General features: G+C 43.2%; 1 protein-coding gene across 2 annotated transcripts; it reads right to left on the bottom strand.

Moving 5' to 3' along the window:
- Positions 1-18857: 18857 nt before the first annotated feature.
- Positions 18858-60238, bottom strand: c10h5orf24 (chromosome 10 C5orf24 homolog). Of its 2 annotated transcripts, XM_078550937.1 has the most exons (4): positions 59885-60238; positions 33407-33446; positions 21850-22275; positions 18858-19338 (listed from the first exon to the last, which is right to left on the bottom strand). In XM_078550937.1, the coding sequence occupies exons 2-4, from the start codon at positions 33417-33419 to the stop codon at positions 19286-19288; spliced, it is 492 nt and encodes a 163-aa protein (XP_078407063.1). In that variant the 5' UTR covers positions 33420-33446; positions 59885-60238; the 3' UTR covers positions 18858-19285. The 2 variants fall into 2 exon arrangements, with proteins under 2 accessions (XP_078407063.1, XP_078407062.1); XM_078550936.1 differs by lacking the exon at positions 18858-19338 and having other exon boundaries at positions 21562-22275.
- Positions 60239-60948: the final 710 nt, after the last annotated feature.

The raw sequence follows: 60948 nt of genomic DNA on the forward strand, positions 1-60948 counted from the left end.
GGACCACATATGAATGTGCTGTACTGACTGGTGCAACCAGAGAGTGATTACGTGGGGATCTGGCTTCTACTCAGAGTGTAATGGTAATACTGTTGCACTTTAATATTGCTGTTCAGACAACAGTATGTGTCAGGTTTTACTTGTATTGAATAAAATATAACTAATGTCAGTAAAAAGGATTATCACTTCGAATCATTTCAGAGTTTGGGGATAACAGGGATAAAGAGTTAATTGAATCCCCGAATCCTAATTTGCCAACACAAGGAAGGTGGTGGAAAGTGTATAGTGGAGCAATTTGGAATTCCATGGGAAGGTGAGGAAAATGAAGGGATGCAAATATGGGAGGTGGGATGCCAGTGCTAACTGGTACAGAGAACAGATAAAAAGTATAAGGAATAATACATTCCCTCCACTTACTGAAGTAAGATATCAGTGCTTTCCTCAACAAATAGTGCTTCATCCACTATTGCGACAGGACATATCAGGTTACCTCCAAGAAAACATAAGGGCTTGGATTTTAACTTTTAAAAATGGTAGGCAGGACCCATTTCCAACAGATCCCATTTTTGGCAGTAGAGGAAAGGGAGCGGGGCATTTCTCATATGTAGAAAACCCAAATCCAACAGGGCCATCTGAACTCAGTGCTGACTTTAAAGAGACCCCATTTTCACTGTAGCGAGGGCTTTAACACACAATGTGGGAGATACAAATTTTTAAAGCCGTTTTATTTCACTTGTATAAATACTTGTGCTTCAAGGAATAGCAGTAGTAATGTGTCTTTTCAACGGTTAAAATCAAGAAAATAAAGTTCTCTTGGGCCATTTTATAAACAGCATAGGATGAATTCACCACAAATTAACATATTCCCATCTTTCTTTATTCTACCACGTATTTTGAGAGGAGGTAGAAGAAACTTAAGAATAACTACTGCAACCATATATCCAAATCCCAGAACAAATCAACAACACTTTAACAAAAGGGCAAGAGGAGAAAATCTTATTTGGAGGGATTGATGTTATTACTCAGCAGAAGCAGCATAGTTTCTTGAATCAAAGATGACAAGATATTAGCTTAAAACAATGTCAAATGTGTTATGCTCCATGGTTAAACCTCAAGTCCCTGAAAGACATGATTGGGACAGTTTCAATAATCATTTAACAGAAGCATGGGGACATCTGGTGGCACAGAGCTGAAAGTCAGGAATTGTTCATTCCGCAGATGCTGTCAGACCTGCTGAGTTTTTCCAGGTATTTTTATTGTTGTTTTTGTTTTGGATTTCCAGCATCCGCAGTTTTTTGCTCTTTGCTTTTATCTTATTGTTCATTCAGATTAAGCTATGCCAAGTGTGAGAAACAATGGGCAGAATTTTCCGTGCCCGCTGACATTGGGTGTGCTCAGCGACGTGAGCGGACAGTATGGCAAGAAGGCCAGAAACCAGTTTCATGATGTCGTGAAACCAGTGTGCGATCATCTGCTCAGCCCATCCAAGGTGGGCCGCGCTCCCCGCCATCAGATGTCGGGAACCTCTTTGTAACGTGTCTGCATATCATTATAAGGCCAGCCCACCGGAATCATCAAGCTGCCGCTGGATCATCCGCCCACATTGGTGTGATGGAACGCCGGCATGTTTCACAACAGCATATATAAGGCGTGCACTTGGCGGGCTGCACTTTGAGGGGAACTCGGAGGTGAGTGCACAGAAACGTTGCACAGCGTTCGCGAGGGGTGCCTGTTGGACGTCAAGGTTGAGGCGACTGGGGGAGCGGGGAGGGAAAGTGCTGCCCTGTGGTTGAGGCGGTTTGGGAGGGCTGCAAGGGCTGCCCTGCGGTTGAAGGTAATGCACAAATGAGTGCAGGGTTGGGAGGAAGGAAGTGACCAAGCATTAGGGAAACCAGACTGATTCCTGGGGCTCCTGCACAAGCCGTCGAAGAGTCACGGTGAGCTGTCACTGGTTGGCACCTAGCTGGACCCAGGGTCGAAAGATATCATCTTTCATACCTACAGATGGCCAAGAACCAGTGTCACTGAAAACTGTACATGTCTAGGGAACTAGTCAGTCATATCTGCCAGCTATTGCAGGATTTGGCGCCATGGGGACATGGAGGACACCCACTGCCTGTGGCCATGAAAGTGACCGCGACGCTCAATTGTTATGCCAGTGGCTCCTTTTAGGGCTCCACAGGTATCCTCTGTGGGACATCACAAGTCTCCGTGCACAAATGCATCCATGAGGTCATGGATGCCATCTTTGTGAGGGCACACAACTTTGTGCATTTCGCCCAGGACCAAGAGAGCCAGGATGCAAGAGTGATTGGATTTATCCAGATCTCGGGTTTCCCACAGGTGCAGGGTGCGATCGACTGCACTCACATGGTGCTCAGATCTCTGTCACAACAAACGGTCAACTATGTCAACTGCAAGGGCTTCCATTCGCTAAATGTGCAGCTGGTGTGTGACCACCACAAACGCATTTGCAAGTCTGCGCATGGTTTCCAGATAGTGTCCATGACACCTACATTCTCAGTCGGTCACAGATCTTTGACATCTCCCAGGGTCCAGAGAGTCTGCAGGGATGGTTCCTAGAGGGCAAGGGCTACTTGCAGGGACTGTGGCTAATGACACCCGTGCGGCAGCCTCAGACTGCAGCAGAGCAAAGGTATAACAAGGCTCATGCAGCAGCTCGCAAATTGGTGGAGCAAACCATCAGGATGCTGAAGATGAGGTGCCGGTGCCTGGACCGGTCTGGTGGAGCCCTGCAATATAGTCCACAGAGGGTGTCACGCATTGTCGCTGCCTGCTGCATCCTTTTTCAACCTGGTGCTGCAACAGAGGGAGGAGCTGGCTGAGGAGGAGATACAGAAACTGGAGGACTCAGACATCGATGGTGATGAGGGTGAGGAAGTCCTCGAAGGCGATGAAGATGGCGATGTGGCCCTCGCATTAGCCAGACGAGGAAGGCGCACTCAGGAGGTCCTCATAGCTGCTAGATTTGTGGAGGGTGATGACAGTGAGGAGACACCATAGATCCTCACATTGTATTTTTGAACATTTGACTCCAATCTGGCTTATGGCAGTGCACATACCCTCTGTGATGATGCTCCTGTCATGGAGATGCAGTGGAGGCCCTAATAGTCATTCGATTGCAGGAGGATGATGACGACATGCAGTGAGGATGCTCCATTGATCTTCACATAGCCTCTGAGAATGTCTGACTCCTGTCTGGCTGAGGGCAGCTCTCTTGCACTATGTGATCAGAGTCATATCATGGAGATGCAACCATGAAACTTTAAAAGCATCTGATCCTTTGCCTTCAATATCTGAGCCCTTCAGGAGCACAGTGTCGCTGGACACAGATGCTGAAGAGATGGGGACCAGCCCCACCTTAAAGGTGCTGAGAGCACACAGAGAGAATGATGAACTCGGTAATGCCTGCCCACAACATTCTGGCAGTAATGACAAGCACCACTGAGGTGCAGGCACCACTTATGTGTCCAGGGACTGTGAGACCGGACCATCACTTTGGTCTGAAGGCTGCACAAAGCACATGGAAAAGGCTCTGGACTGAGACACCTGCCTTTATCCTATGCAGAAAGATTTCACATTTGAATAACATGAACACTGCTCACCAGAACAAGGAGCCATAGGCAGAGAGACATTGTTGGAAGTTTATTTACAATAGTGAATATTGTGTACAAATGGTTAACACCCATGCCCAGGCTGTGCAACTACATCTTCTTAACCTTCCTAACCCTGCTGCTACGTCTTGGTGCTCCCCAGACAACCAGAGCAGAGGTGGAGGCAGTCTGCTGACTGCTACGCCCTGTCTGTGATGACTTTGGCGGGCGTCCTCTGGAGGGCTGAGACTGGGAGGGCCCTGGCCTGCTTTCGGGGTCCTGCTGTGTGGCAGTGGCACCCTCCTCGGCCTGTGAAGCTGTAGCTGCTGGGGTCACAAGAAGAGGGGATTCGGATGGGCTGGACACTCCCAGAGTCACCTGGGTGGATGGCCCCGGAGTGTGCACCTGCTGATCCTCCTCCCTATGGGTGCCACAGGGCCCCTGGCTGACTCCATGAGTGGAAGGGGAAGCTGGAGTGAGAACGAGCTGCCCCACGCCCTTCTTGCATACACACTGTTGGAGGCCAGCTATGGCGTCAGCGATGGAGTTCAGCCTGTGCAGCAGTGCAGGAGTGATGTCCTGGGCCAAGGTCTCCATGGCGGCCGCCATCATGCCAGTGTTGGCCTCGGTGCGTTGGCATGCTGGTGCTATCACCTCAGCCTGAAGGCGGATGGACTCCTCCAACGTGCTTGCAATCTGAGGAATGCAGCGGACATCCATTTCTGATTTTCCCGAGCTTGCCTTTGCAGTTCCAGCAACTGTGACATGACCGAGTCCAGAGGCTCATCATCTGACAGACCCAGCAAAGGTCTGGCCTCCAGCAGTCCTCCAGGTGCTGGGGACCTGGGAAGTCCCTGCTGCCGCCTGCTGAGAATAAGAAAGTGCCATGTGCTCACCAGATTGTGATCCTGGGGCTACTCTAAAGCTAGGTCCCACTGAGGTGTGTATCTCTGGTGGAGTGTGTGGGTGAGCACTGTGACAGTTCTTCAGGGAGGCTGCCTCCAGATTCCTCTTCAAAGGTGTCTTCGGGGTTTGATTGGAAGCCCTGGGTCATGGACTCTCTCGGCTGTTTGGCAGATGTGCCTGTGAAAGCAAGGAGAAATAATTAGTGCATGGCAGTGCCTGTGAAACAGGACACATCACTCACGGCATGGTTGTCTGATGGATGTTGCACTGCTGGATCCTCACTGGGTAGAGCAGTGCCGACCTCACCATCAGCACAGGACCGGTCCCGGTCATCGCCGGCCAGCTGGATGGCTCTATTTTCAAAGTCTGTGAGAACCTTGATATCAGGCATTCCTCCACTGGTCTGTGAGCTCTCCCGCTTGTTGTGTGCCAGCTTGTCCTGCATGAATAGAAATTCAGAGAGTGTAAGCAGGGCACCTACCAGGCTAGATGATAAATATGCCTGGCATATGAGGGTGGCGAGTGGCCCCATGGATGGGATGAGGACAGTTACCGTGTGTGTGAGAGAGTGAATGGTGATGTCCCTTGAGCTGGTAGTGAGTGAAGGCCCTGTGGATGTGTGATGGGTTTGTGAGTGAACGGAGGAGATCATTTATCCTCTTGTGGCATCGGGTATCTGTCCTCTTTTGCACGGCGCTGGCACTGGCCACCACAGCCACCACCTCCCATGCTGGATTGGTGATGTCGCCGCCCCTCCTGCGGCCAGAGCGGGGGTACAGGGCATTGTGGCGGGCCTCCATGGCGTCCAAAAGGTGCTCGAGTTACATGTCACTAAACCTGGAGGCTCCAGGCTTTTTGCCTTTCAGGTCCATCCTGTCTTCCGCGCTGCAGTCCTGGGCTGGAAGCATTGAGAGGTGTGCGCACAGCTGCACTTTAAATATGGCACCTGGCGTGCTGAAGCGGCGAGGTGACGACGTGGAGGGCGAATCGAAGGCTGCCCACCATGGAAATGGCGTGTTTCCCGGGAATGTATAATTAATGTGGCGGGTTTGGGATGATATGGCATGAGAAGCTGCCATTGTGGCTGGCGGGTAAAACAGTGTTATCCCCGCCCGCTACAGCACTTAGTGCAAATCTGGGACGATTCCGTAACTTTTGAATGGAAAAATGCTATTCGCCATTAATCTATGTGTTGACCACTAAAAGATAGAATAGGTAGTATATAAAACCAATAAAAAATACACAAATATTTAGCAGCAAAAACACCTGAAATTAAAATTATTTTACATTGTTAAAATATTTTGCATACTAAAATGTATGTGGTTAGAATGTGAGAAACAAGCTACAGTAGAACCCATGGGCTGAATTTTTATGCCCTGATGGGGATTGGCAAGGAAGTGGGTGGGTACAATATTCACACCGTCAGCCTGCATGCTGGTTCCCAGCTCCATCCCTCTCCCGGGCCATTTTCCCGAAACAGGATGGGGTGCCAGCAGGGCTATCTGAGCACAGCTCTCAGTGTTTCCAGCCTAGGACTGCCGCACAGACGACAGGATGGCCCTGAAAGGCAAACAGCCTGCAGCCCCCAGGTTTAGTGACACGTAACTCCAGCGCCTTTTGGACGCCGTGGAAGCCCGCCATGATGTCCTGTAACCCCGTAGTTAACTGACCTTGTTAAAGAACCATTATGGCCTATTGTAAGAGGCCAACTGGAATTTTCCAGTCGTCTTCCAGGTCCGGTGGGCATCGGGGAATAGTGTTCTTGTCTGGTGGCAGCCTCCTGGCAGCAGACTGAAGGCCAGCACTCCAGGCAGGCTGTGAGGCCCTCCTCCTTTGCCTGGCCTCAGTTCTAGTCACCCGCTGCCCTTAATTGGGTGATAAGCCCATCAGCTGGTCATTAATTAGCCAATTTGGTGAAAATCATAAACAGAATTACCTGGAAAAACTCAGCAGGTCTGGCAGCATCGGTGGAGAAGAAAAGAGTCGACGTTTCGAGTCCACATGACCCTTCAACAGAACTGTTCTGTTGAAGGGTCATGTGGACTCGAAACGTCGACTCTTTTCTTCTCCACCGATGCTGCCAGACCTGCTGAGTTTTTCCAGGTAATTCTGTTTTTGTTTTGGATTTCCAGCATCCGCAGTAGCTTTTTGTTTTTATCTCAGTGAAAATCATATCTGGCTGACTTCTCCACACAATGCGGGTTTCTGATCCTCATTTGACTATGACGATGAGGTTCCAAAGTCCACAGAGAAAATCATATGTTATGGAGTTTGACTGGGTAACAATCATAAGCATAAAATTTGAATCAATATTGTTCATTGTTTGGATGCTCTGGGTGTCTTTTGGCATCCAAAATGATGACCATGGAACGTGCACATAACTTTTGGCCAAATCACACAGCACACCACATTAGTGAGGGTGTTAGTGCGTGTGCAGTGAGTGGTTGCAAGAACTGGGGCAGGCAGGTCACGATGTCACTCAGCATGCAATACTGATTTAATGCCCATTGTGTCATTTTGGAACTCAGTGCTTTTTCTTCACCTCACAGAACTGAACATGCATTCAGTAGCAAAAAGCACTGAGCCACAGACACTACTTAAAGGGTCATCAATTACTTACAGGTTAGTTGCATATTGATCTGGGTGTAGCTTCGACTCTACAAGTGCTTTGCATGTTCTAAAGTTGCTTAAAGCTGCCAAAGTCTACAGGGAATGGTGTGGTAAGTACTCAAGCTGTTTTTAGTGACTTCAAGATTTCTGCACAGGCCAGTTGCTCCAATATATGGATACACTAGTAGCCATTTCCTCTTGAAGAATGAACAGAGACTGTGCAGAGCAGGACAAGTTGCTGAAAGAGAGAGGAGGAAGGGGAGAAGAACTCTCAGCAGGAGGCCATATCCACGTAGAGTGTTCAAGGAGCAATTCTCCCATCTAAACCTCAGAGAGGAGCAATGTGTATGGTATCTGCGCTTCAGTAAGGATCTCCTCATTAAAAATACCACAAGCTGCAGCCACAAGTGGCTGTGCAGCTGACCGTGCAAATGAACTTTAATGCTTCCGGCTCCTGTCAGGCTGGAGTTGGAGCTATTTACATCATTTCACAGTTTGCTGTGCACTATTGCATAAGGGAGGGCATTGACACTGTCTATTTATTGAGAGCTGACTACATTTCATCCCTTCTTGCCATAAAGAAGCACCTGGAGCAAACATGTGGTTTTGTCATAATTGCAAGTTTCCCCATGGCAGAGGGTGGCATTGACTGCATGCACATCAATTTGCCAATTCTGCCCCTGTTCCTTTGCAACCAAAAGGAATTTCACTCCCTCACCGACCGGCCTTACCCTGACATGATTCTCTACCTATAGTCAGATATCAGGCATTGGCTTACAACAGTCATGATGCCTTCATCTGCAGCAGTACGTCCGCTTTGTCAGCTGCATTGGAGCCACCACAGCAAACTAAAGAGTGGCGACTGGGCGGCAGCGACTATCTGCTGCCCATGCTGGTGTGCAACTAATGCACATGTGCACAATATGCAATGAATGTCAGACTGCCACATGAAATGTGATACAGAAAAATAAGACCTGCTGAAAAAATGCTTTCTGCTGCCTGGGCCGCTGTGGAGGAGCCCTGCAGTACTCAGCAGAGTGGGTGTTGTCATGAATGCAATAGTTTATAAGACAGCTATGTCTTAACCTGCCTCTTTGGTTTAGGGTAAAACAGAATGTCCTGGAATGGAGGATGGTGACATCAACTTGAACTCTGCCCAGGGACAGGCCTATGTGATTTGTTGCCATGGGGACAGAGGCCATAGAAACTCAAGTGTCAGTTTTCAAACCTTGACAGAAAAGAGGGACGGTTGGTTTTGTTGGACACAGACTCTCAGGCTCAGACAAACAAGAGTGGCCTGGGGAAGAAAACAACTGCTGCTGTGCCATGCGGATGGAAAGACTGTTTATATGTTAACCACTAAATAGAATGCTGGTAAGAATGGATTCCCTGTTCAAAGAGTTGGGACTTGTAGAGATTTAAAGTCGCCAGAGGATGCCTTAGTGCTGGAAGTCAAGGGACTTTCAGAAGGGAACACTTGATCAGAAATTTCCCTTTCCACCCCGTGGTCAATTTGCTCACATTCTCTTAAAGGTGTATTGCACCTCAGAACTGAGGTGCAATACACCTTTAAGCGAATGTGAGCACATTGACCATGCACCCCCACCCGTGCTTTAAAGCCCCCGGCAGTGGCTCTCTAATCCATACTGCGGGCAGAGGCAGAGTAAGCGAGGCCTCTGCCCCACTGTTTTTACCACAGAGGGGTCATGTCCCGGCCCAGTCCCGAACATATTCAATCCATTGTTGAAAAAACTGTCTCATTGTTGGGATCAGGGGTCTGTTACCAGAAGGGTAACAACTAATCATGTAATCATGCTTGTGCATTCCCTTAGCGTCTGTATTGAATGTGCCTTTAACTATCCTAGCATTCCTTCATAGTGCTACCTCAGTGGCTGCAGCACAGCTGGTGAAAGGCTGCTGACTTTCAGTGAAAGACGTTGCAGTTGGAAGATGACCTTTAGGCATTAAAGACCGAGTTGTGGACTGCACCATCTTAATATGAGTGGCAGCTGTCTGGGCTAGCTGGCTGCCAGCCTTCATCACTGTCTTCTTGCTTTTTCTCCACTGCCTGGCCAGGTTGCACTCCTTTGATATCTTAAAGGAGAAAGGCAAAAAGATATGGTTCTGGTTCAGGGAGGGAGTATAGTTAGAGATATTTTGCTTCTACCATTTACACCTTGTAAATCTGAAGAGTATGTGTGATGAGGGAGAAGTGGGATATGAGAAGCAAGAGTTGGTAGGAGGATACCATAATCTACAATGGCTTCAGTCTTGCAGCTGGCTGCAGCCTCAGTAATTGACCATTCTATAATGACCAGCACTCCATAGGGTCAGCACATGCAGGCACCCTTGACCCCCTCCACTTTGCTCCTGCTGTGTGTCATTTTGTCTTGCAATAGAAAGAGAGAGAGAGAGAGACAAATGTGTAAATGAGGGTGCAATCTATTTGGGTAATGTGGCCATCATGGTGACATTCAAGGTGTGAGGTGGGTGTTAAATGTTTGAGGGTGTATTGTAGCATATGAATGTCAGGTACGTATCCAGATTGATATTAAAAGCAAAGCACTGAGGATGCCGGAAATCTGAAATAAAAAGAAAGTGCTGGAAATACTCAGCACGTCTTCCAGCAGCTGTGGAGAGAGAAAAGGAGTTAACATTTAGAATATGACTCTTCTTCAGAACTGGCACTGATGAATATTGTTGGTAAATGAATGATGGAGGTGTGGTAAATTGAGCAGTGTCTTAGACTAGGCGCCCAGATGGTAGGATGTGGCATTGGAAGATGCATTCATTGACCTTTATCACTCATGTGTGGTCATCGAATTTCTTGCAACACTGCACCCAGGTCTTTGGGGCTTGACTACTGGTATTAACCTTCACAGCCATCTGCTCCCATTGCCTTTTGAGCATAGGGCGGATGGGCCTCCTTGTCCCCTGCAGATATAGAACATCTCTCCTTCTGCCACCTCCTCCGTGAAGACCTCCAGCTCAACCACCTTGGAGCCCATGCTCTCCCATATTGGGTTGTTCTTCAATGTTTCATAGGTTAGATTCACTTCTTGCTAGCACTGGCTCCAGCCACAATACACCTCCCCTTTAAAAGGTGCTGGCTAGCTTTAACCAATGCTAGCCACATTTCCCAGTCAGACGTCCAGCCAATCAACAGGATAGTTTGTGCTGGCTGGACATTGAAATGAGTCAAAATAGCACGCAGCGCGAAGTTGGCACGCTGCCTGCACTGCCGTCAACAGATGCAAGTTAATCACGGATCACGATTGCTGTGCCTAGTTTTGAGGGCTATTAATTCAGGCTCACACCTGTCAAAAGCAAACAAGAATACCACTTTACAGGTAAATGAAACTATTTTAATAATTGGCCATCTTAATGTATTTCATGAAACAAAGGTGAGGGGACAGAGCAACCAGTACACTAGCTGCCACTTCATCAAGTGATGGGATGTGTGTCTTGTCTTCAGTAACCCCTCCAAGGAGAAAGAGAAAGACACACACACATATAGTGAAGCCCAATCTCAATGAGGTAGCACTCATGTACAGAGGCTTGGTATTGCAATGGTTACCTGTCCATCAGTGTAAGGTACCTGTACGTGTCTAAAGGCAATGGGGTTGAAATTTGCTATTGCTTTCTTGGGGTCACTGCCCATGATGAACTTCACCTTCTAAAACTTTAAATCAGATGATAAAAATGTAAAGAAAAGTCTTAATCTGTGAATGATTTAGTCCATCCACCTTGTAGTAAATCAATGTACACTGGAGTGTAATGTAATCTTAGTCGAAAACAATATGAAACGATTGTGTTGATCAGTCATTAGGACAGCGTCCCAACAACTGGGGGAGGGGGGGATATTTGAAGAAAAGTCTTTCATTTCAATTTTTAAAACTTTATTTATTACAAATATTTACAAAGTAGTGGATACAAGATAACTTTAAGCAGATAACAGCAATGTGGATATAGTTGCTCTGCTTCAGAAACAACTATTAATGCTTGGTTAGTGCTGAATGTCAAATATTTCCATCAGATGATAAACAAGCAGACAGACATTAATTATACTGCTCTTCATGTGATCACAATATTTTGCTTTATACAATTCACCATATATGTGTTGTACATATTCCTTTAGTATCACATTTACTGTTTTAAAAAGGCCTCTATTACCAAACCCTTTCAGTCTTATTTTATATAGGTGAATTACTATCATATACTCAATCATTTCACCTTCCTGTTACCTCTTCTAAAGGCAATGTCATGATGGACTTTGCAGCCTATAAGACCAGGAAATCAAACTATAAAGTTAAACTATATTATGGTTATTATGTAAATTACGTGAAATGACAATTTAGTTGGAGAATCTTTAAAATGCATTACAATTTTGGGCGGATGCAAACGACTCATATGTGCAAACTGTTTGTGCTACACTCCCATCATATGATATTGCTAGAGCCAATCACCAGTGGGACACCGAAAAGTGGCAAAATAAATTAAATGGCACCAACATAATTGAGGAACACAATAGGCATGAATGTATTGTATTGGCTGCATCATAAGCCCTGTTATCTTCCATAACTTCCTGGTGTACAGCTTTCAATGTTTATAGCTTATGTTAAGTGGCCACATTTTTTTAAAAATTGAAAATATAGCAAAAGAAGAGCAGTGAAAAGGGGACTCTATTACTCATTTACATCTGTAAATGGAATAGCTAAGGATTTAGTACAATCAGACTGCAGTAATTCCAAGCTTAGTGTGTCCATTAGGTCCCAGTCTGAGCAAAAACTATTCTATTCATCATAAAATGGCAAGCAGCAAAAAGAGAACAGTGTAGACCATGAAGACTGACAAAATAACATGGAGAAAAACTGAGAGACAAGAAAAGTAGGCTAATGAGGAACTTCTGATGTGCAGCACATCAAACATGAAGAACAATTGTTTGAAATGAGTGTACGTGGTTGCTAAGCAGCAGTAAGTATCCTGGAGGTCATGGAAAGGACATAGCATTATGAAAAAGCCTTTCCTTCTTGTTTTATTTCCCCTGTTGGTCAGGTTCTCATGGAATTTTGTGCCAATGGTTATAAATTCTGCTTCCGCTTTTATCCCCAGTAGCTTACGGTCTCCAATGGAAATTCCCCTAAATGATAAGGCTTCATGAGAGATGCTCTGTGCTCAACTGGAGGTATGTGTACATCTGCAGGAAGAGGTAAACAGACCTAACTTTGATCGGCAATTAGTTCAGGTGGAGATTCCTCTTTCTGAAGCTAAGCCATCTGACACAATGGCATCAACAAAGTGTGTGAATGCCCATTTGGTCATGATGCCCAATGCTTTCTTAGTGTGTCCACCTTTCAGTGGTGCTGCAGAAAAGAAGGTATGCAGGGTTCCAGATTGGCATCTTAGTTGCATTCAATCACTTCTTGAGGTTGATCTAGCTGGCAAAGATCATGGGAAACTATCTTGTCAGAGATGGTGTCGGCAGACAGCCAAACAAAGCTTGAAGGACATCTGCTACAACTACATAGCATAGAGCTAGCATATTTAGTGACATAATGGTCAGCTCTGAAGGTTACGGAGAGATTTAATTGAGGTGTTCAAGATTGTGAAGGGTTTTGATAAAGTGAATGTGGAGAAAGTGTTTTCACTGGCAGGAGGTTCAGGAACCAGAGAATACAAACTTAAACTAATTGGCAAAAGAATCAGAGGAAAAATCAGGAGAACTTTTTCAGGCACAATTTTTTGTGAACTAGAATGCACTGCCTGTAAATAAAAATGTTTTCGGTCTATGCAGAAAGAGCAGGAGAGTGGGAGTAATCGGATAGTGCTTTCAAATTGCCGGCACAGGCACAATGGGTTGAATGGTCTTCTTTTTATACTGTATGATTGTATGATTCTCTGGTCTGAAACCTGGCTCCACATTTTGCAAATATGTTGTAACATTAAGCTATGGGAATGGTGCTGTGCATTGATAGAGGACAAGCCCCATCACCCCTCCACCACCAACCTTCCACCCCCAAAGCACTTCACATGGCATCACTTCCACCTCGGCATTCGTAATTCCGGGATTGAGTACTTACCTGCCCCATCTTCCCTGCACAGGCAAGGCAGCCCTTTGGATGTCCTTTCCCTTAAGTTCTGCTCCTCTTTTGAGTCCTTTGCCTCTTCAGTCTTGACAAAGACTCCTAATGGGTTCAGATTTAACTTAAAGCTCTCCAGAGTACAATTATTTGTCCACAGCTCTTTAGTCCTAGCTCCACTCTCACCATTCGTGTGTGCTCTACACTCATCCAAATCTGCACCTACAAAGCTAACCCAGGAAAACCGGGTGTAAGCAGCAAACTTGCAAGTCAATCCAGCTAAGCTCTATCAAGAATCATTCTGGCATAAAGTACACCAAAGGAAGAAAATCTAAACACCGTCTGTAACTGTTCTTGGTCAACCTATTGTTAGCTTCTCTTGACCCAGAAGGAACTGTCCTCTTATGCCAGTTGTCCCTTTCCATCCCCCAGACAGCACATCTGACACAACGTCTCACTTTCTAAGATGAAACCCAAGGACCACTGATGTCACCCGAGACAGACAACTGAAGTTAGGTTCCCTTGTTAGGACAGGATGTCCCAATTACTTGTTCTTAAATAGTCACTATCTGAAATGTTAAATCTATATTGCACATTTAGTATGTTAGTAAACTCTGTGTTGCACCGGGACTTTCCCATCCCCAATGTAAGAGATTTTAAATAAAATAACTTGTATAGTGACAATTTCAAAACATCTTAACCATGCACCTGAGGTGATTGGTACAAAAATATTCTAAGACAGGAATTAAAATTGATCTTTGGTGGTAGTGCAAAATGCACGTTTTATACCCAATCCAAATTTGTTTTCTATTTACTTCTAATCTTCTAATGTCCGACTTTTGCAACTGTTGAAGACCAATTTCACCCCCATTAAATCAGCCCTGTGTGATCGTTGCAATTTTTGTATTTTATTTTAAGAGTTTAAAAAGCACAGGAATCCCAAATTATACTGGAGCAAGACCCAAGCATGGCTTATTTAAATAGGTCTATCATTTAATTCAAGGTGCAAAATGCAAGTTCATTGTTCTTTCAAAGAAACAAAATACGGGTATTAAACTCCATAATAAATTGTTGCTAATAACAGTAGATTATGGCTGACAGGTGTTTTTTTCTGCCTATTTTGCTGTTGTGTGCAAGCAATATTGAAACAGGGACGGAAACTATTCATTTGAATACAGAATTTAAAAAGAACAGAAAGATAGAAAAAAAATCCTGTAAATCCAACAAAACAACAGGCAACAGGTATTAAGAAAGAATTTGGAAAGAACAATATTCAAAATATATTGAATGTTTTACACATCTCTATATTCAGCAAACATGAAATAGAGCCAAATGTAATGCCCTCATATTGTACCATACAGAGTAAGTACCAGAAATTGCATAACAGCAATTCCCAATTTAGCCCACTTATTATTTGGAGCAGTATTAAACAGATGCTTAAAAGTAAAGTCAAAATCAAAGGAGAGGCCAACCCCAGCTGCTCTCACATGTCCATGTGAAGTTTTAAAGGTTATGGATAGAAATATGGGGGCAGCTTAGGCTGCTCACTAACCATCTCACTCAAGAAGCAAACAAAGAACAATGAACAAAGAAAAGTACAGCACAGGAACAGGCCCTTCGGCCCTCCAAGCCTGCGCCGATCATATTGCCCGTCAACTAAAACATTTTGCACTTCTGGGGTCCGTATCCCTCTATTCCCATCCTATTCATGTATTTGTCAAGCTGCCTCTTAAACACCACTATCATACCTGCTTCCACCACCTCCTCTGGCAGCGAATTCCAGCCACTCACTACCCTCTGCGTAAAAACCTTGCCCCATCTCCTCTATAGTTTTCTCCTCTCACCTTAAATCTATGTCCCCTAGTATTTGACTCTTCCACCCTGGGAAAAAGCTTCTGACTATCTACTCTGTCCATGCCACTCGTAATTTTGTAAACTTCTATCAAGTCGCCCCTCAATCTCCGTCGCTCTAGTGAGAACAATCCGAGTTTTTCCAACCTCTCCTCATAGCTAATAACCTCCAGACCAGGCAGCATCCTGGTAAACCTCCTCTGCGTCCTCTCCAATGTCTCCATATCCCTCTGGTAATGTGGCGACCAGAATTGCACGCAATATTCCATGTGTGGCCTAACCAAGGTTCTATACAGCTGCAGCATAACTTCCCAGCTTTTATACTCAATACCCCTGCCAATGAAGGCAAGCATGCCATATGCCTTCCTGACTACCTTATCCACCTGTTGCCACTTTCAGTGACCTGTGGACCTGTACACCCAGATCCCTCTGCCCGTCAATGCACTTAAGGGTTCTGCCATTTGCTGTATAATTCCTGCCTGTATTAGACCTTCCAAAATGCATTACCTCACATTTGTCCGGATTAAACTCCATCTGCCATTTCTCCGCCCAAGTCTCCAACCGATCTATATCCCGTTGTATCAGTAAATGGTGACAGAATAGAAAGAGGAATAAATAAATAACTATAGATTTATTAAATTAACTCAAAATCCAGTAGAGGTTGTTAAAATCATGATAGTCAACAACCTTGCAAACTTAGAAAATTACCACATAAGCTGCAGATGGACGAAAGGGGAGAAAGCAAAAAATTCTATATTTGCCTGGTATGATCTGGCTGAGAGCAGGGCTGGCTGCTTATTCAAGTGTCTACGAATAAAGCATTTTTGCCAGCTACTATGTTTCATGAAAGCAAGCACTAGTAGCTATCTCTCAAGTGTCCTTGCCTCCTCAAAAGGAAAGCTCCAGGCCTCAGCTTGGCGCCTTTCCATAGAAGAATAGTCAACATCAAGGCCCTACCTTGTAAAGAACCATACATGCAAACTCATTTTATTTGCTCATATCATTACCAGGCAACTATCAGCCAAGTTTTTTAAATGTGAATTTTTACTCAGCAACATGCATTCTGTTATTTCAACTGCAATATGTGAAAGATAAATAAAGGTGACAGTGATGAAAGCACTGAAAGAGATATGCCAGGGTACCACAATTTTTTTGGTGGGAAGCAGGGAATGGAGTGCAGAGGGAGAAGAAAGCAGCGGATTATCCAGAAAAAAAAACTAACTAATACAGTTAGTACTAATAATGTCTGTATTACAAGAGTGTAATTTGGAGCATTTAAAAAATACTGTAATTTGAAATTTTTTTTTTATGTATCACTTGTGAATTTAATGCATAGTCCTTTATTCAAAAATTGGAGTGAGAAGAAGAGATAACTCATCATTGTATAAAGTACAGACCAGTAACTCAGAGGTCAGGATCAGTAAGGTGTGATCAGAAGTATTTTTAGATCAATAAACATTTAAAATAATTTTTCGACCTTTAAATAAAAGCACACAGAAGTGATTTCCTGATCAAATATATTCTATGAAAATTGCTTTTAGAACTACCTAAAATCTGATTACTATAATTACAGTTCCAATAGAGATTCACATCAAGACTTTTTTTAAAGAAATGTAATTTCTAGTTTGTAGTCAAGGTATTTCTGATACCGTAATATTTAAATGATATTATCTTGATGAAGGCAAGGGAGTTAGGCATTTTTTTGGTGGAAAGGGATTGTGCAGATATAAGTACTAAATATAATTTTATGAAGTGGACGTAACATGTTGATGCATTTCAACATATTTTACTTTACTTGCTTAGTTGAAAAATATACCAAACACCTTTCACAAATATATCCATTGTACAAAGGAATTGAGCTGCAACAGTAAGTGACCCTTGAACCCAGCAACTCAAACAGGGTTCCACTTTAGAAAGGAAACAATGATAATACTGCATTCTTGCATTAACCGCAAGTGCTACATGCGGCAAACAGCAGCAGCTGCAGCACTGGAGTCACATTAACTACAGTAGCTGATCTACTCGCCTAATTAAAGGAAAATTATCCAGGAAAAGTCCAACAATGGGAAGCTATTCAGTACACTGCTTCAAAATGTGTCTTTGATATATCTCAATGCAAATGAGTGCTTTGTAAATAATATTGCACAATAAAATAAATATGTAAACAAGCATGAATTTTCTTTAGCATTAAATTCCAGCAACATGAATTTTACTCCCAGAGAGAAAAAGAATAATGTTACGGTTACACTTGTTTTCTGTCCGTTTCTTCCCACCTGATGTAAATCAAGGATAGGGAACACTGTACACTGAATCCATTAACTGAGGACTCTTCTCTTTCACTCAGAAATGTATGATCCAACACAGCCCCCTAAGTGTATGCGACAAACTATGTATTTTATTGTGGGGAATATCCAGCCTTTAAGTTAGTTTCTCTTCACATGGGCAGCAACAGTCTTCTTTGCTTTTATGTCTGACAACTCACAATGGGTAGCTTTCCCAAAATAAATTATCATAAGGTGGGGCATATTATTTGGAATACCAGATTCTAAAATTCGACTCAAATTAGTTCAAGGGCAGAAAAATATTTCAGCCAAATATGGAAATACTTCACTCCCTTCTTTACCTTAAACCAGGTTTTTATTAAAGTATATTTTCCTTGCATGTGCTGCATGAGAGGAGGGAGAAGGGAAGTAAGAATACAATGATTAAGTAGGGTGTCCTCTTGACTTTGTAGCATATGCTGGTGAACAGGTGGTTTTGACATGCTATCAAAATGTACTTTTTAAAAAAAAACAGGGCACAGTACCCTTTGGAAACATCCCATTGATCCATTCCAAAAATAATTCTGCTTTCACATTCCATATCAGATTCAAATCTACATATAGTGGGGGAAGGCAAGGAAGAATATTCCAGAACATTTTGATTCAAATTTAGACTATCTTTTAAGGTTTAATAATTTTAGAATAGAATTTAATTTCCCACTATTCTCCCTTTCTTTATTTTAAGTTGAGTGCGACCATGTATGGGTCTGCAGCAATTTCCTCACCCAAAGAAAATATTAATGGGAAAGGGCAAGAAATAAAAAAAGTGAGTCTTTTGGAACAAGATACAGGCATAATGAGCCGAATGGCTTCTTTCTTTGCTATAAACATTTGTGATTCTAAGTAGTCATCCCCCCTTTTATTTCCATTATTCTCTCATCTGAAAGCTGCCTAGATAGATTGACAGCTGGTTAAACAGCGATGAAGAACATCACAGCTGAATATTACAAACATGTCCCCATATAGCACCTCGCACTGCCACTTTCGTTGAAATTAGGCAACTTAACAAAAAACAGGGACTAAGTGGAGGACTTTCCTACTCAAAACCATCTGATTAATTTACTCACTAAAATTATCAGGGGAGCCCCATCAAAACAGTTTTTAAAATAAACACTTTCCAACCTAAAAAATAAAAATCATGCTCCAAACAGATCTATCATACAACAGTACTTGTCAAACCATGTCCCTTACATACAAGCATTCTGATGAGGCAGTTGTGTATACAGTACACCATATAGTATCACAAGTAACAGGAAAGTTGAAGCATGCAGTTTTGTCAACATGTATCCAAAGTGTTTGAAACAGAAGCACTGCTACAAATGAGGGTCCTTCAAAGTTAGTGATTTCCGGCACTTGCAGCAGCATCTGGTGGCAGACACCAATTAATGTCCATAAAATACAGTATCTCTGTTACCTAAAGATTATCTGTCTGCCAACATAAAATAATGAGCAAGGTTTTCTTTCACACAAGTATGTAGATCTAAGCTTCAATATGTATTTATAGAATTTAAGCAGTGACTATATCAGTTTCAGATACAGCTCTCTTATATGTCTATTTAAAAAAATGTCTGCAAGGGTTTCTGGAAAAATGGTTTTATTATGAAACAGAAAACTCAGCTTTCCAGTTTGGGAAACAGAGTTGCTGGAGATGTAAAACCAGGTCCGAGGTATATTCTTGACAGTAGAAGATGTCTCAAGTGCTGCATGGGATGCCACAATAATGTAAGTAAACTTTAAAGATGCATACATGAAATATTTTAGATGAAAACATCAGTGTTACCATTACAGTAGTACATGTTTAATAAATGTGAAAACCTGCCTTTCTAGGAACGATTCACGTAGTTGTCAATCAACCCTTTTGTATATCCAATTGTGATTATGTAGAAGCGTTAAAGTACAGTGCTTAACTCTCTGGCTGTTGAGTTTTCCTTCGGTCTTGCCTTTGCCTGTTAAATACTAATAGAGAGAGATAGAGAGATATTGTATAGCTTTGCAAAAAAGTTTCATATTACATTGCATTTATTTTTTAAGTGCATTTTATATACAGAATGCCATGCAAGTGAGATTTTTATTTTACAAAACACAATGACCATGGTGCAGTGCCACCTGTACTACTGAAAGGGTTAGAATCAGGATGTTAACAGCTGTGATTTGTCTCTGGTGTGGGCTTTCTTGTTTGCACTTGACTGAGTTTATAGATTCGGTTGCTTTGATATAGCAGTTAACACAGTTTTCAAATGGATCAACAGCATGTAATATATAGACTTTCTATTAATGAACAGAAGGCTAAATTAAAAATTTGCTTCAGTTAGAAGGGGGGTAGGGAAAAGATCTGTTATCTGTGGAGGAGGCAGCCTTTGGAGAAGATAGTTAAATCCTCTAGAGGACAGAAAAACTGCACCTGCTTTTGTTCAAACCCAATGAATGACTAAATAAGTATCACGATTTTGAAAACAGCAACTTAACTGTTTTGTGGAGGTTGTGCATTATATATCTTCCACCAGTAATCTGTCATTCTCAGAGGGCCAAAGAAACTGGACCAAACAACAGTGGTATAATGTCATTGTTGACCACAACAGATAAAGCCAACACAGCAAATTGACAAACACCCCCAAAAAGATGGTCTCCGCACTGGAATCTTAATGGAAACTATTTTCTGGCCTACAAACGTGTAAGATGATGTTTTAAGATGAATTCTAGTGCAAGTGCCTTGACCAGTGATTAACAGCAACTGTGTTACAATGTTCCGCTTTCTCAAGCCTCTCGTCAGTTTATATTAAAATCTTTAGCTAAAATTAAAGAATATTATTTCTAACTGAATATCTGTAAATGATTAAGTAGTAATTACAGCATTTCTAGTCTTAAATATTATTTTTGTTTTGCAGTAGTCTCTTTACATTTGGTCTTCCTTCTGCCGCAGCTGTGCAGAAGGTTACCTAGGCAGTTGAATCTGAATGTAGGTTACTTCATTACTATTAAGCCTACTCAAAAGCAGGTTTCCTTCCAATGATCAACATCCTGAGAAATGCATGCTGATCTATTTGAACAGTTACTTTTCCTCTTCCAACTGTAATACAACTTCCATCCATACGGAGTAACCTATGCGGCTACCTCTTCTATCGATTGCTCATTACCAGCTCACCTTTACTTTAACAAACTCTAAATATTCTAACAGCTTGTTAACAAAAAGTGAGAATCAGCTGATGTGCCATCCAATTTAAACACTTGTAGGATGCATAGCTACTTTAGGCTTCCTGAATAGCCACTCCTAGAGCATTAAAAATATATAGCAGAATTACCAAAATATTTGATTAAAGAGAAATGTGAGGAATTTCACAGTGGTTTGTAACCATGGGAAAAATTTATTTCTGATAAAGACTACAAGATTTCTGCATAAGTTAACTTGAAGTAAAAGTCAACTGTCACACAATTCTGTATCATATTGATAATCATCCTGGCAAGAACAGTAACTAAAACCTGTCTGATAATTATTTCTCACGAATTGCCACTCTGCACACCTCCCACAGTAACCTCACCTATGAATTACCCTGGTAAACAGTCTGTGCAGAGTTGACCGCTTCTTTCAGGCTGAATTTCAGCCTGGCAAGTATTCTTGCAACCCAACACCTATCCCTCTCACAAAACTGCCCACGGCAACAAAAATAAGCAGCTAAAAGAATTTGGGTAAAAAAAAATCTACACATACACTCAGAAGACCCTAGCAGCTCCAATGCAGCGTGAGAGCCAATATAATAGGTCTACACGCACAGATTACAATTTCTCTATTTTCTGTAATCAGTAGCATTTTCAATCGATGTTTAAATATTTAATGCTCAGTAAAATAACCAATAATAAAGTTAGTAGGGTTATCATGGCAGTCCCACATGCAACTGACCAAAAAAGATCAGTTAAACCCATACAGACTTTCAACTGCATTGAACTGTAGGACAATTGCCCTGCCCCCACCTTCATAAAAATGCAAGAAGATTGCATTTACTAAAGAAAGAGGAAATTATGTACGAAACTGGACCCTGATAAATAGATCGTTCAAAGAGAGATATTGTAGCTTTATCTCTATAAGCAATACCGTACCAAACCACCACAATAGAAAAGTACATTATGCCCAATAGTTACAATATTTTACACAATGGTCCATAGGCGAGTTTATTTTAGGGTTGGCATTCCACATCCTCTACACTGTTTAACAGGGTGGCTGTGAATCCTATATCATGGGTTTGCAGATCAATATGTTGTATAAAATGTTACTCTACTTTATCAAGAAACAGAACAGATTATCGAAAAACAAGGCAGATTTTACTGATCTTTACTGATTCAGTTCCATGTTTCTATTTGTGGTTTCAGTGGGTCCACTTAATGCTTTGTTGTGCACCACTGAATAGCTAAAAGCAGCACTGCTACATGGCGGGAAATCGAGACCAGAAATGCGGGAGAGAGTTTTCATGGTACCTGGGGGCCTTCCTGGGCTGACCCGGTATCCTGCTGCCTTGGTAGTGCCTAAGGGCCTGCCCGGGCTGGTCTTAAACCCAGCTGCCTTTGTAGTTCCCAAAGGTCGGCCTGTACTTGTTCTGTACCCAGCAGCTTTCGTCGTCCCTGATGGTCTTCCTCGTTTCCCTGCTCGGAAAATATTTTTCCTTCTTTTCAGGTCATTCTGGCCTTCTGCGTTTCTTCCAACACCCATTTGCGAATTTGGCTCCTCCAATGATTCTTGTTTTACGCAGCTTATTGGCTTGTAGCTGTTTCCATAAAGTTTGTCCGGTTGGGAAGAACACAAGTCAAACTGGTCATCGCTGCTCACATCATCGGCACTGAAGGTCACCTCCTTCTCAGGCTCACAGCAGCCAGTGTTACTGCAGCCAACTGGATGCATGATTTCTGAGAATTAAATTAGGGAAATATTTTAAAATAATTCATGATTACTTAAATAAAATATCTAACAAATGATTACACAAATGCAAATTGCTGTAATGCCAGAAAGCTAAAATATGCATCATTTTAAGAGAAAGAAATAACATTATTGGAATTCATTCAAAACTCTTTCCATGAGGACTTTCCTAATTTTTAAAAAAATATTAGTTCATGGGACGTGGGCATTGCTGGCTAAGCCAGCATTTATTGTCCATGAGAAGGTGGTGGTGAGCTGCCTTCTTGAACCGCCGCAGTCCATGTGTTGCAGAAACACCCACAGTCCTGTAAGATATATATCACATCTAAATTCTAAATCTGCCTTTAGTCAAACTAAACCTCAGCCCATCTGCCCTATTTTCACGCTTTAGTTTTAATAGTGTTCCCAAGTACCTTTTCTAACTCATTTGCTATGTTATACACCTCGTAAGGCAACCTAACAACTGCCAACAAGCTCCAAGAGCTCAACTCTCTTCAATCTTTCAATATGAACTGAAATTTGGATCTATATGGTGGCTGAAAGTGAACAGGGCATGAAATGGGCTTGGGTATCGCAATGCGTAATTAACCCCCGTCCACTGTTTCCCATCAAGGCAACATGCGAGCTTTGTGCTGCCTGCTGATTTGCATGATAGCTGCATGCAGCTAGAGGTAAATGCACTGCTGAACGTCAGCATGCCTCAGCCAGAGGCCCAAGTTTGTGCGACAGTAACACCCCTTGAAGCCAGCCTGCACCTTTTAAAAAGGAGCTTCAATTTAAACGCTGGAAGTGGTTGCAGAAGGGAGCATGAGCATTAAGAACACTGAACTATGGAGAAACAGGGTAAAGAGCATGCTCCAAGGTTCTGAGGCATAGCAGCAGATGCTATGTTGGAAGAGGTGGACAGGAGGTCCTCTATCCATAGGGGAGAAGGAAGCCCTCCACACAAACTCTGTGAAGGCAGTGGGGGCAGGCAATGTTGTGGTCAATGCCAGAAGACTGGCCCCAAGGAACTGGATGCAGCACTGGAAGGAGTTTAATGATCTCTCACAAGGGGCTGAATTTTCCCCCTGTTGGGGGGGAAGCTGATGGGCGGGCGTGTACGGGCGTGCTTCCGATTGGTGCCCCCGATCAGAGGCGTGGTGCCATTTTACGTGGGCGAGCCAATTAAGGCCCGCCCAGCGTGACATCCGCATGGAAGCGCTATGCGCTCCTTGTACGGGCGGGGGGGGATTCCCAAAATCGAGAGTGCACTCTTTCGCGCACGAAAGAACACACTCATCTCCCTGAGGCTAAGTGCAGCCTCAGGGAGATCAGCTCTAAATGTGAAAAACATAAAAATAGAAAAATAAAATTTCCCTTACATGTCCCCTCATGTGATAATGTCACATGAGTTGGGACATGTCCATAATTTGTACAAAACCTTTATTAAAATTTCTTAAAGCCTACATGAAACCTCATCCCACCCGTGGATGAGGTTTCATGTTTTTTCTACTTCCCGCTGGGGCTCCTGGCCTGCCCGCCAGCCTTAAGGTTGGACGGGCAGGTCCTTTAATTACTTAATTGCCTCTGTCAATTGGCCATTGACAGGTCGGTGGGTACGCAGCTGATTTCACTGCGCCCCCGCCTTCCTGAAAATTTAAATGGGGCGCGGTGACATCGGGAGCTCCCCCCAACATCACCGCACATCATTTTACGTGTCAGCGAGCGGGCCCCGCCCCCGCTCACCGACTCGTAAAATTCTGTCCAAGGTGTCAAGATCAATGCCAAATCAGTCAAATGCCAAGTCCCCCTCACTACACCTCACGCTACTGAATTTACCAAAGCCGGTCACTCACCTACCAACAATCTCTATCAAATGTGACTCATACAGCACATTTATAGTTTCACCTCATGCACATGTTGCTGCAAGCCTCACATTTGCATCTCACAGCTTGCACACAGCTATTCAACATGACAGCCACATCACCCAAATAAACGGCACCACATTCACTGGCACATTTCCTTCTCTCTTGCAGGACAAGGCGGTGTGTAACTGCAGCAAGTAGCAACAAACTGAAGGTGAAAAGGCACATTCACATGTCCTTACTCCAATGGAGAAAACGGTAGTTGCTATCATTGCAGCTGCCATGACTAAATCGGCTGCCAGAAGTAGGGTAAAACCATTGAAGATGACAGAATGCTCACACCTAATCCTCCCTCTCATATCCCACTTCTTCCCTGATCTCATGATCTCTTCTGATTTAGAAGCAGCAGATGGTTTAAGAAGGCACTTCTTGCCCCCTCCCCTCACCACAACCCTATCCTTGTGCCTTTCTCCTTTCAGATACCCAACAACAGCAACCTGGCCAGAGGTAGAAGATAAAAAGGTGGAAGAGAAAGAAGGTTATGATGATGAAGAACACCATCACTCAATCTCTCACACACAACCCACTCAGATAATGACATGGCGCACACTTTAGAGGATAGCTGAGAGGTAGGACCTGCACGTGGTGAGACAATGGGCATGAGTGGTCTGCAACTAGGGCAGGGGACAAGGGTAGTAAAGGTGCCAGCTCATTGGAGGGCAAGGTTGCGCAGGTGTTCTGCTGCAGAAGAGTCAGATGTTGACTTCAGTACTATGGGCTCAAGAAGAACGTTGATTGGTATCACCCTGAAAAGGTGCATTGGCAGGCCTGTCATAAGGTCTGTGGAGTATGGAGGAGTCTGATACCAGCCTGGCAGAATGCTTTGTGCAGAGCTTGGAGCCCAGTGTGGAAGTGGAGCCCAACTCCATGAGAATTCTTGTGGACCAATCCAAGATCCACAAGAAGCATCTAATGCTGGTGACTCAGCTTGTTTTGCAGTACAAACACAAGTCACCCACCATCTGGGTGCTACATTGGAAACACAGACTGAAGTCATACAAATTCAGCTCATTGCCACACAAGCTCAGCCTGCTCTCATGTAAACGCAGTTTGCTACCACACAAGCTTCAACTGAGTAGTTGGATGAGTTGATCACAGACAGCCTTGCCAGAAAGGAACAGTGCTGGTTGCCTCTTCCTGACCTCCTCCTCCTCAGCTGGTCACTGCAGAGCTGGTGGGCAAGGGCTGTGTGCTTATGATGGTGAACTGGTGCAGCATGCAACAGACTACAATGAATCTTGGCACCAGTTCTGTTGAATACTGCAGAGCTCCTCCAGAACAGTCCAGGCAGCAGAAGTATCGATTTTGCAACCCAATGGTCTGTTCAATCCCATTTTGTGTGGCAAGATAGCTTCAGTGCCCATTTGTGTGTTTGTGTTGCTTACTGGAGTCATGAGCCATGTAGCCAGCAGATATGTGGCACTGCCCAGTAGCTACCCTCTAGTTTGCCACGCTGGCTCAAATGCAGATGGTATAGTAGATTGGAACAGAATGGGCATGATGGCTGGTGCTAGGACACTAAGCATTGACCTGCATGATAAGCTGAGTATGGGCACACAGCGGCTGGACTTTGAGGGGCTGGAGTTCCTTCTCATTACATCTCAGAGTTGACGTGTGGCACCTGCAAAGCAAAGTGCGTGCTGTCAGTGGTGCCTTGCACCATGAAGAAGCCTGTAATCCACACAAATCCGTGTAATTGCTCTGTCTGCTTCTCTCTGGTAAGAGAGAATAAAATTTATTCAGCTCTCTTGGAATGCAAAGCTTCAGTGACCTATCAATGACCGGTGAACATGGAGATGTTGCAAGTATTGCCTGCTCCAACCTGGGAGCCAGACGCATAAAGATTTGTGACCACCGTTACCTTCACTGGCAATACCATCCTCACCCTGTTCTGAGGCTGCAGTAAGTGCAGATTTCAGTGAGGACATCTTTACTGAACCACAGGCATCTCACACACTGTCCCTCACAGAGGTTCAGTTAGGAGAATTGCTCCCTGTACACCTTGGGCGGAGATAGGCTGTTAACAGAAGGTTTTCTCCCCTCTTCCTCCTCCCTCTTCCAGAAGCTTGTCCTGCTCTGCACACCTGTGCTCATTCTCCCTATAATAGTGGGCCAAGGGAATGCAAACTACTGCACCCATGCCCCCAAGTCTGGGAGCAAGTAATTTCTGCAGAATCCTAGTGGTCAGAACAAAGTCCGTCAGCAGGTGCCACACCTCTCCCTGTAGACTTCTGCAAGTTTCAGCACATGGAAAGCACTAAAAAATTCTACAATTATGGCAAGAACTAGTGGAAATCAATCAACAACTAACCTGAAAGTAGTTGATGATTCCTTTAAATAGTGCTGCTGGTGGTGGTGCAGAGGTGGGGGGAGTCTTTCCTATAGCTGAACAGGTGTTCTTATATGCAACATTAAGAGAGGGCATTATCTGAAGCAGTGAACACCAAAATGGTACAACTAGTATCAAATCAGCATAAAATGCTGACTTCACAACCTGACTACTCTGCATTCTTCCAGCGGACACTCCCTGTGCATGCTAATGCCCTCGCCAAAGTGGAGTCCAGCGCAGCTAGTACTACAAGTATGCTCACTCAGTTTTGGAAGCAAAAAGCCACCTTTAGCACTGCAATAGTGAATTTGACAGCCAATGTCTTTAATATGGTAATTGCAGCACACAGGGGAAACAAATGTTTAGCAGTGGTATGGCAGTTAGGAGAAATAACGAAGAATGGTTAAAAAGACAGATTTTCAGGAGGCTTTCAAAACTGGAGAGAATTAAAAGGTCTGGGGCGCTTAACAAGGAAATTCCATGGAAAATGATCAAGATAGATGAAGCGTTTACAACTCAGTCATCCATCAGCATGGGCACCTAGCTATTTACTTTACTTTACACTTCTAATAAAGTAATCTGACTCTTAATTCCTATGGAACTATCTCCAGAATTTAGTCCCTTAACAATAAATGCCAATGATCCTGCGAGTCTGTTAAACCTCTGCTTTCCAGACAGCTCTTTGAGTTGGATCACCATTTACCTTTGAGTACTTCCTGAATTCTTTCTTAGCTTCTTAAAGACCTCTGCCTGCGCACCTCATCCATTATATCATGGAATTAAGAATGGCATGCTTTACAACTGCTTAGTTCCTGCAATTGGCAGAATCAAAATTTTTTAAATGCTACCAGTGCTTTTCTGGACAATGGCTTCTTGAGTTGGCTGGTCCATTTATTTCTGTCTCAATTGTGGTGACTGCTTAAAAATTCAAATAGCCATACAAAAATATTGATACCTTTCAATTCTTCACAACTTGGAATAAGATTTAATTTAAAATAATGGGCCAGATTTAATAAAGTGGTGATTATGATAGTGTCGTAATTATGTTACAACTTGTAATCCAGAGGCCTGGACTAATAATCCAGAGAATTTGATCTGAAATGCCATGGTAGTTTGAAAATTTGATGTCAGTTTAAAAAATTTGGAAATAAAAACTGGAATCAGACATATCGATGAGAAGAGACATGTTGTCGAATCTCATCAGGACAGATGCAAGAATGTCAAATTTCCAAGGGAGCAACAATTTATACTACATTAGAAAAGGGTGCAGATTGGTTGGCAAGTCAGCTCTGATTGGTTGACGTATTACCATGGAGAATATATCAGGTTACGATTGACCCCATGCTTTTGTTTAATTCAAAAAAAATGCAGTACCTGGACATGTTCCTTTTGCCTGCAGCGGGGCAGGTCTTGCATATGAATAAATGTAGCTTCTAGCTAGCGTAAGCGAGCCACATTGTGAATCCGACTGATAACCCTAAATTGGTTGTGAATGCAACGCAGCACACTTGGGATTGTTCAGCAAGTACTGTCCAATCATGGAATCACATCTAACATTAGATATTATGTCATTATGTTCTGAAATTTGCAAGCATGGGCTGGTTAAGTATGGTGAGCAGCTGGAGGCACGTGCTGTTTGATACAATCCACAAGTTGTTGGGATGTACAGCCTACATATCTGACATTGTACTGGCACAAGATTGGTCTTATTGACATCTCAAACAGGGCCCAAGCCATTTGCTCACCATGCAAGCTTGATGCTGAAAAAGGGTTCATCAAAACTAACTTGTGGGATAATGGCTATGCTGATCAGATCATTGCTCGCTGTGTATTGTGCATACTCACAAATGGCGTAAGGCCACTTTCAGACCCGCAAAGTCTATCTTAAATTACCCTGAGGATAAGGTATCTCAAAAAGTTGAGCAACAGATGAAGCTAGCAATTTTATTCTGCTAGTATTCAGTAGCAACATGAGTAACATTTTCCACTGACAGGATGCTGATGTCAAGCCAGAAAGATGCCCTACCTACCACACAAATGGGTAATGTGACATATGAATTTCAGTACCAGTGCGATGCCAGGTACATTGGCAGTACATCCCAATGACTGGCAGATTGTACCAAACAGCACGTCCCTTCAGAGTACTGACCGTACTCAATCAGCCTGTGCTAGCAAAATTCAGAACACAATGTCTAACATTAGATCTGTTTCAATGACTGGACAGCACTAGCTGAACAATCCCGTGTGTGCTAAGAATTACATTAACAACCAATTTAACATTATCAGTTGGGCTCGCAACGTGGCTCCCTTATGCTTGCTAGAAGCTGCATATATTCATTCGCAGGGACCTGTCCTCTGCAGGCAAAAGGAACATGTCCAGGCATTGCACCGGTTTTGAATTAAACAAAAGCATGGAGGACAATAGCTCCCTGGTGCATTTCCCATGGCACCGCCTCTACCAGTCAGAGCCAACTTGCCAACCAATCAGCAACTTTTTCTCATGGAGTATAAACTGCTGCTTCCTTTGAAATTTGGCATTCTTGCATCTGTCCTGATGAGTACAAGATGAAAAGCTTCAATACATGTCTCTTTTTTCAGCAATACTCAAGTTCTGTACTACCGAGTGACAATTAGATATATGTTCCTCCACTCTCTTACCAAGGTGACTGAGGTGGCTTCTAAACCATCCTGTTGTATCAAACTGTTACAAAGAATGCAGCCCACCACCTTCTAAGGAATACAAGGGTTGGGCAGACATTTATTGCCTACCCCTAATTGCCCACAAACCTAGTATGAATTTTAGAAGTTCCACCTCCCCACACATTTGACTCACTGCTGTAGCATGTTTTCTGTCTGTTCGAGATGATGGTGATGCTTCTGTCCCTCTGTTGGCCTTATGCTGACAATGTCTGCACTTGTGCAGATGCTGTGTCTCCCTGTCGGCCTCAAATTTGTGTCATTCCCTTTCTCTTCCAGCATTGTTCTCACTCTCTCTCAAGCTGAAACCTTTGCTTCTTTAGCTAAAATTTTCCCTGTTACTCTTTCTTCCACCATTAACCATCCCAGTTCAATATCTGCCTCTCCTGATTTGGTTGACATTTTTGGTTCTTACTGCTTCTGTTCCATTCACTTTTAAATTTTAAGCATTTGGATTTGGCTTCACCACTAGTATAACTCTGTACCTCAGATCGCTACCACCAATTATTATGAATTTGGGTTCTGTCACAGGCATCTATTGAGCTCTGGTGAACTTGAAAATGACACATTATCTTAGTGCTTTTGTAGTTGCAGTCACTGTGGATCTATAGGAATTCCAATGCTTTACTGACAATTCATTCTTAAAGTTTCATCTTTTCCAAAATTTTGAAGTGACCATGTCTGTGACATAACGTTTGGCAAATCTTTTTAATCCTCTTGCTTGTTTATAAACATAAATGCCCATAAAATGAATCAAATGGAACTATAATGATAATGTTCTGTTCAAAATAAGATATTCTAGCCATTCAGCCCCCATCAATGTTCCCTCTAATTTCCCTTCACTTTGCATGGCCCCAAACCCTTACAGCAGAGAGGAATGTTACTCCCCACAGCTAAACACTTTTCAGCAAGGCAGTCTCCCTTTAAAGGATTGGAGCAAGGGATCCCACTATCGATAGTTATTTCTTTAAATAAAAGTAATAATTAGTATTAATTTTCTTTTATCCCCTCTTCAGTTTATGTCTCCTCTCCTGAAACTGCTAACTCATGCAATATTTTTCCTTTTTTTCCCTCTGTATTTAAGGGGTTCTAGAATGAACATCTTTGTTTATATGAGTGTTAAGATATCATTAGGAGCAAAGAGCTGCCTGAAAATATTTAGAGCAGGGTGTAAAAGATATGAACTAACATTAATCAAGACACAAGTCATTAACTTTTTGCAAGTACACTGTACTCCTTTCAATTTTGCAAACTGAAATTCAGCTTTTTGAAGTAGAGCAGCTCCCACAAGACAGGACTTTAAAAGTGGATGACAAGTTAATAAAAATGTAACAGAAATGCGTGGGAATCTAAGTTTACTAAATAGCGACAAAAAGTGCTAAAGCTCTATAAATCATTTGTAAATCAAAATGTAACAAAAATGCGTGGGAATCTAAGTTTACTAAATAGCGACAAAAAGTGCTGAAGCTCTATAAATCATTTGTACCTGCAGTTAAAGTATTTTGTCCAATTTGGGTATCCTAGTTTAGCGAGCATGTCAAGACTGTGTCAAGAGACTCCTAAGGTGATAACAAGGATCAGAAGTTTTATTTATGAGAACAGACATGAAGAACTGGAGCTCTTGCAATGAGTTAATGAGTGATCCGATAGAGGTGTCCTAAATTCTGAAGCATTTTGCTAAGTTATATGGGAGAAACTATTTCCACTGGTGAGTTGGTAACTAATAGACATAAATGTGCTCTGAAGCATTTAATGACATCCTGAGGTTGTGAGGGACACTATGTAAATGCAAGTTCTCTCTATCGCCTTTTTTTTTAAAAAGAGATTGGTAGCCAAATAGTCTCCTTCAGTCCTGTAACATTTTATGAATTTAAGTTATCTAATGGAAGGTATTAATATTGTTCTATGGATATTAATGAATAGTGTCCTTTAAACGTACATTCCTTCAGGGGCATGAAGAAGCAACTCTTTGCATTCAGCTTCCAAAAGGAGTGCAACTTGCTGACACTGGTCAGGCGACCAAGTTCACATGCTGTGAAGAGGGATTCCATGCAGTACTGCCTACTAATGGCACAATAGCAACACCATCACGCACGTAAATGCCTTTCAGCTGAACTACCAAAGTTCTCTTTGTTGAATATCATGTAATTGCAGGAAAGAGGAGAAAAACCTACGTTAATTTTTAAATAATCCAAATTTAAATAATGTCTTTTTTTAAAAAAGCTCTTACAAAATAAATGTGACTGGCAGTTATTTGGCTGGAAATACAGCAAGCATGAGCAGTGAGCAGACGCGCAAATATTATACATGCACACAAACCCATTTGGGTTGAACATAAAGTTTAAATATCCATCAGTTTCTTTTTCTTTATTCAGTCACGGAATGTGGGCTTCACTGGCTAGACCAGCATTTATTGTCCATCTCTAGTTGCCCTTGAGAAGGTAGTGGTGAGCTGCCTTCTTGAACCACTGCAGTCCATGTGGTGTAGGTACACCCACAGTGTTGTCAGGATTTTGACCCAGCGACAGTGAAGGAATGGTGATATATTTCCAAGTCAGGATGGTGAGTGACTTGGAGGGGAACTTCCGGCTGGTGATGTTCCCATCCACCTGTTGCCCTTGTCCTTCTAGATGGTAGCAGTCATGGGTTTGGAAGGTGCTGTCGAAGGAGCTTTGGTGAATTCCTGAAGTGCATCTTGTAGATGGTACACACTGCTGCTACTGTGCGCTGGTGATGGAGGGAGTGAATATTTGTAATGTGGTGCCAATCAAGCGGGCTGCTTTGTCCTGGATGATGTCAAGCTTTTTGAGTGTTGTAGGTGCTGCATTCATCCAGGCAAGTGGGGAATATTCCATCACACTCCTGACTTGTGCCTTGTAGATGGTGACAGGCTTTGGGGAGTCAGGAAGTGAGTTATTCGTTACATAATTCCTAGCCTCTGACCTGCTCTTGTAGCCACAGTATATATATGGCTAGTCCAGTTCAGTTTCTGGTTAATGGTAACACCAGGATGTTGATAGTGGGGGATTCAGTGATGGTAATGCCATTGAACGTCAAGAGGTGATGGTTGGATTCTCTCTTGTTGGAGATAGTCATTGCCTGGCACTTGTGTGGCACAAATATTACTTGCCATTTGTCAGCCCAAGCCTGGATATTGTCCAGGTCTTACTGCATTTGGACATGGACTGCTTCAGTATCTGAGGAGTCGCAAATGGTGCTGAACATTGTGCAATCATCAGCGAACATCCCTACTTCTGACATTATGATGGAAAGAAGGTCATTGAGGAAGCAGCTGGAGATGGTTGGGCTGAGGACACTACCCTGAAGAACTCCTGCAGTGATGTCCTGGAGCTGAGATGACTGACCTCCAATAACCACAATCATCTTCCTATGTGCTAGGTCCGACTCCAACCAGCAGAGAGTTTTCCCCCCGATTCCCATTGACTCCAGTTTTGCCAGGGCTCCTTGATGCCAAACTCGGTCAAATGCTGCCTTGATATCAAGGGCAGTCACTCTCACCTCACCTCGGGACTTCAGCTCTTTTGTCCATGTTTGAACCAAGACTGTAATGAGGTCAAGAGCTGAGTGGCCCTGGTGGAACCCAAACTGGGCGTCAGTGAGCAGGTTATTGCTAAGCAAGTGCCACTTGATAGCACAGTTGATGAGCCTTTCCATTACTTTACTGAGAATCGAGAGTAGACTGTTGGGGCGGTAATTGGCCAGGTTGAATTTGTCCGGCTTTGTGTGTGTGTACAGGACATACCTGGGCAATTTTCCACATAGCCGGGAAGATGCCAGTGTTGTAGCTGTACTGGAACAGCTTGGCTAGGGGCGCGACAAATTCTGGAGCACAAGTCTTCAGTACTATTGCCGGAATGTTGTCAGGGCCCGTAGCCTTTGCAGTATCCAGTGCCTTCAGCTGTTTCTTGATATCACATGGAGTGAAACGAATTGGCAGAAGACTGGCATCTGTGATGCTGGGGACCTCCGGAGAAGGCCTAGATGGATCATCCATTTCCTTCCAAAGGCAATTATAAGGCAATGAAGCAGAGGGTCTCTTTACCATTCATTTCAAATAACTGCACAGTTGTAGGAGGAGGTGGATTCAATGAATTCAACATTATTCCACACAGAGGCCAGAATTTAAACCAGCACTCGTGAATATTAAATAATTAAATTTATACACACCTCTGTAATTCATACCGAACCTCACAGAAATTGAAACCACCTGAAAAAAGAAGAGAAAAAGTAATAAATTGGACATTGCCTTATCTATCATAGGAACATAGGACAAAAGAAATAGGAGCAGGAGTAGGCCATTTGGCCTCTCAAGCCTACTCCACCATGCAACTAGATCATGGCTGATTTTCTATCTCAACACCATTTTCATGCACTATCCCACATCCCTCGATGCCATTAATATCTAGAAATCTATCGATCTCTGTCTTCAACATATTCAACGACCGAGCTTCCACAGCCCTCTGAGGTAGAGAATCCCAAAGAGTCACCACCCTCCAAGTGAAGAAATTCCTCCTCATCTTGGTCCTAAATGGCCTACCCCTTATTCAGAGACTGTGTCCCCTGGTTCTAGACCCTCCCAGCCAGGGGAAACATCCTACCTGCATCTCCCTTGTTGAGTAATAATTTTGTATGTTTCAATGACATCGCCTCTCTTTGAACGTTAGAGAATACAGGCCCAGTCTCCCCAATCTCTCCTCACAGGACAAGCCACCATCCCAGGAGATTAAACTTTCCATCTTTCAGGCCCACTCAAAAGGCTTTTCATTAAATTACACATAGTACTTACAGAGGATAAAAACATGTATAAGTTTAGTTTACAGAAGATCTTCGAAGAGGGAAGTATTGTGTTACAACCTCCAAAAAGCTGATCTTCTGAAAAATCAATTTAATCCCCAAGGTATTAAAGTCATCAGGCCAAAAAGAAATTAAATACTAAAGCGTCCAAGCAGCCAAAATGAAAACTTGAATGCGACATGGATGAAAGTATAAACATTAAGTGATGTGAATAGCAACAAGCTCCCTTATATCAAATCAGTATACCATAGCATGTTTAACACTTTCCTAAACCAACCTACAATTATATCTGGAGAAACAAAATCACACACAAACTGGCATTAGCCTAGATTTGAAGAGTCATTTTGGACTCGAAAAGTTAACTCTGTCTCTCTCTCCACAGATGCTGCCAGACCTGCTAAGTATTTCCAGCAATTTCTGTCCTTATTTCAGGTTTCCAGTATCTGCAGTATTTAGCTTTTATTATGGCATTAGCTAAACTTGTTTACGTCAATTTTATTTTGACATATGCATTAAATTTCCACCACTTTCTATTGTTCCCTGCTGTCTGTCGGGTTTCTTTGCCATTATTCTTCCCTAGCTGAGAGGGCCAATGTGTGACTGCTCCCCAGCATCTTCCAGTGTTGCTCTTGACTTTATTGCTAGAAAATTCCTGACAGTGGGATGGCTTCCTGTTTAACTTTCCCCTCACCCTTTGATAAACTTGGGATAAACCTGGCCTCCTGCTCCTCATGTAGCCAATATCAGGATCCAAAATTTATTACTCAATTGTGCAGCTATAACTGTTGTACGAGGTCTAGAGGCTTGTATGGTTGAACAATAACTGTTTATTAATAATACATAACTGCATACATATATACAAGATACAGTCCTGACTAGGAGCTATTTTCATGCCAACTTCTACCAGACTTATACTGCATTCTACTACGCCAATGTGACTCTCTACACCATAATGTGGGTAGTACGGTTTCCTTAGTCCCACATTAACCCTTACAACCTCAAACACCCTAATACTAAACCTCCCCCACAAATATTTACCCAAATGTACTTCCAATAACATTTACATGCTACTCCTCCTCTCCCCAACCCTCTGATTTTACAGATTCAGATGGTCTGGAGGCTTTACAACTCTTCCAGGTCACTTTCTTTTCAAGTTTGGAGGAGTGGTAGTCTCAACTGCTTTGGACTGACTTTGTTAGTCTGCAGTTGAAGTTGTAGTAATTGGTGTTTCAAATACTTGGGTGTCAATATCTGGTTTGCTTCTTGCACTTCTTAGTGTTGTATTTTTCTTTAGGAACATAAGAGCAGAAGTAGGCTATTTGGTCCCTTGAGCCTGATCCACCATTTAGCTAGATCATGGTTGACAATCTGTCTTCCTTGGTCGGATACCATGGGCTTGTCTCTATCCTTCCGGAGGGAATATTCACTCCGTTCATTTGTAGACTGGACTCAGGTTTTCTTTTTCCGTGGGGTCCGCCAGGTTCTTCCTAGAAGTTGAAGGTTCTCCTCCATTATGTTTGTTTGTTCCTCATCCTTGAGCTCAATTTGCAGTTTGGCTTCTAATGGCTGCGCTCCGTTTCTTCATGTGCACTTGTGCCTCCCTCAGTTTTGTCTTAGTGAGTTGGTGATTGCTTCTCTCCTGCTCCAAGATCGACTTCATGTTGTGCGTGTGAGTTTGAAGCTCCAGCTTCATTACTGTAGTTTTCCTAGTTCTGTGACAGCAACTCTGAGGTTCGGGCTCAGCCTTCTGCTGCTGCTCCTTCTCCTTTGTATCTTCTGTTTTATGTTGTTGTTCATCTGGAGGTTTGGATGGTCTGACTGAAGAAGAATATTTTCTGCTGTCTGCAAAGGAGTTGGAATAACTGCCTCTGCAAAGAGTGAGGACAATTCTGACCTGAAGTCCCAGTTGAGATCATCAGTGCTGCTAGACCTCTCGGGAATCTCCAATACAGTGTAGTTGACTACAGTGATTGTTTTGACGTCTTCTGCCATTTTGAGGAGGTTGAGGGCAACACAGACATCTCTGCTCAGGAGAGAAAAGGGTTGATTGCGGATGACATACTGAATTTCAACTATTTACTTGTTGCCATACTGGAGCAGTTGTTGATTCCTGCCTATGACCAGTAGTTGGACTCCTCCAAGACCACACAGTGGTGAGTCTTGTCCGTAGCCAGAGGTCCTTTTGCCATAGTTTCTGACCTGGGACCCCCCCCACATCAGGAGCATGCAAAATGAAGCCCAAGTGGGAATTCCACCCCTCGCTGGGGAGAAAGTCCCGCACTCTGGAGCTGCCGGCTAATTGGATTGGTCAGCAGCTCCAAGAGTGCGTCAATGGCAGCTGCCGGGACTGCAGAAGGAGGAGGAAAAAGGCCCAATGGATCCCCAGGGCAGGTAAGTCCAGGGTCTTGGACAGGCAGGGGGTGGGTAGGAAGGAAGGGGAGGGTGGCTCACGATTGGCAAAGGGCAGCACCCAAAGAGCTAACACCCCACTTCCCTCCTGCCCCTTGAAGAACTTATTAAAAAAAAGAATATACCGCTGGCCCCTGCCCAGCTGCTGACGCAAATGTTTATGGCATGGGCAGCCATAACAAGCCTAATGGGGATGAGGTTGGGGTGGGAGGGAAGGTGGTGGGCTGGGCACCCGCCCTATTCTATGTGCACCTCTCCACCTCCCCCCGCCCCCACCACAATGACCGGCCCAAAACACACCCAGCAGGGGCATGTAAAATACAGCCCAATGGGTGTGAAAGAAGTTTGGAACTCAACTCCACAACAGCAACTGGGGATTTTTAAAATTAATTTGCAGGGTGTGGGCGTCGCTGGCTAAGCCAGCATTTATTGCCCACCCCCAGTTGGCCTTGAGAAGGTGGTGGTGAGCTGCCACCTTGAACTATTGCAGACCATATGATGTAGATACACCCACAGTGCTATTAGGGAGGGAGTTCCAGGATTTTGACTCAGTGACAGTAAAGAAATGGTGATATACTAACAAGTCAGGATGGTGAGTACCTTGGAGGGGGACTTCCAGGTGGTGGTGTTCCCATGTATCTGTTGATCTTGTCCTTCTAGATGGTAGTGGCCATGGGTTTGGAAGGTGCTGTCTAAGGAGCCTTGGTGAATTTCTGCAGTGCTCCTTGTAGATGGTACACACAGCTGCCTGTGTGTCAGTGGTGGAGTAACAGCACTGAACTGCAGCTCTACTCCATTATTATGTTATGCACTGTTTAGTTCATACATCATGAAGTTTTCAAAGTCACACAATGCAAGAGTGCTGCACTTAAAAAAAATGTCAGAAGTGGTTTGAGACATTTTGAGGCCAAAGGGCTCTCTAAAAGTCTTAGTAATGTTATTTATAATAGCAGCTTAAAGCTCATCCACTCACTTTTTTCCTTTAAGCCACAACACTTTGTGGCTTACCGATGACAGCTTATTGAAGCAGTGGGCAGTTGACTGTACAAGCCCAGGAGCTTCCAGATTCAAACTTGAGTCTGCACTGAGTTAACCAATGTTTGTGGAAGGGGTGCCAATCAAGCGAAGTGGGAATGTTCGCTGATGATTGCACAATGTTCAGCACCATTCCCGACTCCTCAGATACTGAAGCAGTACATGTTCAAATGCAGCAAGACCTGGACAATATCCAGGCTTGGGCTGACACGTGGCAAGTAACTTTCGTGCCACACAAGTGCCGGGCAATGACCATCTCCAACAAGAGAGAATCTAACCATGGATGTAGCAGGGCCGCAGATTATATCTGATCTGTTAGTTGTGGAATCACTTAGCTCTGTCTATCACTTGCTGCTAATGCTGTCTGGCACACAAGTAGTCCTGTTTTCTAGCTTCACAAGGTTGTGAAATCAATGGTTAATTTTAAAATTGAGATCGATAATACGTTTGGTTGACAAATATCTAACAGCTTTGTGGTAAAGGTGGGTAGAAACATAGAAAATGGCAGGAATAAGTCATTCGGCCCTTCGAGCCTGCTCCACCATTCAATATGATCATGGCTGGTCCTTTATCTCAACGCCATAATCCCACTCTCTCCTTGACACCTTTAGAGTCTAGTAATCTAAATATTTCCTTCTTAAAGATATTCAGTGACTTGGCCTCCACAGCCTTCTGTGGTAGAGAATTCCACAGGTTTACCACCCTCTGAGTGAAGAAGTTTCTCCTCATTTCAGTCCTAAATGGCCTGCTCTGTATCCTGAGGCTGTGACCCCTTGTTCGACATCCCCCAGCCAGAGGAAACATCATCCCTGCATCCAGTCTGTCCAGTCCTGTCAGAATTTTATACATTTCAATGAGATCTCCTCTCATTCTTCTGAATACAGGCCTAGTTGACCCAATCTCTCCTCGAAAGACAATCTTGCCATCCCAGGAATCAGTCTGGTGAACCTTCACTGCACTCCCTCTCTGACAAGTACATCCTTTCTTAGGTAAGGCGACCAAAACTGCACACAATACTCCAGGTGTGGTCTCACCAAGGCCCTGTACAGCTGCAGTAAGACACCCTTGCTTCTGTATTCAAGTCCCCTTGCAATGGAGGCCAAAATACCATTTGTCTTCCTAACTGCTTCCTGCACCTACATGCTTGCTTTCAGTGACTGATGTACAAGGACACCCAGGTCCCTTTGTACATCAACATTTTCCAATCTATTACCATTTAAATAATACTCTGCCATTCTTTTTTCCCTACCAAAATGGATAACTTCACACTTATCCATGTTACACTGCATCTACCATGTATTTGCCCACTCACTCAACTTGTCTAAATCGCCTTGAAGTTTCTTAACATCCTCCTCACCACTCACATTCCCAACTAGTTTTGTGTTGTCAACAATATTACATTTAGTTCCCTCATCCAAATCATTGATATATACTGTGAATAGCTGGGGCCCAAGCACTGATCCCTGCGGTACCCCACTAGTCACTGCCTGCCACTCCGAAAAAGACCCATTTATTCCTACTCTGTTTCCTCTCTGGTAATCAATTCTCAATCCATGCAAATATAATATCCCCAATCCCACGTGCTTTAATTTTGCACACTAACCTCTTATGTGGGACTTCATCAAAAGCTTTCTGAATATCCAAATACACCACATCCACCGGTTCTCCCTTATCTATTCTGCTAGCTACATCCTCAAAACACTCCAGTAGGTATGTCAAATATAATTTCCCTTCCATAAATCCATGGTGACTTTGTCTAATCCTGTTTTTATTTTCTAAGTGTTCTGTTATCACATCCTTTATTATAGACTATAGCATTTTCCCTCCTACTGATGTTAACTAACCAGTCTGTAATTCGCTATTTTTTCCTCCCTCCTTTTTTATATGGGGTATATGGAGCTAGGTTACTGAATCAGTCACTGAATGGTGGAACACGCTCGAAAGGCTAAACTACCAACTCTTCTTCCTATATGCTCCTACTTTATAGTTATGAAGCACTTTAGGATGTCCTAAGGAATTGAAAGTTGCTGTGATATGCTGTATGTGTAGGACAATGATTACTAAAAGGCACTAAACTGTATTCAATAGCATCCAATCAGCAAGAGGCTCAGCATTGTGAATCTCAATTGTCCACCTGACATTTTGTTTTTCCACATGGATAGTGGTGTTCTTATAACATTTTTTTTTAGGAATTTTCACTTGATTTCTAGGACAGCCAGGGCTTGCCACAAACCTTTTACCGCTCAATTTTTGACTGTGTTTTACTTGTTCCACACCTGTTCCGCACAGATACAGACATTAAATGAGCTCTGTGTTGATGAGGCTGACACTCTCTGTTAAGACTCAAATGTGAATAATGATCAGTTGTGTAAGAACTTAGAGGCTGATGAGCATCTCTCTCCTATTAACTGTTTATACAGAAGGTCAACAGCACCCATGCAAATTACCAGTTAAAATGCTGAACTGGTACAAGTTATTTGCTGACCTCTTGGCTGAATGAATGATAACTGTAAAAGGGAAAGAAGAAAAGAAAGAAAAACTGAAAAGGATTTTTTATATTATATACACATATATGAATGTAAAAGCAGACAAATTTCAGTAAGAACTTTATCAAAGCAATGTTCAGAGATAACTTCACAACAAACAGCATTTGGTGCTGCTCTGAGCAAATGGAGCAGTTAAAGGTTTAAATGATTGATTTTGTTGTCAGTATTGTTTCTCTTGTGATGTTTGGTTAGTTCAACAATCAGCCTGGTTGATTGACTGAATGGTTCCAGGGATGAGAAACTTCAGTTGTGAAGATAGGTTGGAGAAGTTAGAACTGTTTTCTTCAGAGAAAAGAAGGTTGAGAGGAGATTTGATAGAGATATTCAAAATCATGAGGGGCCTTGACAGGGTAGATAGGGAGAAATGGTTCCGAACTCCTGAAAGGATCAAAAACGAGAGGGCACAGATTTAAAGTAATTAGTAAAAGGAGCAATGTGATATGAGGAAAAACTCATTCACACAGTGAGTGGTTAGGGTTTGGAATGCACTGCCTGAGAGTGTGGTGGAGGCAGGTTCAATGGAAGCATTCAAAAAGGGAATTAGATTGATATTTGAAAATTAAGAATGTGCAGGGTGATGGGGAGAAGACTGGAGAATGGAACTACATGAGTTGCTCATTTGGAGAGCCAGTGCAGACACGATAGGCCAAATTACCTCCTCTGCACCATAACAATTCTGTGATCGTGTTGTGTGGCACTACCACTGTGCTAAATGGGCTAGATTTTGAACAGGTCTAGTAACTCAAAACTGGGCATCCATGGGCCATCAGCAGCTACAGGATTGTATTCAACCACAATCTATAACCTCATGGCCTGGCACATCCCCCACTCTACCATTACCATCAAGCCAGGGGCTCAACCCTGGTTCAATGAAAAGTGCAGGAGGGTATGCCAGAAGCAGCACCAGGCACACCTAAAAATGAGGGGACAACCTGGTGAAGCTATAACACAGGACTACTTGCGTGCCAAACAGCATAAGCAGCAAGTGATAGACAGAGCTAAGTGATCCCACATCCAATGGATCAGATCCAAGCTCCTCAGTCCTGCCACATCCAGTCGTGAATGGCGGTGGACAATTAAACAACTGGCGGAAGGAGGTTCCACAGATATCCCCATCCTCAATAATGGGGCAGCCCAGCACATCTGTGCAAAAGACAAGGCTGATGCATTTGCAACAATCTTCAGCCAGAAGTGCCAAGTGGATGATCAATCTTGGCCTCCTCCAGAGGTCCCCAGCATCACTGATGCTGGTCTTCAGCCAATTCAATTCACTCCACGTTATATCAAGAAATGGCTGAAGACATTGGATACTGCAAAGGCTATGAGCCCTGACAATATCCCAGCAATAATACTGAAGACTTGTGCTCCAGAACTAGCTGTGCCCCTACCCAAGCTGTTCCAGAATAACTACAACACTGGCATTTACCCGGCAATGTGGAAATTTGCCCAGGTATATCCTGTCGACAAAAAGGAGGACAAATCCAACCTGGCCAATTACTGCCCCATCAGTCTACTCTCAATCATCAGCAAAATAATTAAAGGCGTCATCGACAGTGCTATCAAGCAGCACATACTCAGCAATAACCTGCTCACTGGCACTCAGTTTACGGTTCTGCCAGGGCATCTCAGCTCCTGACATCATTATAGCTTTGGTCCAAACATGGACAGAAGAGCTGAACTCCAAAGACGAGGCGAGAGTGACTGCCCTTGACATCAAGGCCACATTTGACCAAATGTGGCATCAAGGAACCCGAGCAAAACTGGAGTCAATGGGCATTAAGAAGAAAACTCTCCACTGGCTGGAGTCATATCGAACACAAAAGAAGATGGCTGTGGTTGTAGGAGGTCAATCATCTCAGTCCTAGGACATCACTGCAGGAGTTACTCAGGGTAGTGTCCTAGGCCCAACAATCTTCAGTTGCTTCATCAATGACCTTTCCTCCATCGTAAGGTCAGAGTAGGGATGTTTGCTGATGAATGCACAATGTTCAGCACCATTCCCGACTCCTCAGATATGCAGCAAGACCTGGACAAAATCCAGGCTTGGCCTGGTAAGTGGCAAGTAACATTCGCACCACACAAGTGCCAGGCAATGACCATCTAAATCAAGAGAGAATCTAACCATCTCCTCATGATATTCAATTGCATTACCATCATTGAATCCCTCTGTATCAAGGTCCTGGGGGTTACTATTGATCAGAAACTGAACTGGACTAGCCACATAAATAAAGTGGCTATAAGAGCAGGTCAAAGTCTGGAAATTCTGCAGTGAGTAACTCACCTCCTGACTCCCCAAAGCCAGTCCACCATCTACAAAGCACAAGGCAGGAGTGTGATGGAATACTCTCCACTTGCCTGGATGAATGCAGTTCCAACAACACTCAAGAAGCTTGACACCATTCAGGACAAAGCAGCCCATGTTTAATCATTCACTCCCTCCACCACTGATGCACAGTGGCAGCAGTGTGTACCATCTACAAGATGCACTGCAGCAATTCACCGAGGCTCCTTGGACAGCACCTTCCAAACCCGAGAGCTGTACCACCTAGAAGGACAAGGGCAGCAGATGCATGGGAACATGACCAGCTGCAAATTCCCCTCCAAACCATGCACCATCCTGTCTTGGAACTATATCGCCGATCCTTCAGTGTCACTATGTCGAATTCCAGGAACACCCTTCTTAAGAGCACTGTGGGTGTACCTACATCAAATGGACTGCAGAGGTTCAAGACAGCAGCTCACCACCACCTTCTCAAGGGCATTTTGAAATGCTGGCCGAGCCAGCGGTGCCCATACTTGTGAACAAAAGAAAAGAAAATTGGAAACATTAGGCACAATTTTTCCAGCCCCACAAGAGGTGGCAAAGGAGGGTGTGGTGGGGCTCCCTGCCAAGTTCCCACCTCCTTGCAGGTTTCCTGGAGGCGGTATCCCAACTGCAGATAGCGAAGAGGGCATTAAATGGGGCACTTAGCCCCTATTGTGGAATTAGATGCAATTTTTCAGATGGTATAAGGCCCCACCCCCCCGCCCACAGTGTCAGGGGCCTGGAAATTCAGCGCAGGTGGCTTCACAGCAGGAGGTCTGACCCACAGACCATGTGAGGCCTTATTAAATTGCTGACATTAAATCGCAGTGCTCAAGTCTCCCAAGTAGAAGGCATACTATTGCAGCCACTTCATGTAGGCTGATATCGCCATCAGTACAGCTTTTGCTGCAACATCAGCTGCTGCATTCCTACTGATGGTGCCTCCATGGTGCTGCTAAAATCCTGCTGCTGTCCCCTCAGCAGCACCCAAACTGCAAAGGTGGCTGGTGGCCCTATCCATGAGCCACGTTGAACTGACTTCCCGACGATGGAACCCGGTTGCCATCCCTAACTCAATGGGACCCTCGAGGTGGCTGCCTCCAGGAAGATCGCCATATGGCCACTTTCTGGTTCCCGAACTGGAATTGAAGCTGCAGTCAGGACTGTGATCCACCTGGGAAAATTCATCCCATTCCCTCTGTGTATCAAAACCTTTCAAAATTTTAAAGGCCTCTTTTGGGTCATCCTTCTGCCTTCTCATTTCAATACAAAGGGGACTCACTCAGCCTGTTCAACCTCCCCATATAGCTACACTCCAATGTTTCTGGTAACATAAATGTACATCTTTTCTTCATCCTCTACAGTACTGCCATATCCTTTTCATAATAAGGTAACCAGAATATATGAGGTGCTCCAGATGTAGCCTGACCAAGGTTCTATACAAGAGCACCCCCTTTCCGTTTCTTCCCCCTCCCTTTTGTTTTTTCCAATCATTTATATAGATTTTTCTTTTCCCACCTATTTCCATTATTTTTAAATCTATACCTGTAATGCCCTGTTAGTCTTTCCACCCCACCCCCACTAGAGCTGTACCTTGAGTGTCCTGCCATCCATTCTTAATTAGCACATTCTCTTAGATAATATCACCACCTTCAACACCTCTTTGTTCCTTTGTCTGTGACATCTTTTGATTATCTGCTCCTATCACTGCTTGCTTGTCCCTACAACCACCCCCCGACCCCCCAACTTCTCTCCCCCCACCCCACCCCACCTTAAACCAGCTTATATTTCACCCCTCTCCTAATATTACTCAGTTCTGTTGAAGGGTCATGAAGACTCGAAACGTCAACTCTTTTCTTCTCCGCCGATGCTGTCAGACCTGCTGAGTTTTTCCAGGTAATTCTGTTTTTGTTAAGGTTCTATACAAGTTCAGTATAACTGCCCTACTTTTCAATTAAATTCCTCTAGAAATAAACCCTAGTGCCTGGTTTGTTTATTTATGGCCTTGTTGACTTATGTCATTATACTTAGCGAGTTGTGTATCTGTGCTCCCTTTGCTCCTCTACCCCATTTAGATTTTTATTTTCTCAATAACATTGAACCTCCTTATCCTTCTTGCCAAAATGTAATAACTCAGATTTATCCACATGGAAATCCATTTGCCAAATTAATGCTCATTCTGCATGTTTGTTAATATCTTACTGCAATTTGTTGCAGTCGTCCTTGATATTGACTATCCACCCAAACCCCACAATTGGTATTATCTGAAATATAGAAATTGTGTTTTTGATTCATTAATCATTAATATTCCACTTTTTCCTACCAAAGCACTCTTGTCCACTCACTCAGCCTGTATATAAACCTTTGCTGTCTCCGTGCATCCACCTCACAGTTTCTCAGCTAATTTTGTATCATCAGTAAACTTGGCTACATTACACTCAGTTCTTTCATTTACATCATTGAAACAGATTGTAAATACTGTAGCTGAGGCCCAAGCACTGATCCTGTGGTACCCCGCAGTTTATTTCTGCTCTCTGTTTTATGTCTCCTAACGAAACCTCAATCTATACTAATATATTATGCTGCTTTCCCATGAACCCTAATTTTATGTAATAACCTCTTTTGTTACACCCTATGAATGCCTTTTGAAAATCCAAATACAATATCTCTTCTCTACCCAGCTTGTTACAACCTCAGAAAACTAACAGATTTGTTACTTCCGTTTCATAATCAATTTTGACTCTGAAAACCATAATCTGATTAGACAAAGTATCCAATTACCACACCCCCAATAATAGATACTAACATTTTCCCTGCTACAGATATCAGGCTAACTGACCTATAACTGCTGTTTTTTGCCCCCTCCTTTCTTGAATTGCAGAGTTATGTTTGCTACCTTCCGGTCCATGGGGACTGTTCTGGATACAGCGAAATTTTGGAAGGTCAGAAACAAATTCGTCTGTGGCTACCTCTTTTAAATACCTTGGATGCAGGCCAACAGGTTCAGGGGATTTGTCAGCTCTTAGCCCCATTAATTTTTCCAGTCCTATGCATTTACAAATATTAATTTCTTTAAGTTCCTCATTCTCACTAGATCATTGGTTCTCCACTATTTTCGGAATGCTTTTTATGTCTTTTAACATGAGGACAGATTAAAAAGAGGCCCAATTTTAACTCTTGTGCAAGTGGTTGGGTTTTGAATGAGTTAAAAATTCACCCAAAGTATTGGTTTCAATTCTCGGCCATTTCTTTATTCCCCATTATAATTTCTCCTATTTCTGCCTGTAATTGGTGGGTCTCATAGACAAGCTGAGCTCCAAGAGGGCACACTGGGAGATTGGAGAGAAACTAGAGAAAGATGTGAGTTCAGGACTAGAATTTTGAAGGAAATTTGGACCAGTGGGCTGGCTAGGAGAACATAGGAGCAAAAGTGGCAGACTCAGTGGACAAATAATCTCAATCACTATGATAAAAGAAATTCATGAGCTTCTAGCGCTTGAAGTTGGAGGTGAGAGTGGAGGATGCAGAGGAGAGGGGTTTAAGAGGATGGCTTGATTCTGGAATAGTGCGCAGTTTTGTCAAATGAGAGCTGAATCAGCTTTATGTGGTCCAGCCTGATCTGGTTGTGAATGGAGATATCAGAGTAAGATCGCTATAAAGAGTCACCAGAAGTAGCTAATTTTTAATACATTGCTGAGTGAGGTTAGCTTTATTTATTTTAGCTTTTCAGCAAGTTTAAAAAGAAGATATCATTTCACCACACAGGACAAAACAATGTGAGTCAGAAAGTCATATCTTATTCTATCATTCGTTGATTGAAATTTAAACTAGAGTTAGTAGACACTCAAAGGACAGTTCACACTTTTCAAAGGATTTGGGAAATATATAACTCTCTCTCCCCTTTTAGGTCTCCTTGCATCATGCACCATTTCTCAACATCCAAGATGACTGACAATCATTGAAAGCTATTGACACTCATACCTGCCAAGAAGTCCTTGGACACACCACTAAAAGACACTAAGACTGGTTTGATGAGAGCAATACAGAATATGCAAACTCATCAATAGTAAACAGACAGCATTGCAAACCAGGCAACCAGATCTATCACAATGGAGAAGAAGCTTTCCCACAAAACAGCTGAAGCTAAAGTTCAGAGAAGAACCCGGGTTTGAAGAACAAATGCTGGACAGGGAAGACTGAGGAAATTAAACTCCTCACTGACATGTGTGACACACCTGCTTTTTTCAAGGCAACCAAAGAGATTTATGGACCCTCAACACAAGGACTAGCACAGTAAGATGCAAAGATGGCAAGACTCTCCTCAAAGACACAGACAGTATCAATACTTGCTGGAGAGCGTTCTGTAGAGCTGCTCACTCAACTCCACAGTGGATATGCACCTGCTGGAGGGGCACGCAATTGTTCTCAACTGTTGGCAAAATCTAGCTAAGTTAATTCTTGATCACCTCTTGCCAACTGCAGAGGAGGTCCTTCCAAAGTCCCAGTGTGGCTTCTGACCCAGACGAACAAACAACATGATCTTCACAGGGCGTCAACTTCAGGAAAAGTGCACAGAGCAAGACATCCCCTTGTAAATGGCTTTCTTCAATACCAAAAAGCTTTTGATTCAGTGAATTGAACTACCCTTTGGAAGTTGCTGCAGCGATATGGATGCCCTGCTAAGTTCATAAACATCAATCATCTCCTACATGACAATATGAAAATAACAGTACTATGCAGTACCTGCATCACAAATCAGATGGGCAAAGGTAGTATAAAGGAGGAGTTCAAAGAATGTTTTTGGGATAGTTTCTTAGAACAGCATGGTCTGGAGCCAACCAGAGAGCAGGCTATACTAGATCTGGTATTGAGCAACGAGATAGGGTTCATTGATAACCTCCTTGTGAAGGCATCCCTGGGTGGCAGCAGTTTTAATATGATTCAATTTTACATTCATTTTGGAGGGAGAAACCAGTGCGTTCAAGACTAGTATTTTAAATTTACATAAGGACAATTATGAAGGCATGAAAGTAGAGCTAGCTAAAATGAACTGGCAAATGAGGTTAAGAGATATGTCAATAGAAGTTCAGTGGCAGACATTTAAAGGGATATTTCAGAATACACAGAATATATGCATTCCAATGAGAAAGAAAAATTCCAAGGAAACAGCCCACCATCTCTGGTTAACTAAAAAAGTTAAAGACAGGATCAAACTTAAAGAAACAGCATATAATTATGCAAAGACGGGTGGCAGGTCAGAAGATTAGAAAGAAAATAAAGAATAGCAAAAATTGAGAAAGAAGTTAATAAGGACGGAAAAATTGGAGTATGAGAGAAAGCTAGCTAGTAATATAAAGATGGACAGTAAAAGTTTCTATAGATACTTAAATAAGAAAAGAGTTAACAAAGTGAGCGTTGGTCCTACTTGAGAATGCATCTGGGGAACTGATAACAGAGTAGGGAGAAGGCAGATGTATTAAACAGGTATTTTGCTTCGGTCTACACTATAGAGGACATAAGTAACATCCTGGAAATAGCTGTAAAATCAGGAAATGGAAAGGAGGGAGGAACTCAGGGAAAATTACAATCACCAGGGAAGCGGTATTCAGCAAATTGTTGGGGCTGCGGGCTGACAAATCCCCATCCGGATGGACTTCACCCTAAGGTCTTGAAACAAGTGGCTAGTGAGATAGTTGATGCACTGGTTTTAATTTTCCAAAATTCCCTAGATTCGGGGAAGCTTCCATCAAATTGAAAATAGCAAATATAACTCCTTTATTAAAAAAGGGAGGGAGACAGAAAGCAGGAAACTATAGGCCAGTTAGCCTAACATCTGTCATTAGGAAAATGTTAGAAGCTATTATTAAAGATGTTATAGCAGGGCACTTAAAAAAATTCAAGGCATTCAGGCAGAGTCAACATGGTTTTGTAAAAAGGGAATCATGTTTAACCGATTTATTGGAGTTCTTTAAAGGAGTCACATGTGCAATGGATAAATGGGAACCGGTGGATGTACTGTGGTTATATTTCCAGAAGGCATTTGATAAAGTGCCACATCAAAGGTTACTGCAGAAAATAAAAGCTTGTGGTGTAGGGGTAACATATTGGCATGGATAGAAGATTGGCTCGCTAACAGGAAAGAGAGTTGGTATAAATGGGTCTTTTTCTGGTTGGCAGGATGTGACAAGTGGCACGCCATAGGGATCAATGCTGGGGCCTCAACTTTTTACAATTTATATAAATGGCTTGGATGAAGGGACTGAAGGCATGGTTGCTAAGTTTGCTGACGACACAAGGATAGGTAGGAAAGTAAATTGTGAAGAGGATGTAAGGAGGCTACAAAGTGACATAGATAGGTTAAGTGATGAGGCAAAGATCTGGCAAGTAGAGTATAATGTGGGCAAATGTGAAATTGTTCATTTTGGCAGAAAGAATAAAAAAGTTCATTATCTAAATGGTTAGAGATTGCAGAGCTCTGAAATTCAGAGGGATCTGGGTGTCCCAGTGCATGAATTACAAAAGGCTAGTTTGCAGGTACAGCAAGTAATTAGGAAAGCTGATAGAATGTTATCATTTATTGTGAGGGGAATTGATTACAAAAACAGGGAGGTTATGCTTCAGTTGTACAAGGCATTGGTGAGACCACATCTGGAGTATTGTGTAGAGTACTGGTCTCCTTATTTAAAGAAAGATGTAAATGTGTTAGAAGCAGTTCAGAGAAGGTTTACTAGACTAATACCAGGAATGCGTGGGCTGTCTTATGAGGAAAGGCTGGACAGGTTAGGCTTGTATCCATTGGAATTTAGAAGAGTAAGAGGCGACTTAATTGAAACCTTTAAGATCCCGAGGAGTCTTGACAAGGTGGATGTGGGGAGGATGTTTCCTCTTGTGAGAGATTCTAGAACTTGGGGTCACTGTTTAAAAATAAAGGATCGCTCATTTAAGACAGGGAGTCAGGGATGAGGAGAATTTTTTCTTTCAGAGGTTTGAAAGTCTTTGGAACTCTCTTCCTCAAAAGGCAGTGGAAGCAGAGTCCTTGAATATTTTTAAGGCAGAGCTATGTAGACTCTTGATTAACAAGGAGGTGAAAGGTTATCGGGGGTAGGCAGGAATGTGGGGTTGAGGTTACATTCAGATCAACCATGATCTTATTGAATGGCGGAGCAGGTTCGAGGAGCAGAGTGGCCTACTCCTGCTCCTAATTCGTACGTTCGTTATGTATGCACAGACCCCTCTCTGTCAAAACAGGCGTCAAACCTGTTGTCATTGCACCAATATTGTTCTCAATCTTTCTTACAGCAATGCTGCAACTTACTACTGACAGGTGCTTCTCCCCAGGTATGGTAATAAATTAATCACACTGATCATTTCTTCATTTTTTTTCAAACCTCAACTAGCTAAAAACCAAAACCAAGACACCAACCATTTCTGTAATAGCACTACAGTATGCTGACAATGCACAAGTTAGTGCTCACTCTGAAGTAGAACTACAATAAATAGTTGACACTGCGAACTCTGAACACTAGGAAGACCAAAGCCCTCCACCAATCCACACCAAATGTGTCAAATCCAACACTTTCAACTGGCGAGACCATCCATATGTATGCCATAGTCCTCTGGAAAATTCTCCTCAGCTCCAGCTTTTCTCAGAAGTAAAACTTCAATTTACCCTCTCTTGACTGCGGGGGCCTCAGTTCCTTATTCTCATTACTTTTCCAATACTTCCAAGTTAATCTGCTGGTTACTTTCTTTCGCAATAAGACACTGTGAGGCCCAGCGTAGATTCTCCCGCTAGCTTCAAACTAGGCAATCTTCCAGCCTCTGTTCCCTCAAGATTAAAACTGAGATTAAGCCTCACCCACCTTCCAGACAGTCAATGATAAAGTTAGTGTTTTACTCTGCTTACAGTGCAAGTCTGTCTGTCATTTATTTTAGCTACCTTCTCCCTCATTTACAATTTTTCCAGCTAAGTAAGCCCACTTGCACCTGCTCTATCTCTTCCATTCTGAATCTATTAAATAAACATGAGTGACCTTCTGAACTGCCATTTTTTAGGTGTTCTGGAAATCACCAAGGCCCAGCATTTTAATTACCTTACCTTTCTAGCTGTTATCTTCTTGAGGAACATGGCCCCAACTTTTTAGGTGTAACAGGCTCCACTCCTGCTTTAATTGCATTTATCCTATTTTCTACAGTTAAGACTTTAACTCCTAAAACTGAAAATTTTATACTAAAACACATGCACCATCAACTAGGCTTTGGCAACATAATGATAAAGATAATCTGTTTTTTGTAGTGTTTATTGAGGTATAAATATTGACTCGGGATAACTCCCCTAACCCCCTGTTCTTCTTCAAAATAGTGCCATGGGATCTTTTACATCCATTTAAGCAGCCAGATGGGGCCTTGATTTAACATCTCAACCCAATGACAACACAATGCTCCCTCAGTACTGTACTAGAATGTCAGGCTTGAGTTTTGTGCTCAAACCCTGGAGTGGGACTTCAACCCGGAGCCTTGTGATTCAGAGGCAAGAGTGCTCTGAGCCACAGGTGATACACACAATGTCAATCAGCCAAAATGGATGAGACACATTGTCAGAGTTCCCAACTCAGGGCTGCCCAAACAAGTTCTTTACTCAGAGCTATGCCACGGAGCCCGTTCACTCAGGGGCCAACAGAAATGTTTCAAAGACAATCTCAATGGCTTCATGAAGGTCTGCTCTATTAACATCAAGACACTGAAAGTAGCTGCCCAGTTGTGACCAAAAATGGTGATCCATCATCAAAAATGATGCCAAGACCTTTCCATCAACAAGAGCAGCCACTGAGGGAAAATAGCCAGAGAGACGGCGAAAGAGGACAGCTGCTTGTGCCAAAAATCCACCATCACCTCCACCAGCTGACAACCAATGACCTCATTGTGGACGAGCCTACAAGGCTACGATAGGGCTCATAAGCCATCTGCGAACCCATAGCCAAAACTGACATCTCACTTCCATCCAGCCATCTGCAAAATGGGCTGCCGATAGAGTTGGTACCATTCCTCAGCCCAGGCGTTAGATAGCTGATCGTTGCAATGTTGTTGAAACCCAGGAGGTACATAACAGCTATCTGAGGTAACTAATCTTATAACTTTGCCTCCACTAGCAGAGTTGGGGGAGTCGGGAGAGAAAACAAGCAGGACTTAGTGTCTGTTGACCATTCAACTAACAGATTGGGGAGTGGTAGGAGACAAAGGGGAAGAAAATGCAACCACATGCACATGAACACTACTCCATCATACCAAGTTAGAGTATAAACACACACCCCTCTAAATAGATTTTTGATTAGTTGCTCTGGGGGGAGATAAATAAGTGCCCACCCTCAAATCTACCATAATTTTCACTATCTCAGCAAAGAGCCTTCAATTCGCCTGGTGTCAAATGGTTTCCTTTCAAAGGCCAAATGAGTTTGAAGCCTATCGTTGACTTTTACAATTAGCTCCTGGGGAAAATTGTTTAACAATGGTTACGTCATGCAAATTTGATGTCTAATTAGCCATTCCATAGTTCATCCTTTTGAAGCCAATGATGGATATGGCATGAGATAGCTCCAGTGGAAGATTGCTAATTCTCGTCAGAATGTGATAATAGGTGACATTAAGGGTAGAAAGCAGGACGAGCAAGGTAAAGATAGCCCTAGAGGGGGTGGGGTGGGGGGAAGGGATCGAAATAGGCTAAAAGGTAGAGGTAAAACAATCGATGGAAATACATTTAAAAATAATGGAAATAGGTGGGAAAAGAAAAATCTATATAAATTATTGGGAAAAAGGGGGATCGGAAAGGGGGTGGGGATGGAGGAGAGAGTTCATGATCTAAAATTGTTGAACTCAATATTCAGTCAGGAAGGCTGTAAAGTGCCTAGTCGGAAGATGAGGTGCTGTTCCTCCAGTTTGCGTTGAGCTTCACTGGAACAATGCAGCAGGCCAAGGACGGACATGTGGGCATGAGAGCAGGGTGGAGTGTTGAAATGGCAAGTGACAGGGAGGTCTGGGTCATGCTTGCGGACAGACCGAAGGTGTTCTGCAAAGCGGGCACCCAGTCTGCATTTGGTCTCTCCAATGTAGAGGAAACCGCATTGGGAGCAGCAAATGCAATAGACTAAATTAAGGGAAGTGCAAGTGAAATGCTGCTTCACTTGAAAGGAGTGTTTGGGCCCTTGGACAGTGAGAAGAGGGGAAGTAAAGGGGCAGGTGTTGCACTTTCTGCGGTTGCATGGGAGGGGGTTGAGGTGTAAGGGGTGATGGAAGAGTGGACCAGGGTGTCCCGATGGGTACGATCCCTGTGGAATGCCGCCGGGGGGGGTGAAGGAAAGATGTGTTTGGTGGTGGCATCATGCTGGAGTTGGCGGAAATGGCGGAGGATGATCCTTTGAATGCGGAGGCTGGTGGGGTGATAAGTGAGGACAAGGGGGACCCTATCATGGTTCTGGGAGGGAGGGGAATGTGTGAGGGCGGATGCGTGGGAGATGGGCCCGACACGGTTGAGGGCCCTGTCAACTGTGTCCGGCCCATCTCCCGCGCATCTGCCCTCACACCTTCCTCTCCCTCCCAGAACCATGATAGGGTCCCCCTTGTCCTCACTTATCACCCAACCAGTCTCCGCATTCAAAGGATCATCCTCCGCCATTTCCGCCAACTCCAGCATGATGCCACCACCAAACACATCTTCCCTTCACCACCCCTGGCGGCATTCCGCAGGGATCATTCCCACCGGGACACCCTGGTCCACTCCTCCATCGCCCCCTACACCTCAACCCCCTCCCACGGCACCTTCCCATGCAACCGCAGAAGGTGCAACACCTGCCCCTTTACTTCCCCTCTCCTCACCGTCCAAGGGCCCAAACACTCCTTTCAAGTGAAGCAGCCTTTCACTTGCACTTTCCTCAATTTAGTCTATTGCATTCGCTGCTCCCAATGCGGTTTCCTCTACATTGGAGAGACCAAACGCAGACTGGGTGACCGCTTTGGGGAACACCTTCGGTTTGTCCGCAAGCATGACCCAGACCTCCTTGTCGCTTGCCATTTCAACACTCCACCCTGCTCTCATGCCCACATGTCCGTCCTTGGCCTGCTGCATTGTTCCAGTGAAGCTCAACGCAAACTGGAGGAACAGCACCTCATCTTCCGACTAGGAACTTTACAGCTTTCCGGACTGAATATTGAGTTCAACAATTTTAGATCATGATCTCACTCCTCCATCCCCACCCCCTTTCCGATCCCCCTTTTTTCCAATAATTTACATAGATTTTTCTTTTCCCACCTATTTCCATTATTTTTAAATGTATTTCCATCGATTGTTTTATCTCTACCTTTTAGCCTATTTCGATCCCTTCCCCCCACCCCACCCCACTAGGGCAATCTTTACCTTGCTCGTTCTGCTTTCTACCCTTAATGTCCCTATTATCACATTCCTTAGAAAATATCACCACATTCAACACCTCTTTGTCCTTTTGTCTATGACATCTTTTGGTTATCTCCACCTATCACTGGCCTTCTATCCAGCTCTACCTGTCCCACCCCCCCTTAAACCAGCTTATATTTCACCTCTTTTCTATTTTTCCTTAGTTCTGTTGAAGAGGCATCTGGACTCGAAACGTTAACTGTGTTCCTCTCCGCAGATGCTATCAGACCTGCTGAGTTTTTCCAGGTATTTCTGTTTTTGTTTTGGATTTCCAGCATCCGCAGTTTATTGCTTTTATGCTAATTCTCCTCATTTGACTGCAGAGTTGTTCAGTAACAAACATTTTATCAGTCTTATGTTCATGTTCTTTTCCACCATAACATAATCCCTACTCATTGTGCACCTAGTTATGCAATTGTGTGTTGTCCTTTGTGAGCTACACACAAGTATTAAAATCTTGATTAAAATGTTCAGCTTTTCTTTACTTGATGTTCTACGATTACATTTTTGAGAATTATAAACATTCACCCCATGTTTGAGCTCCTGCGGGGATTCCTCTTGAATCCTCGTCTAATCCCAAGTTATTTGTACTTTATTACAGTAATCTTCTTACCAACGGTTACTGGGCAGCCCTCAAGAGTCAATAATTTTGGCCTGGAATCGACTCCAATCTTTGGCTCTGACACATAAAACATTTAAAACTCAAGTTAATCAAAATAGTGTTAATGCTCAACAGTAACAAAACAAGAGCCCATTTGAATGTTCTTACGAATACGATCTAAGTGATTAGGTGTAGTCAATAGGGATATCAGGCATTTGATGCTTTCGTAAAATAAAGAAAGTAAAATGGAGAAACTCAGTGCTTGGTCAATGGAGGAGGACATCATAGTTCAGCAACAAGGGGATCTTACCATTCCCTACATACTTGCTGGCCTACGAATCATGATTTTAATTGTAAGTAAATGGATTTTGAATGAGTTAAAAATCGGGCCCCATATGATTTATATTTACAGGTCCATTCTCTCCCACATGATCTATCCATGCTCACAAAGACCAATTAAACTCCATGTTTCGTGAGGATTACAGCAGTAGGTGGCCTGAGGCAGGGGTAGAGATGGTCCATGTTATAGAGTCATAGAGATCTACAGCACAGAAAAAGGCCCTTCGGCCCATCGAGTCTGCCCCGGTCAAACAAGTGCCTAACTATTCTAATCCCATTTTCCAGCACTAGGCCCATGGCCTTGTATGCCATGGCATCGCAGGTGCACATCCAAATACTTCTTAAATATATGAGGGTTTCTGCCTCTACCACCCTTTCAGACAGTGAGTTCCAGATTCCCACCACCCTCTGGGTGAAAAAATTCTTCCTTTCTAAACATCCTGCCCCTTACCTTAAATCTATGCCCCCTGGTTATTGATCCCTCCATCAAGGGGAAAAGTTCTTTCCTATCTACCCTCTCTATGCCCCTCATAATTTTATACACCTCAATCATGTCTCCCCTCAATCTCCTCTGCTCCAGGGAAAATAACCCCAGTCTATCCAACCTCTCCTCATAACTAAAACTCTCCAGCCCAGGCAACATCCTGGTAAATCTCCTCTGCACTCTCTCTAGGGCAATCACATCCTTCCTATAATGCGGATTCCAGAACTGCACGCAATACTCTAGCTGTGGCCTAAGCAGCGTTTTATACAGTTACAGCATAACCTCCCTGCTCTTATATTCTACGTCTCAGCTAATTAAGTAGGCAGTCTTTGTAATGCAAAGATATAAGGTCAGAAGCTCAATCTGGGGTCAAATAAGACACCAAGGTTATGTGGTTCAGTGATTCAACCTTGTTCAGTTCAAGAATGATCATCATTTCCTGGACAATGATTTGATTCCAAGATGACACTCGGCTGGAAGTGGGGGAAAAAAATGGCCTTTTCTTCTGAACACCAGAATCCGAGGGTTTACATTTTGGAAGCCTTCTAGGTAACTAACTCAAAACTGGGAGAATCTAGTCAAAATTTGCATAGCTGACAATCTAGGTAGACAACAAAGTTCAGTCTGCCAAAAAACAAGTGGTACAAACAAAAAAAATCTCCCTAATCATTCCTCTCTGCGAGTATCCGTTTTCATCGAATCTACTAACCGTTTCAAAAGGCAGTTGCATGATTACAGATCATTTTGGCATTCCACTAGATAATCAGCAATATCTGACTGTAACTTGAGAAAAATAATGGATAAAATAGCTTTTTGATTCACTACACAACAATTACATTATTGACTTTTTGAAGTCAAGCTGATTGCTTTTACCATGAATGTGTACAATCACATGCAGTAACCTATTGGAGATTTGTTTATTACACCTGATGCCCCCTTGATTTTTTATTTTTAAATTCTGGGAGCTTCCTGAACTACTGTGGTCTCGGCTATACAACTGGGCCACAAATAGCAAAGATGGCTGGAAAAGCTGGTGAAACAGTATGGATCCTGAAGAAGGTTCAGGCTTATTAGTTGCTCTCAGCACCATCTAGTGCTGGAATATTGCAACTTTGTTTGACAGACTGGGAAGAAAATCCATCTATACTCCTAGGCATAATGCATGCCCACTAAGTGGACAAAGATGGCCTACTCCATTCTTTCCCTCTCAGATGTGGCTAGGTTGCCAATCTGCTTTAACAGAGTATGGCTGGAGCAACACCATAGCAACTAATCTTATGCCAGCGACAGAATAGTTGTTACAGCCAGACCACAAAATTGTAAACCAATGCTCTCCCCAGATCTCCCTCTCAGTATGGTTTCCTGCAGAAATTCTTAATTTCCCAGCCTAAACAGGGATTGTTATAAAGCTTACCAAACATGCAGGGCATCACAGCTGAGCCAAATCATCTGATGTTCAAACATATAATTTCCAACAGCCACTGCATAGTGATCAGGAGAAGAATTCTTGACTGATATTTCCCCCTACTTCTGCCAAGGAGCATCAAGGCAAACTGCAGCAACCCTAGCACAGGCTAGAAATCATGTCAGGATCTTTCTGATTTACTTCTCTAACTACATCACTGAGCAGCACTTCTACTCACTAGGCCATTATTTGCTGCAAAGTGCATTAACTATATGAAATCTGTAACTTGTCTTTTGATACCAAGCACAATTTTCCAAAGTCTTTCCATGTCCCCACCAAACCTAAGATCAAATTTGTGAGACATGTGCTTATGCTACAGTTCCTTCCAACTGCACCTAACATATAAAAATGCATGACAAATCTGCTCTCTTAAGCTGTAGCTGCTAAGGGTCCTAAGTTTATTAAAATGATGAACAAAACCAAAAATACCTGGAAAAACTCAGCAGGTCTGACAGCATCTGCGGAGAGGAACACATTTAACGTTTCGAGTCCATATGACTCTTCAACAGAACTAAGGAAAAATAGAAAAGAGGTGAAATATAAGCTGGTTTAAGGGGGGGTGGGACAAGTAGAGCTGGATAGAGGGCTAGTGATAGGTGGAGATAACCAAAAGATGTCATAGACAAAAGGACAAAGAGGTGTTGAAGGTGGTGATATTATCTAAAGAATGTGCTAATTAAGGGTAGAAAGCAGAACGAGCAAGGTACAGATAGCCCTAGTGGGGGTGGGGTGGGGGGAAGGGATCAAAATAGGCTAAAAGGCAAAGATAAAACAATCGATGGAAATACATTTAAAAATAATGGAAATAGGTGGGAAAAGAAAAATCTATATAAATTATTGGAAAAAAGGGGGATCAGAAAGGGGGTGGGGATGGAGGAGAGAGTTCATGATCTAAAATTGTTGAACTCAATATTCAGTCAGGAAGGCTGTAAAGTGCCTAGTCGGAAGATGAAGTGCTGTTCCTCCAGTTTGCGTTGAGCTTCACTGGAACAATGCAGCAGGCCAAGGACGGACATGTGGGCATGAGAGCAGGGTGGAGTATTCAAGTGGCAAGCGACAGGGAGGTCTGGGTCATGCTTGCGGACAGACCGAAGGTGTTCCGCAAAGCGGTCACCCAGTCTGCGTTTGGTCTCTCCAATGTAGAGGAAACCGCATTGGGAGCAGCGAATGCAGTAGACTAAATTGAGGGAAGTGCAAGTGAATGCTGCTTCACTTGAAAGGACTGTTTGGGCCCTTGGACGGTGAGGAGAGGGGAAGTAAAGGGGTAGGTGTTGCACCTTCTGCGGTTGCATGGGAAGGTGCCGTGGGAGGGGGTTAAGGTGTAGGGGGTGATAGAGGGTATCCCGGAGGGAATGATCCCCGCGGAATGCCGCTGGGGGGGTGAAGGGAAGATGTGTTTGGTGGTGGCATCATGCTGGAGTTGGTGGAAATGGCGGAGGATGATCCTTTGAATGCAGAGGCTGGTGGGGTGATAAGTGAGGACAGGGGGGACCCTATCATGGTTCTGGGAGGGAGAGGAAGGTGTGAGGGCGGATGCGCGGGAGATGGGCCGGACATGGTTGAGGGCCCTGTCAACCACCGTGGGTGGAAAACCTCAGTTAAGGAAGAAGGAAGACATGTCAGAGGAACTGTTTTTGAAAGTGGCATCATCAGAACCGATGTGACGGAGGCCTTTTGTCTATGACATCTTTTGGTTATCTCCACCTATCACTGGCCCTTTATCCAACTCTACTTGTCCCACCCCCCCCTTAAACCAGCTTATATTTCACCTCTTTTCTATTTTTCCTTAATTCTATTGAAGAGTCATACGGACTCGAAACGTTAACTGTGTTCCTCTCCGCAGATGCTGTCAGACCTGCTGAGTTTTTCCAGGTATTTTTGTTTTTGTTTTGGATTTCCATCATCTGCAGTTTTTTGCTTTTATCTTAGTGTTAAAATGATGATTTAACTACAATTCCAGGCAAACTAAATCCAAATGGCAGAATCTGCTGTCCTGGTATTTGACATTAATTGGGGCACTTTGCTCACAGGGCTGGAGAATATGTCCTTAGTGCTTGCTAGCCTAATACCACCTGCTATTCTGTAGTTGAGAGTGAGCAGTATTAGTATAAAATTAATTGGTACTGCATCATCTCTGAACCATATTATACCTCACCAATGAGTAGTCAGCATTCGTATGTAGCGTGGGTATATTTGACCCTGAAATGGGGTCATTTCACCCTTCAGCATGTGTGTTTCTACAGGAAAAAAATCTTTGCAGTAACAGCCATTCTATTATAAAACGTAAACTTTTTATGTCTAATCCCATAATAAAATGGCCCTCGTTATGCACCTAATCCACATTTTTGTCCTTTCTCCATTTTTGTTGACTATTTTTTGCCTTCCCGCATATCTCATATACCCTTCTACAATGAAGTGAGAAGGATGTCTAAGTTTGTTTTTTCTATATTAATAAATATTGCATTTCAGAGATATAAGGTAACAATTAACAGAATATACTTAGTTCACAGGAATGGAGCTGTCAAACTATTATTAAACGTTTAAAGAAAAACATAACCTCAACAATGACAGATGTATTTTTTTGCTATAGTTCAGTTATTTGGTCAGAGTTTCACAGTATACGTAATGTGACTTGAAAGTTGGGCCACCTATCTACCAAATAGGTACAACATTATCATTATTTGTTTTGCAAACTTTCAACAGAGGCTAGTTATCTCGTGATTTAATGGAAAACATCTGAAACATTACAATCATTGACAGCTCCCCACCAGCAAAAGAGTTCAGACGAGCTGCACACTGATGAAATTTCAAAATAGTAGGCTTTTGCTCTCTTGTTCGTTTGCTTATTTTATGTCAATTATCGTTTCCTGCATGTAATTGCCACATGAGCAGGACACAAACCTGAAGGTAAATGGAAAAGAATAATGTACTGGTCATGTCCAAATCATAGCTGCAAAAACCACCTGAGGGAAAAAAAAATTACCTGTGTGAATCCTGTACTCTGCCCGTTACGTTAAGAAAATAACAAGACTGTCTCAAAATGAACACACCAACTTGCAACTGGGTGGCGGGGGGGGTGGGGGGGGGTGGATTTTTTTTCCATGATCGGGGCTTTGGCTCTATTTCCAAATCGTTCATGAAATACCAGTATGAAATCTACATACGGTCGCCAGTGCTGTTGCTTTACGTAACCTACTATAAATGTATTAAAATAATGATCTTACCCGACACAATAGACCGCAGCAGCGATCCGGCTGCTACATCCAGGACCTGGTGATCGCTGGCCGCAGGAGCCGCTTTTCACTGGCAAGCACTGGAAGGGGTTAAGAGCTAAAAGCCAAGTAAGAACATGGCACAGCTCATCCTGCCATTCCTGTTCCTCTTTATTCTTACTCAATTTCCTCCGATTCCCCAGCGTCCGAAATAATTCAGATCTCGATATCACACGCCCCTTACAAAACTCTCTTAGAAAAAGAAAACGCAAGAATGCAGCTTTGGCTTGATGTTTGCTTCTTCCTCTTTTTTTTTTGTGCCGTGCACAGGCGCTGCTGCGATCCCTTTTCAACCTTTATTAAAGCAACGAAAGTCACAACACGGAAATACGTGCAGCGCAAGCGCACTTCCGCCCCGGGAATAAAGAACCAGCAGAGCAAATAAACAATTAAATTTTAATGTTCAATATTCACTGGCTGCACCTCGCTCACAAAAGGCCAGCCTCTCGTGCAAATAATGCTCCTTTTATCCATTATTTCAACCACAGTTTCCCCTGTTTTTAAACATTTTTTTTTGAAAATTGCTATATTTATACATAGTGTTCTGAAATACAGTCATTAACCTACTGAGTTTTTATTTTTCCACGATACATACACAATATACACACACGCTTAACAGAAGGTGAAAAAGAGAACACACAGGGCTTTAAATATTAGCATTTCCTGTTTGGCTTGTTTACAGTGTTATGTCTGATTTACAACCCAACTCAACTGGTCTTGGCGGCCAGGGCGGAGGCAAAGAAGGTTATTGTGTCTTTGCTGTACCTCCCATTTCACACCTTAAGGTTAAGCTGCATTTCAAGGAGGAAGCCATGTCTCATAAATAACGATTGCTTATAGTCATTAATTGTTCACGTGATTATGAACATCAGTTACTCCAACTAAAGATCATTGATTTTAAAATTGTTGATATTGCTTGTAATTCCCGGTGTCCTACCCTACCACTGAACCTCAGCACTGTGTCCCAGTTCATATTTGAGTTTAGGCCCATTCTGGGCCACCATTGGTGGACTAAA

This window comes from Cetorhinus maximus, chromosome 10, assembly GCF_964194155.1.
Source record: "Cetorhinus maximus chromosome 10, sCetMax3.hap1.1, whole genome shotgun sequence".
Classification (NCBI taxonomy): domain Eukaryota; kingdom Metazoa; phylum Chordata; class Chondrichthyes; order Lamniformes; family Cetorhinidae; genus Cetorhinus; species Cetorhinus maximus.